Source organism: Pristis pectinata, chromosome 21 (assembly GCF_009764475.1).
Source record: "Pristis pectinata isolate sPriPec2 chromosome 21, sPriPec2.1.pri, whole genome shotgun sequence".
NCBI lineage: Eukaryota > Metazoa > Chordata > Chondrichthyes > Rhinopristiformes > Pristidae > Pristis > Pristis pectinata.
The window spans coordinates 31024915-31093503 of NC_067425.1; the positions used below are offsets into that span (position 1 = coordinate 31024915).

At 40.0% G+C, this 68589-nt stretch overlaps 2 protein-coding genes across 3 annotated transcripts; both read right to left on the reverse strand.

The window, feature by feature from the left end:
• Positions 1–7382: 7382 nt before the first annotated feature.
• On the reverse strand, positions 7383–56349 carry dtx2 (deltex 2, E3 ubiquitin ligase). Of its 2 annotated transcripts, XM_052035422.1 has the most exons (9): positions 55993–56349; positions 46336–46915; positions 25636–25694; positions 21123–21278; positions 13776–13843; positions 11591–11749; positions 10943–11104; positions 9369–9458; positions 7383–8671 (listed from the first exon to the last, which is right to left on the reverse strand). In XM_052035422.1, exons 1-9 carry the CDS (start codon positions 56291–56293, stop codon positions 8447–8449), a joined length of 1800 nt encoding a protein of 599 aa, XP_051891382.1. In that variant the 5' UTR covers positions 56294–56349; the 3' UTR covers positions 7383–8446. The 2 variants fall into 2 exon arrangements, with proteins under 2 accessions (XP_051891382.1, XP_051891383.1); XM_052035423.1 differs by lacking the exon at positions 21123–21278.
• A 2791-nt stretch (positions 56350–59140) lies between these two features.
• Positions 59141–66020, reverse strand: alkbh4 (alkB homolog 4, lysine demthylase). The gene is made up of 2 exons (XM_052035774.1): positions 65882–66020; positions 59141–63940 (listed from the first exon to the last, which is right to left on the reverse strand). The coding sequence occupies exons 1-2, from the start codon at positions 65927–65929 to the stop codon at positions 63302–63304; spliced, it is 687 nt and encodes a 228-aa protein (XP_051891734.1). The 5' UTR covers positions 65930–66020; the 3' UTR covers positions 59141–63301.
• Between the last annotated feature and the right edge of the window lie 2569 nt (positions 66021–68589).

Sequence of the window (68589 nt, forward strand, 5' to 3'; positions counted from 1 at the left end):
TCCACTTCTCTTGTCACCCACGGTTCCTTCACCCTGCCATTCCTTCTCTGCCTCACCGGGACAAATTTATCCCTAACATCCTGCAAAGGAGCCCTGAACAACAACCACATCTCCATAGTACATTTCCCTTCAAAAATGTCATCCCAATTTACACTCGCAAGTTCTAGCCTTATAGCCTCATAATTTGCCCTTCCACAATTAAATATCTTCCTGTCCTCTTTGCTCCTATCCTTGTCCATGACAATGCTAAAGGTTAGGGAGCAGTGGTCACTGTCCCCCAAATGCTCACCCACTGAGAGATCTGTCACCTGACCCAGTTCATTACCTAATACTAGATCTAATATGGCATTCCCTCTTAGTCAGCCTGTCAACATACTGTGGCAGGAATCTGTCCTGGACGCACTTAACAAATTCTGCCCCGTCTAAACATTTGGCACTAAGCAGGTGCCAATCAATATCTGGGAAGCTGAAGTCTCCCATGATAACAACACTGTTATTCTTGCACCTTTCCAAAATCTGCCTCCCAATCTGCTCCTCAGTATCCCTGCTGCTACCGGGAGGCCTATAGAATACCCCCAGTAGAGTAACTGCTCCTTTCTTGTTCCTAACATCCACCCATACTGACTCTAGAGAGGATCCTTCTACATTATCCACCCTTCCTGCAGCTGTAATAGTATCCCTGACCAGTAACGCCACCCCTCCACCTCTTCTCCCCCCCTCCCTATCCCTTTTAAAACTCTGAAATCCAGGAATTTTCAATATCCATTCCTGCCCTGGTGACAGCCAAGTCTCCGCAAGAGCCACAATATCATGGTCCCACGTACTTATCCAAGCTCAGTTCATCACCCTTATTCCTGATACTTCTTGCATTTAAATAAATGCACTTTAGTCCATCCACCTTTCTCCTTTTATACCCTATACTCTGCTTCTCCTTCCTCAAAGCCTCTCTGCATGTTAGATCTGACTTTACCCCATGCACTTCTTCCACTGACCTACCCCTCCAGTTCCCACCCCCCTCGCAAACTAGTTTAAACCCTCCTGAACCACCCTAGCAAACCTGCCTGCAAGGATATTGGCCCCCCTCGGGTTCAGCTGTAACCCGTCCTCTCTGTACAGGTCCCACCTTCCCCAGAAGATGTCCCAATGTTCCAAAAATCTAAAACCTTCCCTCCTGCACCAACTTCTCAGCCACTCATTCATCTGCTATCTCCTATTCCTGCCTTCACTATCACGTGGCACTGGCAGCAATCCTGAGATCGCTACCCTTGAGGTCCTGTTCTTCAGCCTTCTGCCTGGCTCCCTAAACTCACTTTTCAGGACCTCCTCCGTCTTCCTACCTATGTCATTGGTACCAACATGTACCACGACTTCTGGCTGTTCTCCCTCCCACTTAAGAATACTGTGGACCCGATCAGTGACATCCCGGACCCTGGTGAGGAAGTGAAGGGTTAAGAATTGCAACCATACCTATAACTGGCAAACAAAATATATATGCATTTATATTTCTTTAGCAAGGACTAGCAAGCTGCTGACCCACTAGTTAGGTTGGAATGTTAAGTATGCCTTTGTTTCGGGTAACGAACCATTCCGATATGTCAGACAGTGGCGATACTGAGTGTAATTAACATCGAGGTGAAGACTTGGTCTGAACAATGAAGGGTGATACCTGCCTTTGAAAGCCTTGATTATAACTCAATTATACTAAGACAAAAGGTGTGATAGCTGTCTCGGGATCTCTATAGCTTGACCGAAACTTGCGGCGCCGTTTGCATGGGATGTGCGTGACAATTCCTGTATAAATGTCTGTCTGCCCTTTGTTCGGAGAGAACTCGGGAAGCGACTCTTAGCGAGTGCTGAAGAGAATTCTCCTAGCGGTGCACTGCTAATAAAGGTATTTGTTCGAATCGACCTCGTGGCACTGCGTTATTTACAGTGGACGGATAGGGAAACTGATTTCGGAACGACACTGGCACCTGGGAGGCAACATACCCTCTGGGATTTATGCTCGCTGCCACAGAACTCCTATCTGTTTCCCTGACTATCGAGTCCCCTATCACTACCACCTTCCTCTTCTCCTCCCTTCCCTTCTGAGCAGCAGGACTAGTCCCAGTGCCAGAGACCTAGCTACTGCTGCTTGATCCCTGTAGGTCATCCCCCTCAACAGCTTCCAAAGCAGAAAACCTGTTATCGAGGGGAACAGCCTCTGGGGTCCTCTGCACTATCTGCCTGATCCCTTTGTTTTCCTCTCCCCTGATAGTCACCCTTCTATCTGCTTCCTGGACCCTAGAAGTACCTGCTGTAGGTGGGGGGGGGGTGACTGTCTCCCGATGCACAGTATCTACGTAACTCTCTCCGTCCCTGATGCTCCGCAGTGTTTGAAGCTGCAACTCCAGCTCATCAATTCTGAGCCGAAGTTCCTCCAGCACTTACTGCAGAAGTGGTCACCGTGCACCCCAACGGGGTCCACACATCAAGCAGCTGCAGCACATCACTATCTCCTCTATCTGAACTATTCTTTCCCTAGCTAGTTTTATCCTACTTCAAATTTTATAACAATAACTTCTTCAACACCAAAGATTTGAACATTAAAAGCAAAGGGGTCACATTCTAAATTTCTGCTCCCATTAAAATGCTTTGCCTGCTTAATCTGCATATCAGAAGTTTAGGCACACCATGGTCAGAAACTGCAACATCCATAGTCAGTTATCAGCCAGTCTCTCTGATTAGCAAGACATTTATAAATGCAAAATTTGAAGATGACCCATAATAATATAGGGGGTGAGGTGAAGAAAGAAGATGTAGCAAAGGCTGAGAAAAAGAAGTTGCATTTACGTAGCACACTTTCTGAGCTCTGCTTGTGAAGCATATGGGGACACCCATTCTGTGGGAAACATGGTTGATACTTTTAAGCACAACAAAAGCCTACAATAGTAAGCCAGTGATTTGATCTGGTGTTCATTTTGGTAAAAGTGGTTAGTATTACTAGCCTATGAAAAGTTAGTACATGTTAGCATTAAAATGGTAGTTTCATATATATATATATATATATATATATATATATATATATATTAGCCATTTAACATTGGATAGAGCGTGTCCACCGGCAGGTGTTGACTACGATCAAATGTGATCATGGCTGCTCTTAAGTTGGCATTTTGTCCAGTGTTTAGTCTAAACCCAGATGGATCCATCTTAATTTCAATGCCTTTGTCCTCTTCTAGACTTAACTATTTTCTACTGATTCTTCTAATAAAACTTTCTTTTTAAACAATAAATGAGTTATTTGTTGATTACAACTTTATGTCTTTTAATACCTAGGATAAACATTGGTGAGATTCTGTTTTTCACTAAATCTCTTGACATAATTGCCCTCTTTATAGTTTAACCACTAATCAATTCAACCTAATGCTTCTTGCCTGAAATTACAAAAGCATGCAGGAGCTCTGGCTCATCATCCTCAGATATTCGCCCCCACCCATCTGATCTCAGTTACTTGGTATCTTCTTTAACCTTAGGGAGTGTCTTGTATCAGTCTACGTTGGCTATCTTTTCCAAAAAAAACAACCAGAAGAAAACATGTCTTCTCATGCCCAAGTGTCACATTTTGTGGCTTTCATACACTATCTTACAGAAGATAGTATAAATTGATGTAGTGTACTGACTTTAATGGAAGGATAAATATTGGCCAGAAATTACAATCTTGCCTGAAATTACAAAAGCATGCAGGAGCTCTGGCTCATCATCCTCAGATATTCACCCCCACCCATCTGATCTCAGTTACTTGGTATCTTCTTTAACCTTAGGGAGTGTCTTGTATCAGTCTACGTTGGCTATCTTTTCCAAAAAAAACAACCAGAAGAAAACATGTCTTCTCATGCCCAAGTGTCACATTTTGTGGCTTTCATACACCATCTTACAGAAGATCATATAAATTGATGTGGTGTACTGACTTTAATGGAAGGATAAATATTGGCCAGAACTTTCTCATGCATCTTCAAATGGGGCTATTGTTATCCACTGAGTTAGCTGACAAGCTGAAAGACAACAGTCCCACAAATACAACATGCCCTCACTTCAGCACCGTGATGTAACAAATTTCCAGCGTAGGAAGTAGTCATAGGCTTTTGAGATGAAAGTGCTTTCACCCAGGAAGGCAAGATATCAGAAGGGTTTAGATTGGTTATAACAGACTATGGATAATTTCTTGGTAAAGTGCAGGGCTTGCTCCTAGGCCTTAGCCTGGATCCAAAGCATACCAACTTGACAAGGATAACACAGGGTGATTTTCCAATGGATTTTATTTTAAGACTCAGTAAATGAAAGATTTCCCAGCAGTAACTATCTCAGACGATGCTCTAGGCTGGTGAAGCTGCTGTGCAGCCATACTACACAAATTGTTAAATTGGTTGCATCTCGACAATCTTCATGAACAAGATTCACCAACAGCTACTCAGCTTGCAATTAGTATTGCTGTTCCAGCTGCTGACTGCTGACCAAGTTGTTAATGGGAGAGAGTTCCCATATCCCAACATACTTTACCAAGTTAGCCAATTTCACAACTGCTACAATTGGTCTCATTTGCACTGGGCTTGTCAGGAATAGGATGGCATTGGAAGTGCAGGAGGATGGAGACCAACTAATCCTCTCATATGTCGAACTTTATCTGCTTAGCTTCTGTATCTGTTACATGATTATGTCTGCCTTTGATATTTTCACAGTGTACCCTGTTTAGGCATGGCAGAAGACGGCACAAAGGGCCAACGAGGAAGCAGACTTTTAAAATTAATCAGTACACTCCAGAAAACAAACGGGAGAGTAAAAAAAGTGTAATTAATGATGGTAGTATTGAGCATATTTGGAATTTGAAACAGTTAATGGAAGAATTAATGCTTAGGCCACACCTGGAGTATTGTGTATAATTCTGGTCGCCATGCTACAGGAAGGATGGAGGTGATGGTGCTGGAGAAGGTGCAGAGGAGATTCACCAGGACAATGCCTGATTGGAACATTTCAGTTATCAGGATATACTGGTTAGGCTGGGTTTGTTTTCCCCAGAGGACGCTGAGGGAGGACCCAATAAAAGGTATATAAAATTATGAGCAGGATAGATAAGATTAGATAATGAAAATATTTTTCCCATTGCAGAGGCGTCTAAGACAAGAGGCATAGACTTTAAGGTGACAGTTCAGAGGGGATCTAAAGGGGAATTTTTCCACACATAGGATGGTTGGAGTCTGGAACACGCTGCCTGAAGAGGAAGTAGAGGCAGATACTCACACAACATTTAGGCAGCATCCAGACAGGCACTTGAATCGTCAAGGCATACAAGGCCTCAGACTTAATGTGGGCAAATGGGATTAGCATAGATAAATACATGACTGGCACGGACACAGTAGACTGGAGGTCCTGTTTCTGTGCTGGACTCTATGACTCTACTGTGCCCTGTAGATTTCCTATACATCATTTTCCTTTAATCCTTGCATCACAGTCAAAGGAAAACAACAAGCCAAAAATCACTGGGCAGTTTTCGATGTATCCTTTAAAATTAGGATGGGCTAAGGAATTTTGTTATTTGCAATATCATTTACAGAGTGTATTGAGGACAGACTCTCAGAATTTATATTCCAGTTAAAGTAGATGACAATATGGTACATTCCTCGATTACAGGCCTGCTGATTCTAAAAATGTCTTTCACTCCATGAGACAGACCTGTTTTATTAAGGCTGAAATTTCATACATTGCAGCAGGCAGATAATTTGGTGCTGTTCAAAAATATGACCGATTTAATATTGCAATTGCTGGGAAGAACATTTAAAGAAAAGCTTTGCAAGAAAAGTTCTGTCTGCATCATTAAATTCCACATCTAGAGCGAAATACTTAAGACATCAGTTTACAAGTTTGATAGGAATTTGAAATCTGATTTGGTATCTTAAAATAAATCTTGATTACTTTTTACCAGATAGGCCTCAAAATCATAATCCTGCTTACTTAACTTTTTGACATCATGATGCTGTTCAAACATCTAAAAAATGACTTTTAAAATAACACCAAATTTTATAATTTGTCAGTTGGATCAGTCCACCCTTTCAGCAGCTGACTCAGTCTGGTATTGCTTTGGTCAGGGATGGTTGAGAACAGTTGTTCCACATTGTACGACATTGAGGAAAGGGCAAACTAGCTCCAAAGGACTTTCACAGTGATACAGACCCCTGTCAAGGTACATTATCTCCCATTGTTTCTGGCTCTTATCAGCTTTTCCCTAAGGGTCTATGAAGATAAGGATGTGTACAGACATTGCCAATTATTTGTATGTAATTGCAGTATGTTGAGATTACCAGCATTCAGGTGTTTCTGTGACTTGCTTTGATATCTAATTAATGTCATGATTTTAACATAAATCCAGCTGACACGCTACTGCAATACTTAGCATTCAGGTGCTTCTAAGGTGTCATCTTTTGGATGAGACATCAAACCAAGGCCTGATCTGCCCTTTCCAGTAGATGCAGAACTTTTGCTGGTGATATTTTGAAGTGTGGGTGTTGTCCCAATATTTATCCTTCTACTAATGTCACTAAAAGATTATCTGATTGTTATCATGTTGCTGTGGGGCAATTTGCTCTGCGCAGATTGCCTGTAGTGTTTCTTATAATAGTGAGTGCACTTCACAGAAGTACTTTGTCAATTGTAATTCACTTGAACATGTTCTTAAAGGGTCAGGAAGGCACTGTAGAAATTCAAGTTCTTTTTTATTGTAAGGAAGATTCAAACTCACCAACTGCTTTAAAAAAGTCATTGTCAAGTCAAAATAATTAGAAGGAACAAGAACCTTCTTGGTGAATCAGATGGCATTTCCATAAGCACAGCACTTTATCTATACTTCCCCTTCAAACTTCTTTAAAGAGTTTACACAGTACTCATTCATTTTTCCATCCATTTTCTATTAACAGTGGGACAGACCAACTTGTTGACCCAGTTTCATGATTATCTTTATTCAATTCCAAGGAACACCTGTAGCCTGTATATTTGACATTACAATCTTGATTCCATTTAATGAACTGTCAGCGGGATCCCAGGCCGCACCAGATGGAGGAGAATACTTCAAACTTTATTTAAGGGATCCAAGGAAGAAATATATCTTCTACTTTCCTGTGCTGTTCTCTTTTATGCTGTGAAATCAGGATACTTGATCAATGGGCAGCAGGAGACATCTGCTATTGGATCCGAGTGATCAATCAGGAGGCTAGGCATTGTGGCTAACTTGAGTGGGGGGGGGGGGGGGGTGCGCGGTTGGTTTGAGGACACCAGTAGTACTACGGTTAACAAGCCTAAATACCAAAAATACAGAACCATTGAATATAACCTACACTTCCTCAAAATATAGTTAAACAACTTAGTTTTTCCAACTGCACAAGGGCTGAATGCTACGTGATGATCACAAGCATTTTACCCTCAGTGCACAAAGAAATTCTTGTGTCAGGTGTTGCTGGAGGTGTGGCAAAACATGGAACTAAAATAACTTGTAAATAAAGAGGTTAATGGAATACAATTGATGCTTTTTTTTAAAAGATTTTATTATATGGAAATCATTGTTAATTATTAGGCCTCCCTGAGCACAATAGAAAAGTGATAATTTTTATTAAAAGTCATAGTACCTTGTTACAGGTATGAAACAGACTACAGAAATGGGCACAAAACTAAACAATTTATGCACACTAGACTTCACAGCCCCACACAACTAAGATCAGACAGCAGTGCATGTTTAAGATTCCATTGTTTCAGCCTGCCAAGATCCAATACCAATGCACATGCTATGGACATCCAATGTCTTACCGTCCTAGGATGAAAATAATAGTGTACATTATAATGCTCCATTATCCAACCCTGCTGTGATCACACGCTAGTGCATGTGTAACAAGATTCCATTGCCGGTTTCCATGTGAACTGCAGACTATTATTTTTAATACATGTGGCTGAAAGGAGAATGATGTGCACAAGAATTCCAAGTTCTATAGTTATTAACATTGCTGCTGCTGTCAAATATAACACAACAATGCCCAAGAAACAGTGTGACCAAATGAGATTAAATTAATTCAACTCCTTGCTGGTTAATGCTTTGCTTACGTAAACATGATACAGGAGATGTTCCTAAATGCCAGGAGGATCACCGGGGTGAAGGGAAACATGCGAGTCCAGCTCAGCTAGATCTGGCTTTGAATGGAACATAACCTCCTACTACCAGTGCTGCAATTACAGACATTAAGACTTTAGAAGATGCAGCCCGTGCACCCTCGCTTCACTGTTCAAGCTGTGGTGACTGATACCGCATAAAAAAAAAAGGATCAAGGAAAATGAAGCACAGCTAGTACTCAAAATAAAAAGAGTGCAAAAGATGGAAGCATCTCTAGAAACAGCACTGAATCAAAAGTTCTTTACAAATTACATTCTATTATTGCCTAAGACAGTCCTCTGTTACACCCTGCGCAGCCAGCTCTCCAAGGACATTGTCCAGGTAGTTGGGGTCTGGGAATCCATGGCCAGAGACATTGGATCCCTTCTCCGTTTTATGGTGAATCTCATTCCAAACTACTGTATCCGTTTCTCCAGTTGTACTTGATGTTCCCACAGTGAAAATCAGCCTTCTGTTCCATGCAACTTTCAGAAGCTCCAGAACCTAAAATAAATGATTCAGATTAGTTGGTATTCACTCTTTGATGGCTATGCAGGCATGGCTATTACTTGAGAATACCATAAACAGAAGCCTTGGAACTGATTAATGTTATTAGTTTACTCCAATTGCCTTCCACAACACCAAATTAAGAACATTTTGGATCAGGTTTCCAATAAGGCCCGGTATCCTAGGACCTCCATGGAGTGCCTATTTCTGAAGGTCATGTGAAGGTCTGACTGCTGGTCTAAACTGCTCCCCTGCCTACTCCCACTCCCAACCAATGGTGCAACAGCCTACTAACATACTCAGGGTTGAGAATTGTATATGGAATGGAGTGCTAAAGAGAGTACCTTATACTCCAAAATATCAACACCATCGGGGGCATGTGTTAAAATGAAAAGTTAAATTATTGAGTAAAAGAACATGTTAAATGGCATATTTGCACACATCTTGTATGCAAGCTTGACATTGATGCCCAGCCAGACTGTAGACTGCTGCCATTAGTATCTACTGGTAGCACTTCACTTTTCATGAGGTAAATAAGCAACTGATTTTTTTAAAAAACAATGCATCCTATAGAAATGTTCTTCCAATGAACTTCATTTCACAAAACTGGGAAATCTTTAATAATAGAGCAGATGGCAACCACAACGTGCTTGAAATTTTAATTGTTAAAGCAGATTTATATTAGTTATATTACCTGTCTGCCCTTATCGTTATAGGGCAGGTAGCAATGCCTGGGGAAGCCACGGGCAGTGTATGGTTTGCCTGGGTTTGGGTGCTCTGGACCCTGTGAAAAATCAGAGGCATCACATGAGTAAACAGAATCTTCAACTCCGTTCCCTTCTTGGGACTTTCAGAGCTTGTCAGACTGATTATTTTTAAATGAGGACAGTCTGCACTGATGGATAGCCTTAAGTGCTGGTCATCGGAAAATCACACTGTGTGTAGGTGAGTGGTAGAATCTGGGGAGGGGGGAGGAATTGATGGGAATGTGGGAAGAATTTTTTTAAAAATTGGGATTAGTGACTTCATGGTTAGTGCAGAATCAGTGGGCTGAAGGGCCTGTTTCTTTGCTGCATGACTCTCACATTGATGCCTTCTCAATGTAACCTCGCTTAATAATGTTAGAACTTCTCCCCAAGAAATTCACAGGAGCTTAAAACATCAAACACGTTGCCCTGGTCCTGAGATCATCGTGAAAGACTTCAATATCAAGGCTTCCATCCACATCCCAAAGTTGGAGTTGGTGGATGTTGCCTGGATTGGGGAACTTGCCTTATGAAAACAGGTTGAGTGAACTCGGCCTTTTCTCCTTGGAGCGACAGAGGATGAGAGGTGACCTGACAGAGGTGTATAAGATGATGAGAGGCATTGATCGTGCAGATAGTCAGAGGCCTTTTCCCAGGGCTGAAATGATTGCCACAAGAGGACACAGGTTTAAGGTGCTAGGGAGTAGGTATAGAGGAGATGTCAGGGGTAAGTCTTTTTACTCAGAGAGTGGTGAGTGTGTGGAATGGGCTGCCAGCAGCAGTGGTGGAGGCGGATACGATAGGGTCTTTTAAGAGACTTTTGGATAGGTACATGGAGCTTAGAAAAATAGAGGGCTATGAGTAAACCTAGTAATTTCTAAGGTAGGGACATGTTTAGCACAACTTTGTGGGCCAAAGGGCCTGTGTGTGCTGTAGGTTTTCTATGTTTCTATGGTGCAACTTTTAAGCAAATGGTATTGGCCCTTACTTGGCTTCACCCCACCCATCACAATACCTTGCACAAAAGGTGTGTGTGGAAGCAGAGGCAACAGTAAATATGAACATGCTTTCACTGGAATAAAACTGCAAGGCATAAACACTTAGATGATAAATCAGCTTGCTGTTTTAAACATTGCTTTTGAAATTTGACTGCAATTAGTTTCTGGTGATTAATGAACCCAAACAGAATCCAAGAATTCTTTCACTGGGTGCTCTAATTGTGGTAAAGTCAAAGTGAGCTTGAACTTCCATCACACAAACTATAGATCCAAGAGATCATTTCTATCAATACAAATAACTAATCAGAATAATGTATGTGTGGATGGACAAGTAATGTGAATTGTTCATTGATAAACCAAGAGGGATTTTTTTAAATAATTAATAGATTACATCTTCCTATAATGTGAAAATTATACAACCAAAACCAGCAAAATACACAGAATGTAGTATACAAAGAATATGCACTGATATACACAATCTTCTTGAAGTCGTATAATTTCTGCTGTCAAGAATGACTGGTTACCTGAATACCATGAGGGATATTGTACACAATTTGTATGGATCCAGTGTCTGGATATCCTGGCAGTGACTGCGGTAATAAATAAATATCCATCCTTCCTTTTGGCTGCGTTCCAGTTTTTTCACCATAAATTGTCTTACATGAAGGACACTGTAAACTGCCATCCTAAAAAATAAGTGAATTCAGTTGTTTAATAAACATCTGTATTTGGACACAATTACTCTCTATGGGACAACACAATTTTCCCTTTGTTTGCTGGCTAGCCAATAACTTGGAAACTGTACATATCGCACAACTTTCATATGGCACTCTCAACTATGCAAGGCAAACAACATTTTATCTGTCTGTGCCAAGTCAGTAACTCTTAGCTGAGTCAATGCTGGAAGAACTAATTTTGGCTTATTTCCTTTGAATTTCCATTAATTTGTATTTAATAAAATTAGTGAATGTGGTGAAGTATGGAGGATACGTCAGGAAGCTGTCTAAAAAAATGTCCCGTTGCACTGATGTAGGACAAATTCTTTTCATTAACAAAGTCCCTGATCCAAAAAAGTACCTCCTCTTTGGGGAAGGCTGCAAGTTCACTTTAAAAAAAAGAGAACTACATTATGTTTAGTTTCATTACATATAAAGTGGGTCACTTCTCTGTACCTTGTTCCCATTTTCATACATGGCCATCATGCACAGTAAGTGGAAGACATGGCCACATCTTGCAAGCTTTCCCACTGCATCCGACTGAATGGTTCTTGTCCTGGACATTCCATCGTATCCAGACAAGGCACTCAACTTCTCCATGCAAATTATACAGTCCTGAAACACACAAAACCAGAGCAACATTTAGCTTTAGCAGTTTTGAGTAGAATGCCTTGTGCTGATGTGCAGCTTGGAGTCTGTGTTGTTGGGTGCACTGGAAAATAAGCAGCACCATACCTTTGTCTTGAAATACTCTTTTGTGCATTAGTACTCAGAAACTGCAGTTTCTGCAATTAAACACCAACAACAGATTCATCTGTGCCAGTAACCTGAGGATAGCAAGTTGCCCAAAGCAATCAACCTGTGGCCTCTTTATTCAGATTGGTATACATCTTCACTTACTGGATCAGCTGCAAGAATTCTTACTTCTTCAGGTCCAAGCACTAAATCAAGGCTGATAATTCAGTAGATACATAACTAAGGGAGCTTGTATTGTTGTTCTTCTGGTGTTTTTGCCAACAGGCCTCTCAACCACACCATAAAAAGTTATTAATGCATTAATTTTCTGTTTGTGGGATCTTGCTATAGTAAATTGACTACCACTTATATAGAAGAAAAAGCATTCAGAAGTATCTCTCTATTCATAAAACAGATTGGCAGTCTTTAGGATGAGATACAAGGAGATTTCATTTTTTAAAAAAAAACTCTCAGACACTTCCTCCTACCTACCCCTGAACCATGACCCCACTGAAGACCACCAGGACATGATCTCCTGCACCATCAGCATCTGCAGTCCTTTGTTTCTCTTTTTAAAAAAACTATATTGATCACAGAGTATAATGAGAGTCAACATGGGTAGCCTAAGAAGTGTTAAATATAATGGAAAGACCATTAAAAGGCTAATTGATTTAAGGTGACATGCCCAACTTTATCCATAACAGCCAAACTCCATCCAATTTGTTGCTGTATCACGAAAAGATCAGAGAATTCAGTTCATTTTCACAAATGGAAGACAATATGCCAAATCAATGAGAATTTAAAAAAAGACTAATAGACTTAACTTATTGCTAAGAAACTGAAGCTTAAGTTCAATTGTTTTATGTTTCTTGCATTATAACAGTTTTCAAATAGTTTTCAAACTGCAGCAGCCCACTGTCCCACCAACATCTGCAAACACTTGTCTCAGACCAGAATCTTCCCCTATTCCCTAGCCCCCTGACTGGATACAATCCCAGTTAATCACAATCATAAAGTGTGCTGAAGGCATGCACCAACAGGTAGTCTGTATGTATAATAGATGTATTAGAATAAATACGGTTGTGGGAAAACAAAAGCAATTCACAGTTTAGAGGTGTACATATACACACCTGATAGTAATATCTGTTTTTAGAATTTGAGTAAAAATTCTAGCTCATGTGTTCAGTTGTGGACTGTTGCAGATCACATTCTGTGCAACGCTTTGATTCAATTTACAGGAAACTTGTTTTTGCCCTTCTCACCAGGTCTCCCTTGGCCATGTTATGAAGATGGTCTGTTCCCAGATCTGTTCTGTTCAATATGATCTGTTCCCAGACCTCCAACTGTTTCCTTCAACTAATGATCTCCAACCGCCAGACAGAATTAGGAGCAGGAGCAAGCCATGTCTCTTAAGCCTGCTCCACCAGTCAGATCGTACCTGATCTTCTACCTCAGCACCATTTTCCTGCATTATCCCCTTAAACCTTTACTCCCTCAATGTCCAGAAACCTGTTGATCACTATCTTGAATGAACTCAAATACTGAACCTCCATAGGTTTCAGAGTCCCACAGATTAACTACTCTCTCTGTGAAGAAATTTCAGTAAATCCCTACCTACTAAAATCCTGGCAGAACTGAAACTGATGGACTGGATAAAAGAACACTTAGTATTTTAGAAAAATAAAAGAACGAAGACATGGCTTTCATAAGAAGGCTCTCAAGATATTGAGTGGAGGGTTGTAGATAATAAAGATCAGAAAGAATGCAGATGTTCAAGGTACAGACTTCAGTTTTGTTTGAAGGATTCAGGCTGCGCAAGTGCAATCGGCCAGACTGAAACTGACAAAAAGGAAACTGTTTTTTTTCCACAAAAATTACAGCTACTCCATTAATACTTTGATTTCACCTCATCCGGATGCTCCTCTATTCTTGTCATGTACTTCTTTACCACCTCCTCTGGATCTTTTACTATTTCTGTAATGGAAGAAATGGAAAGATGATGATACAGCTATACCACAATCTGAGCAAAGCCATGCTCATACTCAACGTTTACTCGAGACAAACTACCCCCATTGTAAGAGTCCTACATGTTTAATTAAAACCTCCAGATAAAATTGAAACAAAATAGTCAGCTTGTATTTTACAAGCAGTAAGATTGGCAAAAAGAAATGAGATAATCTTGAAATACGATAACCGATGGGAAAGATTTCAGAAAAAGGAACAAATTGTTCACCATCACCACTTTTTTCTCATAATAGGATGAATAACATTGTGCTTTTCCCAGTATATCCCAACACATCCCTCTTCTGGGTTTAAAATATTTACACAAAAACGAAAGACTAATAATGTTACCAGAGATACAAGCTTCTGAGGGTAACTATGAAATAATTTATGTCAATATTAGCCACTGAATCAAATCATAGGAATTTATAGCCCAGATGGAGTCTAATCAGCCCTTGGCATTGACACAGGCCAAACATATTTATTTAGAATTACCACTCCCCGCTTTCTTTATCTATGCTAGGCTACGATGTATGAAATGCCATCCAGATTCATTGGAATTTCTGCCTTCACCATTGTAGGCAATGACCGTCATACCTGCACCACCATCAAGATGATTTTTTTCTTACCCTCAACTCCCCTCTTAAAAAAAACAGGGAATTGAGGCCTACGGGGAGCCGGCATAGAAGAGAAATTGAGGCCTGGGATAGATCGGCCATGATCACACTGAATGGTAGGACAGGCAGCCTACTCCTGCACCTGTGTTGTGCAACTTATCCACCAAATATCTTACATCTAAAGCCCTAAGTTATTGAACTCTCTGCTGAGGAATATAAAAACAGGGATGTAAACTATCAAGGGAAACATGTTTTTCCTGTTCAGCCTGTCTGATTCTCTTAATTTTGCTCTTCCTTCATGCTTTACTCTAAAGTAAATAGGCACATTCTTTCCACCTTAACTAACCTTCTCTCGCACATCAATATTCTAGATCTCCTCTGCGTCATCTCTACTGTTTACATATTTTCTGCGATACAGTGACTAAGATTTTACACAATTCTTTAATTAGGGTCAACTAGTACTTTATAGATTTCTATAACATCCCCACTCTTGTATTCTCTGCTTGGCAAATAAAAGGAAGTACCTGTACACCCTGTTATGACTGGTACATTTGCCTGTGAAGTTCAACTCCAATATCCACCTGATCTTATCAAGCACACATTCACTTGTGCATTTTTATTTTCTGTTTGTACCCCAACCCACTCAAACAAGTTACCTTTCACATCTCCAGACTGAATTTAATTTGCCACTTTTCAGCTCGCGTGACCAATCCATTAATTCCTTTCTGTACTTTCGATCTTTCTTCCTCACAACAGACCATACCTCTAATTGCAGTATTCACAAATTTCTTAATTCTAGCTCCTACATTTAAGTTCAAATCTTTATTATATGCCATGAAAATAGGCTTTGCAGAATGCAATACTAAACAGCCTTCCAGTCACTAAAGTACTCAAACTCAGAGTTGGTAATTTTGAAATTGTAATCCTCATTAAATCAACCCTTTGTAGCCAGGCTCAAGGATTTCTCAGAACAAAGCCTCTCATTGTTGTATATGCATGGTTTAACTGGATTAGAGCACAGCACTCAGTGTGGGATACATTCCTTCTCCATATGGTCCCACTCCAACTCACTGCCCTGGATTCCCTCTTTAAAAAAACTCCAAACGCAGTTTCTGTTGATGGAATAGAGTAGCCTAGTGTGTATGGGGCAGTAACCTGCTGGCAATAAAGATCACAGTGTAGTTTTGGTTGTGACACAGTTATTCCTTTCTCGATTATGTTCTATTGCTGAGTTACATACACAACCTCTGCCTTGTAGTTCAAGTTACTTAATTGAATTGTCTGTTAATTCAAATTGAAATTGTGTAAAAAAATACCTGCCATACCTTTATTAAAATTTCAATTCATTCTACTGAATAAATTGAACCTTCGTCCAAATAAATACCCACAACAAATTAGTATCAGCTGAGAAATGGCAAGCTCCTTCAGAGACAGATTCATGAATTTCAGTGAAAGCTATAATATGTACCTAGACTGATTCTTCAGAAAACTGGACAGAAAGACAATTTACACATAATATAATAGATTGTTTTGATCATGTTTACACTATATGTCAGAGGAAAAAACATACCTGAAATAAATGTCAGTGATAAAATGCAGTACTCTATTTTTGGACGATATTAATTCATTAGTTGACTGAAGGGCCAAATACTATAAAAACTAATTTTGCATGATTTGAAGAATCACAACAGCACATCCCCATTAGGTTCAATATTTAACTTTCTTGGGACCATTTATTGTTAATCAACATCTCTTCCAATACTGGATTCATCTGAGTTGGAGTTAGACATGATGGGAAGCTCGATCAGATTTCAATGAACAGTTCAGCTGCTTTTAGAACATTCCAAATGTCATTAATACAAGGTCTCTGGCATTCTATTCTCTCATTGCCAATGGCTTGGAAATTTTTTTTACTTATTATAATAAATTTAATTTTACTCGCACCATTTCTCCCCATTGAAATAATATGCTGCACAAATCTATGACTTCCCTAAATGCCAAGCTCTCCCTAAACTTCTCTTTCGTCCCCCCGTTTTTACGAAAGGCTTGTCAAGACAATTCTTTGGCTAAACTTTTGGTTACCTGTTTTAATATCTCTACACTTAACTTAAGTCAAATTTTGTAAAACAACTTGGTTTTACACAGCTACAGCCAACGGTCATTGACCACTTGGCTCCCAAGCTTGCTACCCACTGTGACATGCTCGCACTATGAACGAAGTATGGGCTTACTACTTTGTTACCCAAAGTTACCTGATCCAAAATGGTGAAATTTTGTGTGGTGTCAGAACCTTGCAAGGTGTAGTGTCAACATCTGCACGGGGCCCCACTATGAACAAACTAGAAAAAAGATTTATAACCAGCTGAGTAAGTCTCAGACTTTCCCAGCTGTCAAACCTGTCAAGGACTTTGAATATTCCCAACATTCAGAAACTACAAAAGATTTAACATCTGTACTCCACCTGGCCAAAATGTTGAAAGTGACCCAAGTGGTCAAGTAAATTATGAATGGCTCAAGGCAGCCAATCACCATTTTCCCAGGGCATCTAGGGATGGACAATAAATGCCAGCCTTGTCAACAACCTAAATCAATACAAAATAAAGTTTTTCTTCTTCATTAAATAACCCACTTATATTTTCATGCAATGGACCGCAGAAATTATTCAGAAAGGAATTAAAATATTAAAAGAAGTTTGAACATGTAAACAAACATCAAAGCCAACATACCACTGAGAGCTGGTGCTCTGGGAGAGGAGAAAAAAAGAGATAAGCCTCAAATTAACAATGCCTCAGCTTATTTGCTGAGTAACTGAACCCTACCCTGGATCATTGCCCAAGTCGCACAGGCCAATCTCAGAGGTGTGTATTCTCTAATGTCATGTGATATCCCTGGTAGCATTCATGCTCATTGTTCACCCCAACATCGAGAGACAAAGCACTCTTGAATGCAATCCCCGTAACACTAGAACACAGCAGAAACTAATATTTATTGGTGGGTTAAGCCTCCGAATCCAAACACCCAGCAACATAAATTTGCAATAGCCATTTCACATGGGTGTGATTAGTGCATCGCACAGGATGCATAGATAGAAGCTGCTTGCACTTCTGCCACAAGAACTGACGAATGAATGTACAAAGCAAGTTAATTTACTGAATAAGATCTTCTATTAACTGTAAACCGTGCACTGATTGTTATTGAACCTCAGTAGTTGGAACACAAATTCAAGGACCCCCAAGACTGTTTCCCACCCTTCAAGCACCACTAGTGCAGTATTAAGCTTCCTATTTTAGGCTCATCTAAACTGAAATAGCCTGTAACATAAGCAATGTTTTAAATTGCATAATGATACAAATATCCGGCTCTCTGGATGCTGCTTTCCAATCTTCACTAGAACTTCCAACACATATGTTGCCACAGATTTCTCCTGCATGAGCCACAAGTGTTTTTGTTTCATGCTCAAATGGAGAGAGAAGTGTTGGTTTATCCCCACTTCTAACATGCCTGGGTTCCATGCTCTTGGATTTTCTATCACACAGTGCTGAGTCTCCCCAGCTATAAGCTGACTACTGAATTGGGTGTTTTTCTGCACATCTTACATACCTCTGAAGCTGACAACACATGCTTATGTTTGAGTTTCATATCCTACACTCTTGCTTTCCAAACAGCAGCCAGTGACCAACTTACTGTACACAAGGAAGCTGCTGAGCTGCTAAGTGAGAGCTTTACATTGCTCATTTTGCTAAAACCACAGCAAGCAGGAAGGAGATCTTGGCAAGGTCCTCAGGTTACGGTGTGGGCTCCGAGAGATCTGCTACTAGAAGTCGTGGTAGTATTATGTTCATAGCATTTTGTTTGATGCTCGGGATTGGAATAGACGGGGACTAAAGTATTGGGAGAAAGGGAGGCCATGGATCTTGCCCTTAGTGTAAGCAGCAGAAGAGAGCAATGTAAATTGTCACTGTATTTCAACTTGTTTTTTTCCACAATACAAATTGATAAATGTGTTTTAATAATTAACATTATAGAAAATATTTAATCTTAGTCCTGTAGACTTTTGATTTTAAAATAGTTTCAAGCAAAGGCAAAAGAACCAGTTATAATTCCTTTCATTTTAACCAACAGAAACTACACTGGTGATTTTGAGGGGTAACAGAGTCTTGGGGGGGGGGGGGGGGGGGTGGTTCTGGGATTTCAACAGTTTATCCGAGTATGAGTCATAATCAGTGCATGATTTTCATTTAATAGGAACTCTATTTAGGGAATTAATATGCTACATACATTCAAAGGATTCTTGGTACTTGGTAGCAATCAGAACAAACTAGTCGGTTGATAAATGAAGGCACAAATGTTAGTGATTTTTAGTTGCACAATATCTGGTCAAGCATGGCTATGATGGAACACATTTCAGGTGAGAGGGTGGCGGTAATGCCATTGAATGACAATAGTAAGCGGTTAGATTCTCTCTCGTTGGAGATGGGTGGGCACAAGCCGTAGTTGCCACCCCAAATGCAGTGTGGATCTTGGTCCGTGCAGGTGCAGGGTGCTTCAGTTTCTGGGGACAGGCAAACAGAATTGAACATTTTGCAGTCATTGGTAAGCATCCCCATTTCAGATGTTACGATGGAAAGAAAGTCATTGATGAAGCAGCTGAAGATAGTTAGGCCTAGGAACTCCTGCAGTGATCATCTTTTGGTTGGGGTGATTGACCTTCAACAATTATATTCCTGTGCGTAAGATACGACTATAACCATTGGGATGTTTTCTCTTTGATAGCTGCTGCCTTAAGTTTTACCAGGAAATTTTGATGCCACACCTGGTCAAATATCACCTTGATTTAAGGGCAGTTAGTCTCACTTAACCTCCAGAATTCAACTTTTAGATTCATGCTTGGAGCAAGGCACTGATGAGGTTTGCTACCAAGTGGTCCTTGCAAAACCCAAACTAGGAATCAGCGAGCAGGTCATTGAAGAGCAAGTGCCACTTGATAGTGCTGTCAATGACACTTCACATTACTTTACTGACGATCGAGAGTAGACTGACTGGATGGTAATCAGTTAGATTAGATTTGTCCTGCTTTTGTTAATAGGATATACACGGGCAATTTCCCACATCGATAGGTAAATGCCAGTCATGTATCTGCACTGAAACAGTTTGACTAGAGGCACTGGTAATTCTGCAGCACAGGGCTTCAATACCATCAAGCTCCATTCAAAGTATTTGATAAAAGATGAAGTTCCGGTTGACACACAAAAAAACTTCAAATATTGATGCTGCTCATTAAACTATCTAAAAAAAATCTCCTTGAACTTTATTCAATAACATAATAAAAAATAGTTAGTATTGAACAGTAGGTATACAGGCTTTCCTTTCAGATGTTTCTGTTTAGTTGGTTGATTTTGACTACAGTAACCTTTCCCTTAGAAATAATTCATAGTCAATTTAAAAGTTATGCCAACTTTCTCACTTCATATTAATATCATTCCAGTTATGGAATTATGTCTGAAAAGCTCATAAATTACTTGAGAACAAAGGGTACTTCTTACTTGCCTGCATGTCTTTTATTTTCGAAAGAGAAGTTGCCAAGTTTTTAAAAACTTTCCCAAAGAGGCTTTTCTTCACATTGAGCCCAGATAATGCTGGCAAGATATTCCACCACAGATGGATCAAGGTTGAATTTAGAGCTCCTACTAGAAAACGGCTATGATTTACCACACTGAGTAATTGTGATGCAATAAACTCAGTGCGCACACACTGAAAAGAATAAATCTCACTTCCTCTGCACTTCAGAAGCATTGCAGGGAATCAAAATGTAGTTTCTATAACTGACATCTGTATTTAGCAATTTGCATGGTGGTTTTAACTAATTATGTAATGAGGAAATCTGATAAATGCATTAATCTGAGACCACATGCATATCCTGCAGGATAAGGAATGGAAGTACAATTTTTTTTACAGGAATGTATTTTAAGTATTCAACATCACAATAATTGCAAAGTTAAAAAAAAATCAAGTAGCTATTTACTCCGGAGGGCGAGAGAATACCATCAGCAAAATAATACATACGAATTCAAAGCAAGTGAAGAGGTGGGTTTAATCTCAACCCTGGATGTAATTTGCAACACATGGTAATATTTAATGAGAATTGCTTATGTGACATGGAAAGAAATATAATTAAACAGAAGTAGGCATTTTTATCTCCAAATTTAATGCTGTCACATGCAAACATTTGAACTTTTGGTGGAATACAGGGAGGCTGAATACAGGCATTGCTAGAAATGAATTTGATTGACAGCAAGTTAACATTTCAGGCAGGGTAACATGTGACATATTGAACCTTTCCATCATTTTAATTCTACATTATAGTGTCATGGCAGGATTAATAGCTATATTAAAATAATTGCATAAAAATTAATGTACCAACACAACTGGTCTGATGCCTGAAACTTTAGTCCCAAAACTGCACCAGCCAATACTGCTATTAAATGTTAGAATCATTTCAAGTACAGGTTTGAAGCAAAGTATAAGAAAAACAAGGATAAAAAAAATCATGCCATACCAAGCTTAAAACTTCTCCCCAATGGGCAAAAGAAAACAGATCAATACTGGAAGTAAATAGGAAATCTTTTTTTAACTACCTTTTCTGGACACTTTCTTCGATCTCTTAAATGACTTATCTCGGGCAGTGCTGAGCTTTTTATCCCTTTTCCTTGAGTCAGCATTGTCTACGGGTTTAGTTGCGCGGGTGAAGCACACAGGCAGTCCAGCAGCACACATCAGAATTGCGGTCATGCCTAAAGGTTCAGTGGTCATCAGCATGCACAGGGGGAGTGGTGTGTAAAAAAAAACAAAATAGAGCACACAAAAGTAAATTAAAAAAGGAACCAGAGGAAATAAAAGAAAGTCAACAGAACTCAAAATCAAAAATCACCAAGTGACAAAATTAATTCATGACACAAAAAGTGGAAGTAAAATTAGTCTGACATTATAGGCCCCTTCACCTCACCAGTGATTTGAAAGAGACTAAGTGAACAAAACCCCACAGAATAAGTAGACAAGCCTGTGTGGCTACCAGGGCAACAGCAGCAGAAACAATGGGATACCATTTTAGCTGGGAAATACTAGTTCAGATAAGTGTTTTAATGCAACACAGACGTAGTTCTGAACGAAATAGCTATTTAGAATTTGCAATAAAGTATAAAAGCATCAATGTCCAAGCAGGTCCTATATTCAAATTTCTCACAAAGCACTGTGGCTTGTATCCCTTCTACACGGCATTCACTTTTTGAAAAATCAATGTCTTCATCCTTTATATTCAGCGTGGGAGCTCCCTGTAGGACTGTTCCCACACCCTTGCTCAATTAAATTTGCAATTGAAAATTAATTGGTCATGAGGAGGCATTTGGAAGAATTTCCTCTCAAATTTCTTTTAGATTTTTCACACCTGGAGCAAATTTCTACGAAGGTTGAAATTTTTCTGAATGTTAATGTGTGAAGAAGATTTTCCCTACTTTTTGTGTCTCCTGCTACTGTAATGCAATATGTAGATAATTCAAAACATCATTTTTTGAGCTCAGGACTTAATGAAGTCAGTGACTGTAGAAACAGAGAAGGGTGAAAAGTATTTTTACAAACTTAACAACTAATCTTGACAAAGTTTAAGAGAGCAAATTCACATTTGATTGATATAATCTTGTTTTTACACAATATATTTTCAAAGTAAATGCTTGATCTTTGAAAGTCAGTTATCAAAATTTGAAAGGGTCCACCAACACTTCTACTTATACAGCACCCAATGCAGAAAATATCTCAAAGTGCTTCACGCAAACATTATCAAATACTATCTGAGCAACATGGAGATGACCAAAAGCTTGACCAAAGGTTGGCTTTAATGGGCACCTTTCAAGAAAGAATAACGCAAGAAGTTTTAGGAAGGAAATTTTGGATCTTCAAGGCCTTGACATCTGAGGGCACTGCCACCAATGGAGTGATAAAAGTCACAAAGACCACCACAGAATTGAAAGTGCATTGATAAAGAACTGAAGGTTGTACAGATAAGGAGGTGTTTGAAAACAAGGAAGAGACTTTTAAAATGAAAATCAAATAAAAACCTGCAGATGCCAGAAATCCAAAACAAAAACAGAAAATGCAGGGAATAGTCAGCAGGACAGGCTGCACCTGGGGGAAGCAAATCAGAGTTAAAGTTTCAGGTTGGATTCCCTTTGTCAGACCCTGGGTCTCCAACCCAAAATGTTCTCTGTTGAAGGGAATTTTAAAATTGAGCCATTGCTCAACTATAGCCAATGCAGGTCATCAACCACAAGAGTGGGGGAACAGGATTTGAACACAAGCTGGGATACAAGCAGAGTTCTAGACAACCTTATTTGCAGAGTCTCGAGGAAGGCTACTGCAAATTGAATTGTCAAGTCTACACATTGTTTAAGAAGCAATTCAAGCATGGATTTGTTTGAATAAGCCAAAGTAAAACATGCAAAAATCAGAAGCTGATCAAATTCTTCTTAATGGTTGGGGAAAAAAATTGTTTTTAAAAAGAGTAATGTAGATATGTTGGCATATACTGTGAAGATAGGGTATTAATGTAATTTGTTGGACATTAAAATATTGCCTCTATGAAACTGTGCAAAACTAGAAAAATAGAAACTTTTAAGCTTACAACTTTATAATGAAAAAGTGGGGAAAAACAGATCAATAATCTTTGACAGAAACTGCTTCAAAAAGGTGTTAAGACAGCAAAACGTCATCTGGCTGAAGTCCATGACAAGAATCTGACTTTACTTAAAGTAGGCAATTTGCTTTGGTCAGAAGAGACCAGCAAGCAACAGGCAAGACAGTGATGCTGTCTAACACCCTTTTCAGTCAGGATATTGATAACGAAAGGGTTAAAACTACAAGAATACTGCCCTCCACTATCTGTCCAATATGTACAGGGTTATGTATGTGAAAACTGATAAACATTAACTGTTTACCTTAATTTTTGATAAATCGCTAATTAATCCTTACCCTGTAGGTTTATAGATGAATCACCAAAATTTCCAGCCTGTGATCCAACAGATGCATCAATGAATCATAGTGCATTTAAATTTATCACTTGCAATGTTGGTTGGAGGAGGATTCTAAAACAACTAAATACATCAATGTACCAGCTAATTGATTTAATCTGCTGAGGTTATGCAGGGATTTTTTTTAGTGCATTGATCAGATCAGAGCACACTTCCAATGAGACCTCCATTTTTGGGAGAAGACGCTATAAAATTAAGCCAACTGATTCAAAGTGTGTAGAGAATGTAGTTAAAGGGAAAGATCCAAGATGCTTGGAAATGGACACAGTGACTAGATTTTCTTCTGCTAGTATAATCTGGTGCTTCTCTCGCTCCTTGAATCAGACTAATGGCACCTCCCAGCCCTGGAGCTGTAGCAGAATCATCTCATCTGCTTTTCTGTGCCACTATAAGTGCTACCAGGCAGTGCTGTATTGCACATATTCTAGCAAGTATTCAGTTTTACTCTCAGATGCTAGAATCACCTTAATTGCATACAATCTATTAAAACTGAAATTTAAATTTACTGATCACTTACATCTCATTAATTTCAAATCATAGTTTGAAACAATTTTTCAATGGCATATTTGAATAGTGGAACTGTAACCAAGTGATTTATTTATAATAAACACAAATCTGGTTCACCAATCCCCTGACATTGATGTCTTGCTATCTTAAGCCAAGATCTTCCAACAATGATACATAATGAGTCATAAAATATCAGTGAATCAAAAAAAAGCTGCTTCCAAAAATCAAGCTGCTGCTTCAGAAAACATTTTTGTGATACAGATTTTACGTTGGTAACCATGTTACTTCTGCACTGAAATAGGACTTCTTTGCAATTTGAACAATGAATTGAGTTTGTTCTAAATTTCTAGTTTTCCTACAAATTCTTTGCAGCCACGGAAAATGACAATATTACCCATTGTTTATTGACATCATTTAATTTGCTGGGCTCAATAGCAAAAGCCCCGGAATTACATTGCGTGAATACTTAGTACTTTGACTTTTTGACAAACTGATCCATTTAAGAATGGAGGTTGGGGTGGGGAAAATCACACACCAGAACATTAGTTTTAGGACACCAGATTTATGGTTCTCTGCAAGCAAGCAATACAAGAAATAGCAAACTAATCAACAGGTTCAGTAATGAAGAATAACTAATTGAATTTTTCAATCAATTTCAGACAAACTCTGTGGGAATGCCTCTATGTAGCAAATTCAAATGGAGAGACTGCAGCAAAAATATAACAGAAAATATCTCTTTAGCAGTTGATGACACTATCAAGCATTCTAAAGTTTAGCATAGACCAAATACAATGCAAGGAACTAATAAACTCTTAATGTGCAGGCATTTCCACCTTCTTAGACTTTATTGTCCCACTTCTATTTCCCACATCCTTCAGTCCTTAGGAAAGATGGTGAATTTTATTCTTTAGGCTCACCTTCAGTGGAAACTGAACTGAAATCACCTAGACTCTTGCCTTCAGGAGACCAGCTACAATAAGGTGATACGTTTCCTACCTCTCCTCCTTGCTCGTTTTGTGTGACAGCACAAATTCATATAGAGTTTAAATCTAGTCTTAGAGAATCAAGGTCTATTGAGTTAGAGAATAGTCCTTTCATTTAAACTCTATTTAGCATATAATTCAGACATGAGAAAACATTATCTTTCAGCTTCCTTCATTGGTTTACTGGGCCAATAAAAACATATTACTGAATACCAAGCTCAAAGTGGTACCTCACACAAATCAGTATTTATTAAACACTAACAGGCAACTGAGCCTGACGCTGTCCTTGATGGACATTTACGTGTATATACATGAAGTGATCAAGAATCAAAAGGAATCCTTGATCTTATTTCATTCCCTCCTCTCAAACTGCTGAAGCCAACTTTAGCATCCCTAAAAATTGTCCAAGTTGAAATGAGCTAATTTAGCATTCAGGTATCAGATTGTGCTGCTTGACATCAGATGTGTGTGCACGATGTGAACTACTGCAGTCACTTTCATCTTTTGGCAGAAGACTTTTGATCTGGCTCTTTAGCTTTATTGAATATTTATATATTTTTAATAACATGATAAACAATTACCTGCAAATGCTGGGAACACATTGTTCGGACCATTCAGCTGTATCGGTAATGCTGGAATGCTGGAAAGATGTAGAAAAGAAGTGCAAATTATTGCAATTGAACAAGATAAACAATAATTCCTCCCAGCTGCTACTTATTACACTTCAAGAATACCAGATGGCCTGGCACCCCAGTTTTAGTGGTGGAAAAGATACTAGCTGCAGTTGCACAGGGAAAGAACGACATCTGCATTTCTACAATGTCTTTTACAGCTTCAAAGGGCTCAAATTATTTCTATAGTGCAGTGACTGCTGCAAAGTAAACAAATGCAGTAAGCAGTACATCCACAGCAAGATCCTACCATGATCAATAACCCGCTAATCTGCTTTGGTCGAGGTATAAACTGTAGGCCAGAAAGGTTTCTCTATGGTTGTTTGAACCACATATGATCTTTTCCATATTTACAGTTAGTGCTTAATCTTAAACAGCACAACATTTGGATGGTTGGGGGAGGGAGGGGGTGTGGGGAATCAAGGAAGAGCATAGACACCTTTGAACAATAGTACTGCACTGCAGCTAAACAGTATTGCAGACTGGATTGCACTGGATGGCCATAAATTTGGAATTATCTCCACTTAAAGGGATTTTAAAATGTTCCACTTGCTGCAAGAAAACCACAGTTTTCTGTATTATCACGGTTCACATGCTTATCCAGAAGAGAAAGCAAAACAAAAATTGAACAATACTTTTAACACTTAAGAGCATCGAGTTACTTTATAAACATATCAGTTAATTCATATCAGGCATGAATATTGAATTCCCCCACTTTAGGTAATCCCCCACCATGCTTCTTCTCTTCTTCCCTTGCCTTTCGCCCACCCCCCAGTGGATCTGCTCTCCCCTCCTCCCCCGCACCTGCCTATCACTTATCTCTTACCTGCATCTACCTACCACCTCCAAGCCGATCCCGCCTCCCCTCTTTTGTCCATCTATCACTGCTCTGCTTTTCCCTCCTATATATTGGGCTTCCCATTTTCCCATCTTTAGTCCTGAAGAAGGGTCCTGACCCGAAACGTTGACCGCCTGCTCTTCTCCACGGATGCTGCCTGGCCTGCTGAGTTCCTCCAGCATCATCGTGTTTTTCATCTAGATTCCATCATCTGCAGTCCTTTGTTTCTCAGTCAATTCACATACAGTAAAGCCCGTCAAACACCCAGATGGTGAACTTTATTTTTATTCTTTTTTTGAGATCTATACATTGTCAACAAGGACAGCATCTATTGACAATCCCCATCTGTCTCTGAACCTTTTACAGGGCACTTAATAGTCAACAACATTGGTGGGTCTGGAGTCACACAACAGTTAGACCAGGTAAGAATGGCAGTTTTCTTTCTTGGAAGCACATTAATATTATAATTAAGATTTTTTTTTAAGCAACAATCTGGCAATTTTGTGCTCATTATAAATCACCAGTTGTTTTCAAGAACTCCAAATTATTTAAGATTAAGGAAAAATTATTGAATTTAAGTTCCACAGCTGCCATGGCAGGATTTGAACTTGGCTTTTTCAATTGTTAGTCCAGGCCTCTGGAAAACTTGTCTGGCTCTCTAACACGGGCAGCAAGAGAACAGGAGCAACATTTCTCCACCTTGTATAGGGGTTACACTGAGGAGTGCCATTCACATTAGTAAATGTCCTTGTATGACTAGACAATAAAGACAATAACAAAAGTTATCCATTGAAGAAAGCATTGCTGTTAAGGAGAACGTATCCACGTGTACTGGGCCCAAAATGTTAATTGATAGAGTTAATTAAGCCCAACCCATCCCACGATGTTCTGGATACAGAAAAGTTACAATAATGGAGTACAGAGGTGCAATCAGTTCAAACTATACTAAACAGGTTTTGTCCATCTCTTCCCCAATTCCATTCACTTTCATCCAACAGGCAACATTATAGGAGAGCCTAATTATACATTGATCAGTTCACAGAAGGTAAGCTTTTCACTAGACTTGGAACAGTGACCAGACACCAATATCTTGCCCCATTCCTTCCAAAGACCATGAATAGAGAGGTTAAACCAATGTTTCCATTCCTACCCTAGCTAAAAGCTAGATTGTTTGCTTGAAATGCTTTGTCCAATAGCTCAGGGTTGAATGCTTTGCCTCTTTTCTGAAGTAAAACTCACACCCAGTCTGCATCAGGTGGTCCTGTTATAGTTATCAAAGTTTTGAGTACACTTCACATCATGGTTGGAGAAAGTACACACAAATGAAACAGAGGTGCCTATTTTGTGTTTGTTTCTGAGATTGAGCCACAACGTAAGAGTCCGTGGCAAACTTACTCATCAAACCGCTGTTAAACTGGCCAGTCCCAAGACCTACTAGATCATTTCCCCACATAATGATTCTAAACTGAGACCTCACAAGAACCAAACATAATTATACATTAGACAAACTGTGGTCAATGCCATACAGATTAACTTGCCGTAAATGAATAGTGTCCAAATACAATTTGTGCCTTCTACTAAAATTAAAAATAGCTTGCAAAAAGTATCAAGAAGGGCAAAGTATTTGGCAAAGCAGGTTCACTCCATTATGGCACGGTAGTGTAGCGGTTAGCGCAACACTTTACAGCGCCAGCGACCTGGGTTCAATTCCGGCCACTGTCTGTAAGGAATTTGTACGTTTCTCCCTGTGTCTGTGTGGGTTTCCTCTGGGTACTCCAGTTTCCATAGAACCATACAGCACAAAACAGGCCCTTCGGCCCACCATGTTGTGCCGTCCATCAGACCACCCTCACACTACCTAACCCCTTCCTCCCGCATATCCCTCCATCTCACATTCCTCCATATGCCTATCCAACAAGCTCTTGAACCTGTTCAATGTATCTGCCTCCACCACCACCCCAGGCAGTGCATTCCATGCACCAACCACTCTCTGGGTCTAAAACCTCCCTCTGACATCTCCCCTGAACCTCCCACCCATAACCTTAAAGCCATGACCTCTCGTCTTGAGCATTGGTGCCCTGGAAAGGAGGCGCTGACTGTCTACTCTATCTATTCCTCTCAATATTTTATATACCTCTATCATGTCTCCTCTCATCCTCCTCCTTTCCAGTGAATAAAGCCCTAGCACCTTAAGCCTCTCCTCATATTCAATACTCTCCAATCCAGGCAGCATCCTGGTAAATCTCCTCTGCAACGCCTCCACATCCTTCCTATAATGAGGCGACCAGAACTGAACACAGTACTCTAAGTGTGGCCTAACTAGAGTTTTGTAAAGCTGCATCATCACCTCGCGGCTCTTAAGCTCAATCCCGCCATTTATGAAAGCCAACATCCCATTGGCCTTCTTAACTGCTCTTTCCACCTGTGAGGCAACTTTCAATGAACTGTGAATATGAACCTCCAGATCCCTCTGCTCCTCCACACTGCCAAGTACCTTGCCACTCAGCCAGTACTCTGCCCTGGAGTTTGTCCTTCCAAAGTGTACCACCTCACACTTCTCCGGATTGAACTCCATCTGCCACTTGTCAGCCCAGCTCTGCATCCTATCAATATCCCTCTGTAAGCTCTGACATTTCCTCCCACATTCAAAAAGACGTACAGGTTAGGAAGTTGTGGGCATGCTATGTTGGCGCCGGAAGCGTGGCGACACTTGCGGGCTGCCCCCAGAACACTACGCAACAAAGATGCATTTCACTGTGTGTTTCAATGTACATGTGACTAATAAAGATCTCTCTCTACCCTAAAAGAAATCAGGCAATTTTTATACTCCCAACTCTCTAACCCAAAAAACATTTTAAGGACATCTTGAGGTTAAAAAGAAATCTTGGAAATTTTCAAAAACAATATATTCAAGAGTTTTGCTTTGGCATTTTCCAGATCAATATACAGGCAACCCCAGCTTTACAACCATTTGGGTAAATGGAGATTCACTGTTGCAGAATTCACAAAGTACTACCCAGAAATCTGAGATGTGGAGTAAAATTCACTCACAGAATTTGTGTGAATAAAAAATAAACACAAAATTATTTACTTTTCTTGACGCACGTGCAGATGACGCAGCTTCACATTATGGAAAGTAACGATACAGACCATTTTCTAGGATATGGCTTCACCAATGCCCCATATGTCTGGAGCATCACTTAGTTTCCTTCGTAATCAATTTACCTAGCAATAAACATTCTATTAGCTTTCCTAATTACTTACTGTACCTACTTTTGCCTTTTGGAAATCATGCACCAGGACATCCAGATCCCTCTGCACCCCAAAGCTCTGCAATTTCTCACTTTTGGGATAATATGCTTTTTTTTCCATTTTTCTTGCCAAAATGGATAATTTTACATTTCTCATATTATTTTCCATTTTGTGCACTCACGTAACCTATCTGTATTACTTGTAGTCTCGTTAGGTCCTCTTCACAACTTACTTTCTTACCTATCTTTGTCTCATCAGCAAATCTGCCTTCTGTGCCTTCATCCAAATCATTAATACAAAATGGAAAAAGTTGAGGCTTCAGCATTGACTCCTGCAGCACATGGTATTGCCAACCAGGAAAAGACCCATTTATGTCTAATCTCCAATTCTTGTTAGCCAGCCAATCTCCCGTCCATGCCAATATGGTCTCCTATATCATGAGCTTTTCTTTTTCTACAGTAACCTGACTGGTTGCATCATGGTTCGGTATGGCAATTCAAATGCACAGGAACACAAGAATCTGCAGAGAGCAGTGGACTCAGTCCAGTACATCACGGGCACATCCCTCTCCACCATCAGGAAGTATCAACATGAGGCACTGCCTCAAGAAGACAACATCATTCAAAGATCCCCACCATCCGGGTCATGCCATCTTCTCACAGCTACCATCAGGCAGGAGGTACAGAAGCCTGAAGTCCCAAAACACCAGGTTCAAGAATAGCTACTTCCCCTCAGCCATTCGGTTCTTGAATCAACCTGCACAACTCTAATCACTACCTCAGTATAGCAACACTATGACTACTTTACACTACAATGGATTTAGTATTTTTTCTTCTAATTATGTTTTTTTCTGTATAATTTATGTTTTTCTTGCGAATGTTGTGCCTCTAATGCCTTGTGATCTTGTGATCTGTGTGCCTGTGATGCTGCTGCGAGCAAGATTTTCATTGCACCTGTGCACAAATGTACTTGTGCATTTGACAATGAACTCGACTTGGACTTTGACGTGGCATCTTACTAAATGCCTTCTAGAGATGTAAGTATCATACATCCGCCACTTCTCCTTTATTCCCCTTTCTATACAGCTTATGTTACTTCTTCAAAGAACTAAAATACTGACCAAGCATGATTTCCTTTTCACAAAACCATGCTTACTTTGACTCAAAACCTCAAATTTTACTAAGTACTGTGCTATCACATTTTTACTAACAGTTTCCTACTAATAGTTTACTAATAGTTTTACTAACATCTTCCTGTTTTGTTTAAAATAGCAACCATAACTTTATAATCTAACTGAATCTTTCCCAAATCTAGGAAATTTTGTAAGATTAAAAACAAGACATCAAATATTTCACCAGACATGTTTTTTTTGTTACAAAGACCCTCGGATAAAGACCAGCTTACAATACAAGTGAATAGTCTTCATCACTTGGGTAGAAGTTGGTGATTAACTTTTAAAGTATCAAAGCAAAGAGTAGTTATGGGGGCTATTATCTCAGGACTAGAAACATTCACTAGGTTACGCATGCAATTATGAGACTTCATGGTCAGCTCAGCAGGATAGAGCTGACAGATCAAATAATACTGCAATGCCGAAGTTCAAATAACAGCCTGCTTCTTTGTATTTTGCTAAAAACCACTCATCTCTTTAGCAGAATCCAGATCATCACCTGCAAAACCTGCTCCCACTTAGCTACCTCTGATGTCCTCCAAAGATTATCCTTGCTTGATCCCCATTTCTTATCCACAAAACCTATCAGCAAAAATCATCCAAAAACACAAAAGCAGATTCAAAGATAATGACAACAGCCAGTTCTATCTAACCACCCCTTTCACAAAGCATCAGGCTATCCACCCACCATCCTATTTTGATACAGCAGAATTTTTTCCATTGATACCATCTTTATAGATGAACCAAATTGTTCTAAACCTCAAACAGATCTTTAGGACCCATCTTCTTTACCACTGGTCTCTGTTCCTGCCTCAGCCAGTTGCCAAAACTATCATTCATAACTCTTACTTCCAGATACAATTACTCCAATATTCTCCTAGTCAATTTCCAGGTTTCTGGTGCTCACTAATAAGACCATAAGGCATAGGAGCAGAATTAGGTCCTTTGAGTCTGTTCTGCCATTCGGTCATGGCTGATTTATTTTTCCCTCTCAACCCCATTCTCCTGCCATCTCCCCGTAACCTTTGATGCCCTTGCTAATCAAGAACCTATCAACCTCCGCTTTAAATATACCCAATGACTTGGCCTCCACAGCCGTCTGTGGCAATGAATTCCAAAGATTCACCACCCTCTGGCTAAAGAAATTCCTCCTCATCTCTGTCCTATTCTGAGGCTGTGCGCTCTGATCCTGGACTCATCCTCTCCATGTCCACTCTATCCAGGCCTTTCAATATTCAGTAGCTTTCATTGAGATCGCCTTCATCCTTCTAAACTCCAGCAAGTACAGGCCCAGAGCCATCAAATGCTCCTTTTATTCCCAGGGTCATTCTTATAAACCACCTCTGGACTCTCTCCAATGCCAGCACATCCTTCCTTAGATGTGGGGCCCAAAACTGCTCACAATACTCCAAATGTGGTCTGATCAATGCCTTATAAAGCCTCAGCACTACATCCTTGCTTTTATATTCTAGTCCTCTTGAAATGAATGCTAACATAATCTAGAATGCTAACATAAACAGTAACTAAATCTACACTGGCTCCATTTGGCAAAGCCTCCGATTTAAAATTCTCAGTCAAGTTTAAATCCTTCCACATGCTGCAGATATCACCATGCTTAATAATTCTGATTGATTACACATCGTTAATTTTTAATGTTTCAGCACAAGCACACATATCTTTAACTGCTTGGTGCCAGACTGGGTTTCCCTCTCTGTATCTCTCCTTGTTCTTTGAAATCACTGTAAAAACTTCTCTCTGACCAAACATTTGGTCATAAGTTTGGTCACAACTTTCTACTAGCAATACCAACAAAGTCTAGGTACACGATGCCCTGGCAATGGTGGAGTAGAGTTGATGTTTTAGGTAATTGGTACGCTACATAAGCATCAGATTGGCAAATATACCTTGGAGGTGGTAACTTGGTTTAAGGCCCATTAATGCTCTAATGCTGTTGGGCAAGACATCATGACTGAAAACAAGAAAAATTGCATAAAGTAGTATAGCTATCAATTATAGATGCAAATTACCATTCTATCAGGTGGTAGCAAAAATTCCTTCAATTCAAATTTGATGGCCTAACAGGTACAGAAATTGAACCAGATGGATCAAAAGATCCCAAATAAAAACAGAAAGTGTTGGAAGCATACACCAGTTCAGATAGCATTTGTGAGGAGAGAACCAGAGGCAATGCTCTGGGTCAGTGGCTTTGCATTAGAACAGGGAGAAATTAAGAGATAAACAACTGTTAATAGAAAGGGAAAAGGAGAAAAAAATAACAGTAAAAAGCAGGAGAGATTAAATGACAACCTGGATCAGTGCAAAGGTGCTACAAGGACAAAGAAACAAAAGGCTGGAGAAGGTGTAAAGAAGGAAGTTGAGTCATTTTCTAAAATTACAGTAAACAATACTGAGGTTGGAAATCAAAATTAAAATAGAAAAGGTAGAAATGTTCATTGTCTGAGATTGTGGACCTTAATGTTGTGCCTGGAAGGTTGTTCCATGCCTTGATGAAAGATGGTAGTGCTATTGCTTAAGATTACATTGACCTTTATAAGAAGAGGCCGAGGACAGATGACCAAATGGGAATGGAAGAAGGAGAAAGTGAAGTTCGGAGCCATTTCTACAGACTGAATAGAAACGTTCTGCAGTGCAATCACCTCATCTGCATTTGGTCTGCGCAATGTAAAGACAACAATTTGAGCAGTATTTTATATCGAGTGCAATACAGATCAATTTATTTTACTTACAAAAGGAATAGTCCACTTGGCCCCTCAAGCCTGATCCTCCATTTAATGAGATTGTGGCTGATCTGAATTTAATCTCAACTCTCCATTCCTGTTTATACAAATCAATATTTCACCATTTGCCCATTTGTCTATCTCCACTGCAAAATCAGAGTCTTTGCTTTGAGAGACTTTGAGGAAGACTATTCCAAAGACTCTCAATCTTCCAAGAGAGAATATTTTGCCTTGCCTCCTCCATTGGGTGGCTCTCTTTTTTTAAACAGTGATCCCTGGTTCTAGATTCTCCAAAAAAGAGAAAGCCTCCTCTCCACATTCATCCTGTCTGGACTCCACAGGATCATGCACATTTCATTCGGCCCTTCTTAATCTTCTAGCCTCCAGTGGATACAAGCAAAGCCTATCAAACCTTTCTTCATAAGGCATGCTGCCCACTTCAGGTATTAGTCTAATTAACCTCAAAACTGCTTCCATCATATTAACTTGCTTCCTTAATTAAGGAATCTCTTAAATGCATATAGGCCTAGACAACAAGTTTTAATAGGTTAACTTCACTGTGGACATCATCTAGTCAGTCCCATCTCACCCTCACCCCAAGTGCACCCATATAGGAACCGTTGAATTAAATATTAGTCAGTACACCAAGGATAACTCCCCTACTCTAAGTAGTACCTGGAGGTAATCTGCAACTCAGCCAGTGTTCCACCAGTAACATTTCTTCCATTCAGCATGGGATCTTCAACATTCCCAACAGAGCAGACAGGGTATTAGTTTAACATCACACCCAAATAACGATATATGGGATCAATCACTCAGCCCTGCAGATGTCAACCAAGATTTGTCATCAGAACTTTGGAGTGGCACTTGTACCATCCCTTCTAAACCAGAGCCCATGATACAGACTACAGTTGACAAATGTCTCTTAAGTACAGAGAGCTACAGATACAGATAAACTGCACACCATCAGAAGCAGAAGGGTGAAGAAAGCCAGAAGGAAACAAACAACTTTAAAGACACAAGTAGATAGCAACTTAACTTCAGCTTCTATCGTAATAGGTCATCAGGCTCATCTTTCATCTCTCCAAACTTACTGAAGATATTAAGAAAAATTAAAACTGATGTCACTGTCAGAACTTTGAACCCATGCATGCACTCTCTCAGAAGGTTGGCATTCCAGATTAGGTGCGTATCCAAGGTGTACTGACTTCTAATGCACTGCACACTGACCCTAGAGTGCCTGGGCACTTCATACAACTCTGTGTTCTAGCGCCAACTTCTGTTCCACAAACCACATAAAGGTCCCTGACTTCCATCAGTCGTGACAGCTAATCTGAGTCATAGTATCTGAGAAGGTGAATGGCAATTCCCTGTACTGCAAGGTGATTGAATCTGGAACTAAATATTCCAGGGTATTCAATATTCAGAAAGGCCAGGCAAAAAGAAAAAAGGAGATGGAGCTGTGCTGTTGATAAGAAATGCCACCTGTACAATAGTTAGCAAAGATCTTGGCTTGGTTTATCACGATAACAGAATTAGAATTAGTCTGGATGGAGATAAGCAGAGGCAGGGGCAGAAAACATTGGTGGGAGTTGATTATAGGCCTTTGAATAGTAGTGGTGATGTAGGGTTCAGAATAAATAAGAAAATTAGATGTGCATGTAACAAGAGTAATATAGTAATCATAGGGGACTTTAATTAGTACTTGCAATGCCTGGAATGTATACAAGATTCCTTGACTAGTACATTGAGGAACTGACTATGGAATAGGCTATTTTAGATCTAGCATTGAACAACAAGAAAGTTAGTTAATAATTGTTGGAAAGGGGCCCCTTGGAAAGAATGACCATAATATGATAGAATTTTACATCAAGTTCAAAACTGAGGTAGTTCAGTCTGAAACCAAGATTTTCAATGTAAACAAGGGAAACTATGTGGGTACGAGGGGCAGGATGGGATAGGTTAGGTTAGGAAACTACATTAAAGAGCCTTAGAGTGAATGTGCAATGAGAGAAACAGAAACAGTACATGATTTGCAACAAAGGTACAACAGGAAAAGTGATTCATTGATGGATTACAGGAGAAAGATGGTATTAAATCCAAAAAGGCTCATTAGGTTGCTAGAAAGAGCGGCAAGCCTGAGGACTGGGAGTGTTCCAGATTTCAATAAATGATGACCAAAAAATTGGTTAAAGGAAAAAAGTAAATGTGACGGACATAAAAATACACCATAAGAGCTTCTATAGGCACTTAAGGTAAAGAATAACAAGGGTAAATGTAGGCCACTTACAGAAATGGGAAATTTACAATGGGGAATAAGGAAATGGAAGTGAAATCACAGAAATACTTTGTGTCTACCTTCAGAGGAAGACACCAAAGCCTATCCTTGCCTTGGGGCACAATGCAAATGGGGAAAGTGAAAAAAAATATTTGTAAAGCAATACTGTTAGAGAATTTGATGAGCCTGAAAACCAATAATCCCAAGGACCTGATGATCTACATCGCAGAATTTTGAAACTGATGGCTATGGTGATAGTGGATGCACTGGTTATCATCTCCCAAAATTCTATACATTCTGGAATGGTCCCTACACATTGAAAGATAGTAAATGTGACTACATGAACCTGGTTAGGTGGAAGACCTCTTGGTAGGCGACCATATCTGGGACAGTGACCACAACGCCTTGACCTTTACCATAACCACAAACAAAGATAGGAGCAGACATTATGGGAAAATATTTAATTGCGGGAGGGCAAATTATGATGGTATAAGGCAAGAACTTGGGACTGTAAACTGGGAACAGATGTTCCCTGGTAAATGCACCGCAGAAATGTGGAGGTTGCTTAGGAACCACTTACATGAGGTTCGAGATAGGTTTGTCCTGCTGAGACAAGGAAGAGATAGTAGGGTGAAGGAACCATGGTTAACAAGAGAGGTGGAAGGTTCAGTCAAGAGGAAGGAGGAAGCATATTTAAGGTTTAGGAAGCAAAAATCAGATAGGGCTCTTGAGAGTTATAAGGTAGTCAGGAAGGAGCTTAAGAAGGGAGTTAATAGAGCTAGAAGGGGACCTGAGAAGGCCTTGGCAAGCAAGGTTAAGGAAAACCCTAAGGTGTTCTACATATATATGAGTAATAAGAGGAATACTAGGATGAGGGTAGGACTGCTCAGGGATTGGGGGGGGGGGGGGGGGGGGGGGGGGGCGGAGAGAGGTGGGAAGGTGGAATGAAAAAATGTGTCTGGAGGTGAAAGAGCTAGGGGAGATCCTAAATGAATATTTTGCTTCAGTGTTCACCAGGGATAGGGACTTGGACGAATGCGAGGTTAGCGTAAAACAGGCAAATGTGTTGGAGCACATCAAGGTTAAGAAAGCAGTGATGGAGCTACTAAAAAGAATTAGGATAGACAAATCCGTGGAGTCGGAAAGGATATACCCCAGGTTACTATGGGAAGCGAGGGAAGAGATTGCTGGAGCATTAACGATGATCTTTGAGTCCTCCCTAGCCACAGGAGTGGTACTGGAGGATTGGAGGACAGCAAACGTTGTTCCATTGGTCAAGGAAGGTAAGAGGGATAATCCCGGGAATTATAGACCAGTGAGTTTTACATCAGTGCTGGGCAAACTACTGGAGAGGATTCTTAGGGACAGGATTTATGAGCATTTGGAGAAGCATAGTCCTAATTAGGGATACTCAACATGGCTTTGTGAAGGGCAGGTCGTGCCTCACGAGCCTAATAGAGTTTTTTGAGTAAGTGACAAGATAAATTGATGAAGGTAGTGCAGTGGATGTAGTATATATGGATTTTAGCAAGGCATTTGACAAGGTTCCCCATTGTAGGTTCATTCAGAAAGTCATGAGCTATGAGATCAATGGAAAATTGGCTGTGTGGATTCGAAATTAGCTTGCCCACAGAAGGCAGAGGGTGGTTGTAGAAGGGGAGCATTCGACCTGAAGGTCGGTAACTTAGTGGTGTTCCGCAGGGACCTGTTCTGGGACCCCTGCTCTTTGTGATTTTTATAAATGATTTGGATGAGGATGTGGAAGGATCGGTTGGTAAGTTTGCAGATGACACAAAGGTCGGTGGTGTAGTAGATAGTGAAGAAGGTTGTCGTAGGTTGCAATGGGATTTAGACAGGATGCAGAGCTGGGTGGAGAAGTGGCAGATGGAGTTCAATCCGGAGAAGTGTGAAGTGATAAACTTTGGAAGAATGAACTTGAAGGCAGAGGACATGGTTAATGGCAGGATTCTTAGCAGTGTGGAGGAACAGAGACACCTTGGGGGTCCAAGTCCATAGATCCCTCAAAGTTGCCGCACAAGTGGATAGGGTGGTTAAGAAGGCGTATGGTGTGCTGGCCTTCATTAGCCAGGGGATTGAGTTCGAGAGCCGAAAAGTAATGTTGCAGCTCTATAGAACTCTCGTTAGACCACACTTGGAGTATTGTTTTCAGTTCTGGTCACCTCATTATAGGAAGGATGTGGAAGCTTTAGAGAGGGTGCAGAGGAGATTTACAAGGATGCTACCTGGGTTGGAGAGCATGTCTTATGAGGAGAGGTTGAGTGAGTTAGGGCCTTTCTTTTTTGAGCGAAGAACAAGAGGAGACTTGGAGGTATACAAGATTACGAGAGGCATAGACAGAGTGGACAATCATCATCTTTCCCCAGGGTGGCAATGGCCAATACTAGGGATCACCCGTTTAAGGTGTGTGGAGGGAAGTTCAGGGGAGATGTCAGAGGTAGGTTTTTTGTTTACACAGAGAGTTGTGGACGTCTGGAATGCACTGCTTGGGGCGGTGGTAAGGGCTGATACGATAGGGTCATTTAAGAGATTATTAGATAGGCACATGGACGAAAGAAAAATAGAGGGACATGGGAGGTGGAAAGGGGGATAGATTGAATGGGGATAAGGTTTATATAGGTTGGCATATTGTGGGCTGAAGGGCCCGTGCTGTGCTGTGCTGTGCTGTACTGTTCTATGTAACGTTTACTGTTGACACAAAAGATGAGGATGATGTGATCTCAGAGGACAAAGCCAAGTGAGTGGGCAACATCATGTGGGAAACTGAGATCATCTTCAATTAAAAATAGAATCACAAATGTGCTGTACAGTAAAACTCTTGATAATTCGCTAACTGGAAATCCCGAGGGTGTGGAATGTGGCTCACCAGGTGATGTTTCCCACACTCCCCATTAAACTCATTGGGTTTGCTGGAAAATTAATTGTAATAATGTCTATTGTCTAAAAAAGTGAATTAAAATTGTGTTAGGATATTAATAGCAATGCATCCAAAAATCCAGAAAATCAGCCAATCTGACACAAAGTCCCAAGGATGCCAGATTATCAGAGTTTTATGATATTTTTTTAAAAAATAGAATACAGCACAGGAACAGACCCTTCAGCCCACAATGTTATGCCAAACTAATTAAGCTAATGACACCTTTTCCCTTCTGTCTGCACATGGTCCATATCTCTTTATTCTCTGCACATTCATGTGCCTAAGAGCTTCTTAAACACCTCTATCATATCTGCCTCTAACACCACCCCTGGCAGCGCATTCCAGGCACCCACCACTGTGTAAAACAAAATTTGCCCCACACATCTCCCTCTCACCTTCAATGCACGTTTTCCAGTGTTAGGCATTGAGCCTAGAAAAAGATACCAGCTGTCTCCTCTATCTATGCCTCTCATAATTTTATGAGCCTCTATCACGAAGTTTATTAATTGTTAAAAATTGAGCAGAACAAAGGGAGCTGGGTGTGCGTGTACCTCAGACACTGAAAGCTAACATGTAGGTGCAGCAGTTAGGAAAGCATAATGGTATATTGGTCTTTAGTGCAGGAGGATTTGATTTCAAGAGTAAAGATACTATAATTATGTAGGGCCTTAGGGATTACACTTATATTCATGCGTCCAATTTTCATCAGCTTATCTGAAAAACGATGTATTTGCTATAGAGGGAATACAGCAAAGATTCACCAGACCGATTCCTGGGATGGTAAATCTGTCAAACAAGGAGAGAGCTGGGTAAACTAGACCTCTAACATTAGTTTATAAGATCAAGAGGTGACCAAACTGAAAAGTTCAAAATTCTTAAGAAGGTTTGACAGGACAGACAGAGGAAGAACATTTCCCCTGGCAAAGACATCTAGGACTAGGGGTTACTGTCTCCAAATAAGCCCATTTATGACTGAAATGAGGATGAATTTCTTCACTTTGGAATTCTCTAGCCCAGAGGTCAGTGGAGACACAAATCAATGACTTGTTTCAAATTTCAAGATTGATAGATTTTTGCATATTAGAGTAATTAAGGGATAGGGGTAAGAAATGTTATTGAGGTAAAGGATTAGCCATGATTTTGTTGAATGGAAAAGCAGGCTTGAATGGCCTACTCTAGCTCTTCTTTCTTATATTATTAAGTAGGATGACATGGCCCCAGAATAGGCACATTTCATGCCCACAACAGTGACCTCATTCAGCACATTGGCAAATTCTTATTTCTGTTCCCTCAACGACACCATTGGCTGCCAGTTCTTCAGTGCCTTTCCCCAGAACTCATTGGTTGAACATTTCTGCCCAGTCGCCTCCTCACCTACCATCAAAAATCACTTTGAGTTGATTCTATTATTTCCTCTAGTCTCCAACAGTAATTCAAATTCTGCTCATTTGCCACTGTCACTGGAGTGATTCAAAATATCTTCATTTATGAAATGAATCTTATAAGAACCTAAATGGTTTTTACAGGATGTGGTGAAGAGTGGAACTAAATCTGTGACTCACCTGGTTTTTCACAACATCCCTTCCTGCCATAAATTTAGAACTTAAGTGGCAAAATAACACACAGCTCACCATCATAAATTCTACAGATTGCAATTTAGGAACAGTGGAGAGTGAGCAGAATTTGAATTGGTGTAAGAAACCAGAGATCAGGGCAGAACAGAAGCACAGTCAAACAAGAAGGTCTGGAGATTTTGGATGGTAGGTGATAGTGATTTTCAGGAGAAAGGCACGTTGATTGAAGGAACAACAGCCAATGGTGGAGTAGAGGGAGTAGGAAGAAGAGTTGGCTTACTCACAGAGGACTAGAGAACATGCACAGGACTTGCTGCATTTCTAGTGACAATGCCCTTCTTTCACACAGACTCCATTCCAATTCCTACACAGGCCCAGAATGTTCTATTCAGATATTAAAACAAAAATCGTTATAGAGCTTTCATAGCATTTTACAGTGCCACCGGCCTTTTGACAACTTTGATAGCCAGCCAGCTAGACCATTCGAAGTATCCTATCAATCAGCTGGGAACCAAGCTCTTGCCTCTTTGCAGAAGATCCAGTCCATTGATGAAAAGCATTATGCCAATGCCCTGACTATACAGACTAAACAACATCTGTCCAGAGATGTTTCTGAATTTCTCACTCAGTCAAGAGATGGATTCTGGAGTTAATGCAGGTATTTATCTTCACTTTTCAGTGATAGTTGTTATCAAAATTAAGAACTTCATATCATAAGAGGTATTACTTATTAACACTTACATTCAATGCAAAATCCTCCTCCCTTATGAATTTTCTTCTGAACTTTGAATGGAATTTTCCTTCAGTTCTCCAGAAGGAACTCATGGATCAGCTCCCCCATCATTGGTAGACATGCACTGGGTTGTCTGTGTATCAGTGAGTGTAGCTGTTCTGATCCTTGCTGCAGAAAGTTGCTGAACAAGTGAGGACTGTGTTTTCTCTGCTTGGTCAATGATCAGCTAGGAGTTTGAGAGAATAATCAGGAACCAGGGAACAGGTTTTCTGGGAAACAGGGAAACAATTTCCACTCTAGCCTTTTGCCATTCTGGAAGCAATCAGCTAATTAAGCAAATATGAGGACATGTTGAGATATTCTGGACAGTGTTTTCTTAAAATATATATCTGGTAATTATTATACCATTATTTATTATACCTACACCATGGGAGCTGAATTTAACTGATTTTATGGTAAGATCTCTTTATTAGTCAGATGAACATCGACAAACACAGTGAAATGCATCTTTTGCTTAGAGTGTTCTGGAGTTAGCCCACAAGTGTCACCACGCTTCCGGAGCCAACATAGCACGCCCACAACTTCCTAACCCGTACGTCTTTTTAGAATGTGGGAGGAAATCGGAGCACCTGGAGGAAACCCACGTAGACGCAGGGAGAATGTACAAACTCCTTACAGACAGCGGCTGGAATTGAACCCAGGTCGCTGGCACTGTAATAGCGTTACATTACCTTTACTCAAAGCCAAATTACCACAGTTCATTCAGTCCAAGTATTCTAACATGGTTATGCATGGTAAGAATTGGCAGACTATTTGACGATGAGGGTGTATCATGGCTGAACCAATCTCATTGAGTCCACTAGTCCTAAAGTGTACCATTACCTCATGGACAAGACTACACAGTGAGTATTCCTGAATCAATTTCTGAAACTCAACAAAAATCACAACATTTACTTTCTAATTGCTACTTGTGTTTTTACTAGAATGTATTTACATGTGAATTTAGTGAGGACAATACTAAGCTCAGCAAGGCTTCCCTGAATTAGAAATGACATACAAAAAACAGCCACAGGTTTGATGGGTTGTTGGTGCCTATAAGATTTCACATAATGTTACCCTCAACAGATGTGAAAGCATAACAAAAATATCTCACTCCTATACCATAACATGGTAAAAGTGAAGTTAAAGGCAGTCCAGCATACTATACTGGGTAATTACAAAAAGCACTAAGTGATGCTAAAACCACAAAAATTATAGGACCGCTACTATTTCCATGTTCATTTGACTAGGTCTGTTCTTAGCACTGAAAAGAACCTTCAATTGGATCTCTTCATAATTTGATTCATTCCAAAAATTCTCTAAAAAGTTGCTAGCACTCTTCATAGTCTCTTACCAAATTAAGATTCTAAAAGTTGGCAGATAAAATACTGCCTTTTCTCACTCAGTCAAGAATCTTCACAAAGACTACTGACCCAACCCTGACCAAAAAAAAAACTTACTGGAGGACAGGTCTGAGAGCATCTTCTTGCCTATTGTGCTGGTAACCAATGAAAGCTCTTGTACGAATGTTCAGGTATTGATATATTATTGTCACTTGTATCGAGGTACAGTGAAAAATTTGTCTTGCATACCGATCGTACAGGTCAATTCATTACACAGTGCATTGAAGTAGTACAAGGAATGAAGATGTGACAGAAACAAACCTGAAGGCTGATTCACACATGTACGAGGAGGGAATGAACACAAGAAATGGGAGAAATAGGCCAGTTTCACCATTCAGTAAGATTAAAGTAGAATGAAATGGCTGGTGCATTAAGTGGCACAAAGTGTCAAAAAGCATGAATGAGTCTATGACTAACTTAGCAAGGGAGAAGAATTCTTATGATGGTGCTCATCTTTCACCCATTGTTCTTTGCTAAGATAGAATCTAAAGAATTTTTCTCTAAACACCTACAGTAGATGTGGACTCATGCTGACAGCTCTTCCCTTCCACCACCACACCCCTTCCTTCTTCTGGCAGTTTGGCTCATGCATTCCAGGGAATTGTTCATTAATGAACACATGCCTGAAAGCAAGTTATCAAAAAATCCCTTCAATGTCTGCCACATCACTCCCAGTCATAATCTTCAGACGTGACTCCATTTACTTGCCAAATTCCAATAACCTCAATTCAACATTTAGTAGTATAAAAGTGTATCAGAGCCTTGAATATACTTAATGATTCAGCATCCACACCTCTCCAGAGTAGAGGATTACAATGATTCATAACTAAGAAAAAAAATTCTTGTTCATCTGTTTCAAGCGGTCAAAACACTTATTCTTGTTATGCCTCCTAGTTCTAAACTCCCACAGTAAGAGAAAAATCTTCACTGTACCTAACTAATCAAACCCATACAGAATCTTAAATTTCAGTGAGATCATATCCTATTCTTCCAAGCTTCAGAGTACATAGGCCAGTCAATCTTGCCCTAAAAGGTAACCCCATCATCTCAGGAATTAATCTAGTGTAAAAACAGAAAATGCTGAAAATACTCAGCAAGTCAGGCATCATTTGTAGAGAGAGAAACAGAGTTAATATTTTAAGCCAATGACCTTTCCTCAGAACTGATGAAAGCTCCAGTTCTGAAAGATCACTGACCAAAATTTGAAACTGTCTTTCTCTCTTGACAAATGCTGTCTGAGTTTTTACTTCAGATTTCCAGCATCTGTAGTTCTTTTTCTGCATTTAAGTTAATCTAGTGAACCCTGAAACACTCCAAGACAAGTACATCCTTTCTTAAAGAGGGACCAAACCCACATGCTCTTTTGGCAATAGTTTGCCCAATGACATCCTAAAACATCGGGGACAGCCAAGGACAGGCAAACCAGAAGGGATCTGTAGAGAAACCCAAGTCAGTGAATCACCATTTCTGGTCTATTAATGCATTGAAAGGTTTTAGAACAGAATCATCAGCTGACTAACCCCCAAATGGAAATGCCTAATGAATGTGTTTTGATTGTATTTGATCAATTTAATCCCAAAACAACCTGCACATAATGGATGAGGAACAGGTTCACTTATCCACTGTACACTTTTCCCTCATCGCCCCAATAGTGACACATTGGGTGTAATTCTTGCCAAGAGCCTTAACTGAAACAAACTAATTCAGAAAGCAAGACTACATTGTTCCAGTATTCCCCTGGCACACAGCAGCACAAAACTACCCCAGCTCCAGCACTCTGTACTCTTTCACTAGGGCAGAACAGCAAGTTCAGTCACAAAGGCCCTGGCAGGTCGCAGCATTATGAAATTGATACTGTTGCACAGAACACAATGTATTAACTGCTGCATCTGATTTTCTCAGTGACTTCTACCATCGGCAGCAAATGGGTTTCCATCTGCCAATTAACCACCTGCCCAGAGATGATTAATTTAAAACCATTTAGTGATTAACCACTAGGATCATAAATTAGTCTCCAGCTATAACTACCTGCACAAAGTGATCAGCAGGTAAAAGTGCTCCAGAACCAGCCCAAACATATCTAAGAACGACAGTCAATATGGTTTTGAAAATTAACCAAATCCTAATAATTCTGTGACTCTACCTTAGTCAGTTTCTCTGGGCCTCAAGCAGAGAGTCACAAGATAATTTATTATGACAAGAGCTAGCTCTTTTATTTGTAACTTTACCAAGTATGAATAATGAACTTTTTACATTCTACATATCCATGCTCTCACTGCCTCCCACGTACTTATATAGTATCTTCCACAATTTAGGGGTCATTCCATGAACTTCACAGCCAATGATTTATTATTCAAACATATGATTGGGAGCAACTTGCGCACATTGAGATCCCAGACAATACAAAGATATAAATGGCTACAGCAATATAATGGTTAAATTACTGGACTAGTAACCAGAGGCCTGGAGTATTCATCTGAATATGCAAATTTGAATTCCATCACAATAGCTGGGGAATTTAAATATAACGAATTAAGTAAACATGACATTTAAATCCAAGCTTCAGAGGTGTCATAAAACCTCATCTTTCTCATTAAAAATTCCCAGGGAAGGAAATCTACCATCCTTATTCCATATATGATCCCAGACTGAAGTGGCAGTTTATTATTCTCTCAGTTTAGGGGTGATTAGAGATACCAATAAATGACAATACTAACATTGAGTGAATTAATAAGTTTTAAAAAAAAATCATTATGATAGTAACTATGCTAGTTAAAGGCTAAATGTTTGCTAGACTCCAGAAGAAATTTTTTATTTGTCTTTGAAAAGTTTTGTGCAATCTTTAATTCAGGCACCCCTTTTCTACTGGATATTAGTAATCTTTTCCTGAACCTATTTGTTGTGGGACTATGAGAGTCTCTCTACAGCACCAATGTTAAAGTGGGAATATCCCAATGAATACCAATTGGATTCACCCCAAATCCCATGTGCAGCAGTCTATACTGGCTCCAGATCTGAAAACATTTGATTGTAAAACAGTTATCGTTTCTCTCCCTAAATCCCATCACCACTCTGCCTCCCTCTTTATACTCTTTGCATTTCTCCAATTATGGCTTGACTTGCACATCCTCCATTTTCATTGATCTACCTTTGGTGACTGGGCTTTTAGCTGCCAGAGCCTTAGCCCTATACTTTCATAAGTTTCTCATTTTTTCTTAGGAGGGAAGATACTCCTTAAAATCTACCTCCTTGACCAATTTTTTTGATACTGCTACTCTGATGAGGCTGTGAACATTTTAAAGGCATTACAAGAATGCAAGATGTTACATGCGCATTTAAGCCAAATGTGGCACATTGATGGGGCTCTTTACAATTTGATCGCATTACATACCCAGGGCAACAATCAGGCTGCTATAGAACACAACCATACTTTTTTGCTACGAAACTGAGCAAACATAAGATGGGGTAAAGCACTGATCTGTATGCCTCGGCCCCAATGAGTGCATTCAGTACTACTTAAGTTCTCAAAATATATCCTTAATATTTGCACATGAAGCTTAGAGTAAGCTACATGGGAACTTATTCCACTATGTCATGCGGACTGTTAAACTGCAACTGAACATACTGCATTTAAGCTTTAATACTATACCTTGAACCATTGGCAACGTGCGAATTAGACGCTGTAGATAACCCTGTTGCAGCTAATGCTGAGCGAGGCCAATTTGGATTTCCGATGGGCACTGGACCCACAGATACTGGCCTCTTACTGTAAGGGAAGTATCCGTGGTTAGGAGACATCATCAGAGATGACCTGCTAGAAGTTTGTTGAGAAGGTCCTGCCAAGTTGTACGGAGCATGTCGACTACGATTTAAAATAGGCCCCGAGCCCGTATAAGCTAGGCACTGATGGCAAGAACAGTTTTGACCTCTGTGCAATGGTCCGGAAATAGGTGGTGGATAGGGTGCATCAGAATATCTTTGAATTCGCCTTCTGAATCCAGTAGTTTTATTTATCTGATATAGGCTGGCCAAATCCACCACATAGTTGTATCCAAAATTTCCCAAATCAACTACTTGCTGTCTTCCAGTAAAGCAATCCTCTATGAAAATAGAAATGCCTGTTTCATAGGCTGTCCATCCACCTTCATCATTTTCCCATTGCCATAACAATCCCTGCCCTGGTGCAGATGACTGAGCATATAGTTGCCTCCTGACTCTTCGCATTCTTCCTGTAAAAATTGAAATAAATTAAAATTCAGAGAGAACACAGAAGACCACACAGTGAGGAATATAGAAGATAAAATAATCAGTATCTTTCATTAGGATATTCTGCTCAGTAACCCAATGGTATCACATTTTTTTCTTAAGTGTAAATTGTTTCTCCCAAGTTTTTGTAACTGAGGTACTTAATTAAGATCTTACAATATTCCAGAAAGGTTTACATTGCCCATCTTTTCTACCGTCCCAACACCATTTAGATTATACTTGGAAATACTAATCTGCAATATCCCTACCCTTAATTTAAACTTCAGGTAGAGTATGACTTTATGGTGAAAATAAAACATGGGTTTTATCTGCTGTTTCTCACTTTCACATGCAAGATGAAAATGGGACTGTCTTTCTTAAGAGATCGCCCTGACTGTGACTCTTCCAGGAACAGCTGAATCACTTGCCTATCCTCTTACCTGGTGAATAACCACAGGAATTCTATACACTACAGTAGGTTTTTTTGAAATTGAAACCAGGTACAAAAGCAAATATCACACTTGACATCCATCATGACATCTGCAGTATTTCAGATTTACAAGATTTGTTTATTTGTTATTTTTGAGGTGGGGGTGGTGGGGGGGGGGGGGAAGAGGAGCTGAACATTGCTGTCAAAACCAGTATTTATTGCCCATTCCTAATTGCTCCATTTTCCAAAATCCTTCCATGCCTTTGAAGCTATCCTTCACCTCTCAAGAACATCGAACACTAAACTCAGTAAATAATGGGAGAAGGGTGAGAGCATCAAACCTGTCCTTCCTATTTTGAGTAACAGTGCTTCAAACAAATGTGAAATTCCACATGGTTAGAAGGACTATGCATGCCAATGTGTAGTCGCAGGCCAACAACAGGGCCAATCTGCTGCACCAGCAGCATCCATTCTGACTCCATACAATTCCCCTGCAGCTTGGGCAGTACAGTGGCAAAGAAATTTTCATTATGGGCAGTAATGCCCTCCAGCTTTTTTCTACTTTGGGTGTTAATTTCCACTGTTACACCATTTATGCCTGCTGGTCTTCAAAGAGACACTCAGTGGCTTTCACTGCACCATCTGGAGTTTCCATGGTGACATTTATGAAATGTAATTTCATATGGACCATGAAATGTAACTGAACCATTCTCTGCATGTAACAATCACCTCTGCACATACAGGCTTCCTGTTATTATTTCCAACTTCCTGTGAAGGCCACCATGTCAGTGTGCAGACAGCTATTAAAGCCAGCACGTACCTTCCTGCTCATATGTCAGTCAAAGAGTTCTTTTATCTATTTTTCTGAACAGTCCCATCCTGTTGATATCAAAACAATTTAACCCTTTCTTGCATTTCAACTAAAATGCCCATAAGACTTTTATACTGATACTTTGAATTTTGAAAATACTCAGGGTCAAATGGCCTGGCAGATTGCAAAACTGCACAATACAAAGGCTGCTGAAATCAGTCCCCAAAAGGGAGTCCAAGTGACAAAATAGTCCATTTCAATACAAAGTGGTGTTGTATCAGCCATTTCATGCAAGAGACTGCCAGGATGGCTGCCACAGGAGATAGCAAAGTGCTACGGGCTAATCAACAAAAACTCCTTTTGCATTTAATGCAAATAAACGTCCCTAATCCCAACATTCAATGCCAAAGTAGAGTAGTGTGGAATTCTTTACCACTGGCATTCCAACACTTTGAAATTAATCCAAAACAGGACAAATTTTGTTTGGAAGCTTTTATTTCTATTTATCTGTGATCCACACTGGAACATTCTTTGCCTTCAAAACACTACATAAACCTACAAAAAGTCCAAATGTTATTTGCAGTCCACATGGTATTAAAAGTTCCCTCAACATGACTGAAACAAGCAGAAATAGATCAAGACAGCAGTTGTTTTTCCTCAGAATTGGGTTTTGCGAAAGAGAAGAACAACAAACGGTACCTAGACCACTCTTGCTCTTCGCTTGGCTTCCTGCTACACAGATTAGCAACTTTGTGCATGCTGCTCTCCACTTGGGTGTGTAGGGTGAGACCAGTGGATTTTTCTATATTAGGAAGCATTCCTTTACAGAAAGACAAATCTGGAACTCTCTCCCCACCACCCCTGCGCCACACCCAAAAAACTGCTGAGAAAAGAGAAATTGAATGTTTCAAATCCATACGCAAATTACTATTTTCAGTTAAGGATTTCAGAGCCAGGATATGTAGGGAGTTAAGAAACCACTCAGTCATAATCTTACCAAAAGGCAGGACATGCTGTGGGGAACCGAATAGGCTATTATTGCTCTAAGATAAAGGGGAATCAAAATCAAATACATATAATTTCTGATATGGTTCAGACAATTTGGAAAGAATCTTCAGGGATCAACCAAAGCTATGATTAAACTTATTGCTAAAATAGGCACCCAGGACAAGATTTTCTGCAGAACACTAGTTTGAGGTCCCAAATGCTTCAAAACAAAAAAGCGAGATAACACCTAACCTCACCTGCTTTGAAACTGTGAATGGAAACCATTCTATACCATTTTTGAATTGATAGTGGCTGCAGTTTAATTCAATAGTTTCCATTGGACAACAAACATATTTATGCTTCAAATTTTATAGCACATTGCCATCTTAGCTCAACATTGACATTTACAGCATTTTCAAAGTCTGCACGTGACCTTTATCTATCTGACCACATCAATGAGGCGACAGGTAAATTCTTGCAACCATCTCTCAAAACCAATGCCTGGCTTTAACCAGCATTTCAACTTTTGCTGCTTTCTGCTTTTTGTTTTTTCTCACTTCAACACTGTCCTGGGTGCATTTGAAAGTATTTTGGTAGGAACAAAATGGGGCAGCATAAAAATATGAGCAATCTACAAGTGCAAAGGAATTGTTTGCCAATTCTCAAAATTATTTTATTTAGATTTTTTACATTTTATTTACAGCGTGGTAACAAGCCCTTCCGGCCCAATGAGTCCGCGCCACCCATTTTAAACCCCCAAATTAACCTACCCGTACGTCTTTAGAATGTGGGAGGAAACCGGAGCACCCAGAGGAAACCCACGCAGACACGGGAGAACGTACAAACTCCTTACAGACAGCGACGGGAATCGAACCCCGATCGCTGGCGCTGTAATAGCGTCGCACTAACCGCTACGCTACCGTGCCGCCCTTCCCAAGCTCTTCCCAAGTGGATAATAAGTATTAATGATCCTTAGTTTAGATCTTTGTTATATTGACTGGCTCCTTGCCCACACAGAAAAAGGGCTACCATATTCCATATTAGCAATAAAACCTCAGGACAAATTTATGAAGTTATACGAAGTGTAACATTAATTATGAATCAAATTAAACTAGGAGCCATGAACAGGTTGAAAACATCCACCCCAAATGCATTTCTCATCCACAGTACCCATGTTATTCAATGACCCTTTCTACCCTGCCCAATTGCCAACACCTCCAGAACTCACTGCAGTATCTGTACTACTCTGTGCTGTCCTTTCTCTGCTCAACTGCTGACTCCCTTTTCCACTTTGCAATTACTGCCTCTCATTCTTCCTCCAGTATCCCCTTCCCTCCTCTTTCACATTGGTTTCAGTATTCAAACCTTTCAGCCCTACTCAACCACAAAAATTTAAATTTGTCTTGGCTAATTATGGAAGATAATCAGAAGACTAACCAGTTCCTTGCAATTTTAGCAATCTGCATTTATTTAGTACATTATCACATCTCTCCGTCATGACCCAAAGCACTTCGCAAATAATAACCTATTTTGAAATACTAACTAATGTAGAGTAGATGGATGCATAAGTGCATGGGACAACTGCTTTGCACACAACAGCAGACAAAAACAATGAGACGACTAACCAAATTCTTGAGGGAGGACTATTGGATAGAACACTGTTCTTCTTCAAATGCCAAAAATATTTAATGACCATTTTGGTTTTGTGTCTCATTTGTAGAGTAACACCTCCAATGAGCACTTGCTTAGTTCTACACTGAAGTGTGCCAGCTTCAATTTAATGCCTGGGTCCTGGTGCCAGCTTAAACCTACAAACTTCTTAGTTCTACCAACTTGAATTAGAGTGTTAAAAATGACATATTTTTCAGTACACCAAATTGGTTCCACGTGAGACATCCTAATTTCATGCCCAAAGTGTGCAAGGATAGCACCACATCAAATTTAACTTAATTCAGCATATGAATTGTTGTCCAGCTGTACTAAATTATGAGCACATTTGCGTGCCGATAGTTTACACAACCATTTTAGACTTGGATACTGAGGCATGGAAACAATGGTGCCAATTGTTTTGCCAATGCTAGATTTGGCCAAACACATGTAGACACGCAGCTGCCAGCAATAACAGCCCCTCAGTTCCTTTACAATACTGCTTTAGGCCAAATATTTCAAACTGCAAGTATCCTGAAGGGGCTATGTCTGTCACACTGAGTTTATTATCACTTTGCTGACACCATCTGCTGTTTCTGAGATTCTTTGTTGTTTGTATTTCAGATCTGCAGCATATTGTTTGAAATTTAGTACAGAGAAATACTATGCTTCAGGAAACACACTTTTAAATGGCACACTCAAAGACAAAAGATCCAGGGGTTCAGATGCACAAAATAAAGATATGTTTGGTATAAGATGCTACAGGGTGCACATTATATATACACAAGGCAATAAGCCAAGGCATTTTCCAGATAAGGAAGTGGATGCTAAGTCAAACTGAGGCAAAAAGTGACAGACTTGGTTAGAGTAACATTTGAGAATTAATTAAAGGTGGGGAAGCAGAAAGGTCTAGAAGCAAATTCCATCGTATTGAACAAAGGCTGCTGACTGTCATCAAACCGATGAAGAAACTGAAGGAAATTTTAGGAACGTTTCTGCGATGGTGGAGATCTCAGGAGGAAGCCGAGATAGATCATTCACCTGGGACTTCTGGCCGAACATGGCTGCAAATGCTTCAGTCTCATCTTTAGCACTGAGGTGCTGGTGAGCCCCACCATCATTGAGGCTGAGGATGCTGGAGCTGCCTCTGTCCATTACCGATTTAAATGTCCACTACCATTCTTGGTAGGTATGACTGAACTACAGATCTTTAGTCTAATTTGTGTTGTAGGAGAATTTAGCTTGCCTTTTGCAGACAGTGTTTGCTGTCTGGCATGCATATGTTGCAGGTTGCCACATTATTTTTTTTTGTTACACCCGATGTCTATCCAAACAGCCTTCTGCACTTCTCTCTGAACCAGGACTGATCTGCTGCTTGATTGTAAAAGCAATATGCAAGGCCGTGAGGTTATAGACTGCAGTGATGTACATTGCTGCCACTGCTGAAGGTCCAAAGTCTTATGGATGCTCATTCTGAGCTGCCAAATTTGTTCTGAGTCTATTCATTTAGCACGATTGTGCTGTCACACAACACAATGGAGGGAGTCCTCTCCATGATATTAGGTCTGTCTTTCCTCAAGTACTATGCAGTGGTCACTCCTACAAATTCTATCAGGAAAGATACACCTGCCATTAGTAGAGTGATGAGGACGATGTCAACTAGGCTTATCCCTCATGGAGAACCACTCAGTACCTACTTGAGACCCAATCTGGCAGACATGGACTTCAGGATTTGGGTCAGTCGTAGTGCTACCAAGCCACTTTTGGGTCACAATATCAAAATAAGGGGAGCTTATTTAGGCCTGAAATGAGGAAAAATGTCTTCGCTCAGAGAGTGCGATTCTTTGCCATTCTCTATCCAGAGGGCTGTGGAGGCTGTCATTAATTAAAAACTCAAGACCAACAGGTTTCTGGGTATTAGGGAAATCAAAGGATAATGTAGGTAAATGTTGATGATCAACCATGAACTTGTTGAATGGCAGAGCAGATTCAAGGGGCCAAATGACCACTCCTGTTCCCATTTATGTTTTTATGAAAGACAATGAAGCCCCTCCCACCCAGAGAACATCCTGTTCCTTTGTTACTTACAAATATGGTGGAATTGAGGGAGGGTAGCAGTAATCTGGGGAAGAATTCCTTGCTCACGTTTGACCATGACATTTCATGGATTCTAGAGTAAACGTTGGGGAGGCCCAGGATGAACTGCCTACTGCCTGTATATACTGTGCTCTGGAGGACAGGGTGTGCCCAAGGATCGTAATGGAAGAGTCCAGCACATTGACTGCAAATTATGATTATGTGGGTATGACTATATCAGAATGTTGAGTGACAAGTCTGTGGGAAAGCTCTCTGAATTTAGAAAAATGTGAATGAAGCCAACAGTATTTGTTAGCTTTAGGTTTTAACAATCGCCAGTAAAGAATTGTTCCCTCTATGCCTAATGCCTATCCTTCAATTTTACTAGGGCTTTATGCCACACAAAAATGCCTTGATGTCATGGGCAGTCACTTATCTCATCTCTAGACTTCAGTCTGTTTTTGTTCCACGTTAGAAAAAAGTTCTAATGAGTCCAGAAATCGAGAGATCATGGCAAGGTGCAGTCTCCGGGTTTAGTGGATGACCTGATTAATTTGACTTCTGGCGATACCAATACTAAGGTGACACTTTGGGGGAAAAAAGTTAATCTGAGTGTCAAAACACTCTTGATCTGGTACAATCTACACAGTCATTGTGCCCGTCTGTTACTGGGAGTAGCTTTCAATAGCTGATTTAATAGCAGAGCACACCATCAATTGACTGACAGTCAGCTTTTACATAAAGACTATATTTCCCAAGGCAACTGGTCAGTTCCACTGGAGAGAAGGCAATGAGTAATGTTTTGATTCCAGAGACTTAGCACAAAAACCTATGCTGCTCTATTGGTGCACTCAGAGGAAGTTCTCCTCTGGAGATGCTGTCTTTCGAATCATATGTCAAAATTGTGATGTTAAATCAAGGTTATATCTTCCCTTGGGAAAATGTAAAATCCCCCAAGATACTAACTTAAAGAGCAGTTAATTCTAGCATGCTAGCCAACGTTGAAACTCTGATCAACATCACAGAAATAGCATTCACACAAACTGGCTGCTTTGCTTCCTACTTTACCATAACGATACTTCAAAAGCATTTCATTGACTGTAGAACACTTAGGATAACAAAACTACCAAATTAACTCAATTTTGGCAAGGTCACAGAGGTTTGCAAAACCACCATCACTATTCGAGGATGGACAAAGAAAAAAAGCAAAAAAACTATTGGCTGGTTAGCTTGACATCTATCATTAGAAGAATGGTTGAATCCATTGTGGTAATAGCAGGACATTTAGAAAATCATAAGACAATCAAGCAGAGTTGATAAAGTTTTATGAAAGGGAAATTATGTTTGACAAGTTTGCTAGTTCTGAAGTTGAAACAAAAAGGGCAGATAAAAGGAAACCAGTAGATGTAGTACATTTGGATTTCAAAAAAGCAGCTGATAAAGTGCCACATTAAAGGTTAATGCACAAGGTGAGACTTTGGGGAAGATATTGGAATGGATAGGGGATTGCTTAACTTGCAGGAGAAAGGTGGGGGGGGGGGACTCAAGATAAATGGGTCATTTTCACACTAGTAATCAGTAACCACAAGGATCAGTGTTGGGACCTCAATTATTTAGAATCTATATTAATGACTTGGATGAAGGGACCAAGTGTGCTGCAGCCATTTACTGATGGTACAAAGATAGATGGGTTAGCAAATTGTGAGGAGAGTATGAAAGGCCTGGAAAGGAATGTGAATAAATGTGTGATCATGAAGTATAATGATGGAAAATGTCAAGATATCCACTCTGGAAGAATGCAAAGGCAATTTTCTATTTAAAGGGAGTGTGACCACAATACAAAGGGATATGGGAGTCCTGGTACATGAACACAAAGAGTGAGCATGCAGATACAGCAAATAATTGGGAGAGCTAATGAAATGTTACCAAGTGTGTAAAAATAAATAAGTTTTCATACAACTTTAGAGGGTGTTGGTGAAACCACACAGTATTGTGTACAGCTTTGATCTCCTCTTTAATGATACGCTTTAATTGGAGGCAGTGCAGGGAAGCTCCACAAGCTTGAGTTCTGGGATGAAGGAGATGATATATGAAGAAAGGTTGAGCAAGATTGGGCTTAAATTTGTTGGAGTATAATGGAATGGCAATGATCTTACTGAAATACAACTTTCTGAGGGGGCTCCATAGGGTGGATGCTGAGAGAATGTTTCCCCTAGGGGGATGTCTAGAATAGGGGGCATTGCTTCAGTCAAGGGATGAACCATTTTAAGCAGAGACGAGGAGCAATTTCTTCTCCCAAGCGTTATAAGTTCTCTACCCCAGAGAGCTTTGGCAAAGTCTTTGAATATATTCAAAGCAGAAATTGCCAGACACAAACTTCAAAGGGGTCAAGGAGGTATGGGAAGCCAGCAAGAAAGCAGTTAGGCCAACCATGATCTTAATAAATGGTAGAGCAACTTAAGGAGCTGACTGGCTTACACCTGCTCCTGTTTCTACATACCATCCAAAAACAATCAACTGCAAATATCTAGTTTGATCTTAGCCTAAGGAAAGATGCATTTCTTATTCTTAAGACTTGCTTCTTTTCTAATCTTAGGGCCCTAAAAACGAAAGTTTTTTTTAACAAAAAACAAGTTAAAACATTTCCAATGAAAAGACGCTAACTAAAATAAAAACAAACGTCATAAATATACTTACAAGTATGTATCCGCCTGGAATCAATTATAACCAAGAGGAATGAAGTAATTGGAATGAAAACCATGAATACATCTGTTTAGAGATGTCAATGAACTATGATGCCGATAATCTCTTATAAATCTTTTAATCTCAAGGTTAAAAAAAATAATGGATCTCTTTTACGGCAAAGGGCAAATGAGAAATGATCCACAGACAAATACGTGCTTTGTAAAGTTGAAGACAACACTCAAATGCAACCACCTCAAGTACACACACACACACACAAAAACAATTTGCAAGGAAATGAAACATTTTTAGTAAACAGAAAGGCATCCTAGTGAACAGTGAACAATAACTAGACCACAGCAATGGAGAGGGTACATGCATTAGTCAGGTTAATGGTACGCCAGTAATAGGTGTGTGAGTGGCCCTACCGGTGTCCTGGCGGAACTGGGTGAGGGTGGGGATATCGATGATGTAGGGTGCGAGCCAGGGGTCGGCCTGGCCCAGCGCGATGCTGTTGGTTCCTTTGCCGGCCGCCGCCGCTCCGTGCAGCTGCTGCAGGCTGCGCTCGACGTGCTCGCTCACCCGGCTGCTGTAGGGCCTCCAGCGGCCCGCCTCGTCCTCCCACTCCCACACCACCACCTGCGGCCCCTGGCCGGCGGCGGCGGCGGCACCACCACCACCGCCGCCTCCCGCAGCCGCCCCTCCGCTCCCGTGCGCCGAGGCCGCCATCTCCTGCTCCCCGCCCGGAGTAAACGGCGAGAGAAACAAACGCCGATAACTTTCCGACCCAAGCTCCTCCTCCGCTCTCTGGGGAAGGGGGCCCGCGCGGCACACTGGGAAATGTAGTTCCCCCCTGCAGGGGGTTCCGGTGACTTGACATCCGGTCTGCCCGCCGGCGGACTACAACTCCCATGTCCCCCGACCGCCGTCAGCACCCTCTGCTGACGGGTATGGGCAGGTGCGAGTGCAACAGCGGAGCGGGCGGACGAAACTTGGGGCAGAACTTTTTGTGGTTCTGTTGTTGTAGTTTGATTTGGGCACCGAGGAGAGAATTGCGTTGGGAATGCGAGCTCCGCAATTACAGAAATTGTGGACTGAAAACCAAAACAAAAAATATGGATGCTGGAAATCTAAACGGGAAATATTCAGGAGGTCAACCAGCATCTGTAGAGACAAATATAATGTCCTCTTTAATGATACGCTTTAATTGGAGGCAGTGCAGAGAAGCTCCACAAGCTTGATTTCTGGGATGAAGGAGGTGATATATGAAGAAAGGTTGAGCAGGTTTGGGCTTAAATTTGTCGGGGTGTAATGGAATGGCATCATTACCACAAAGTGTAACTTTGTAGAGCTTATGTCCATCCATCTCTTTTTAAAGTGGTAGTCAATTCATTCCAAAAATTTGCACCCGTTTTTAATCATTGCTGGGCTCACCTACATTCCAAACATCTTCATACTGGTCCAAGTGTTCAATAGTTTGTTTTTTTTATTACAAAGATTGTGGAATTGCATAGGGCATGTGAGCCAGTAAAGTGAATTCTGCAATTGCAAAGATTGTGGATAAATAATAATGCAAATCTGAAAGAAGAAATCGACAACATGACATTTATGAATGTAAAAAAGGAGCAGCACAGTGGTTCATCAGTTAGTGCTGCTGCTCACATCTCCAGCCACATAGGTTTCAATCTGGATGAAGTTTGCACATTCTCCCTGTGACCGTGTAGCTTTCCCCCCCAGATGCTCAGGTTTCCTCCCACATCGCAAAGGCATTGTAGGTAAGCCAATTGACCATTTTTCCACATTATACTCTGCCAGGAAATTGGGAGAATTGTTCTGCTCTTGTCCATGGGATCCTTTATATTACGAGGAGATAGATTGTACATCTTATGTCTTATCGCAAGATCACTACCTCCAAAGGTGAAGTACTCCTCAGTGTTGCATTAGCCTAGATTATGAGCTTATGTTCTTATGTGGGATATGGGCATGCATCATTCTGATATTGAGGCAAGACTGCTAACATTAAGCTCCAGCTAACATATGCCAAAGCTATGTCATTTCCTATCAAGTAAATTTAAAAATTCCTTTGCCATTACTCAAAGAGAAGGAAATCACTCATGGTATTCTGTCCAATATTCTTTAATCAGCACCATCCAAAACCGATTAAGGAATAAAATTTCATTGTTTCCAACATCATGCTATATGCAGTTTCACTGCCACATTTACTGATGTCTATAAAATGTATGTAATGTGACTTGAGATGTCCTGTTCATGAAAATAACCTCAAGTACATGTAAAACCTAGTAAAACTTTTGGATTGGGGGAATCAATTTTAAACTAGATTCACATGTCAATTTTCTAACTATTTTATGTTCATCCCCTCATTCCAAGAATAAAATTCATTTTGCCATTCAGTCTGAGAAAAAAGAACTGGTTTTGTAATTTTAAACTTTTTTCCCTTTAATAGTAAACAAATATTATACCAATGGCTCTTTTAATGAATGTAATGAAAGGGCCTCAGCTCGAAGCTGCAGAATAGTCAACTAGAAAGAGACCAGTTGATCTATCAAGGCAAATAAAATCACTTGAAAAATACAGGAGCTAGAAGATCTGAGAGAGATTTGCAAGGGGGCAGACAACAGACAGAGGGACTCGAAATCTTTAGTACCGAGATAAGGGAAAGATGAACTAGAGAATTGCCTAAAGATGGGGAACATCGACTGGGGCAAATAAAGATAACATTCGACAAATAAAAGATTAAAACGGTAGGAAATCTATCATCTTGCATAAAACTAGTATGTCAACTCTGGAGCTTCCAGAAATGCTCTGCAGAGGCACCTGGCGGCAGAGCTCGCAACTACACATAGATGCATTTTTGTTTAGCTACAGGAGTCGTTATAAAAGATGCGCTTTAAGATTGAAGAGCTGAAATCTCTATCCTCTAAAGTCGAGGGTCACCTTTAGGCTGCTCACTTCTCGAACTTCTGGAATTAAGGTGCTTAACGCTTCCTATGTTTGCAGAAAGACAGAAGCTGAAGTGACGTCCTGAAGCTCATTAAAAAGAGAGTAATCAATATTATTTCAGGAGGGAATGTGGTATAAAATGCTTGAATCAATATTGCAAGTTCCATTTATAATCAAAAGTCAAACATGATGGACTATGACCTCACGATCTACCTTGTTGTGACCTTGCACCTTATTGCACTGCACTTTCTCTGTAGCTGTGACACTTTACTCTGTACTATTATCGTTTTTACCTGTACTGCATCAATGCACTCTGTACTGACTCAATGTAACTGCACTGTGTAATGAATTGACCTGTACGATCAGTTTGTAAGTCAAGCCTTTCACTGTACCTCGGTACAAGTGACAATAATAAACCAATACCAAATGGACAGACTGCTGAATCTGGAAATAGGTTAGATAGTAATTGGATTATTATTGTCACTGGTATAGGGTACAGTGAAGAACTTATCTTGCATACCGTTCATGCAGATCAATTCATTACACAGTGCATTGAGGTAGTACAAGGTAAAACAATACAGAATGCAGAGTAAAGTGTCACAGCTACAGAAAAGGTGCAGTGTGGGTCAATAATAAGGTGCAAGGTCAGAACGAGGTAGATTGTAAGGTCAAGAGTCCATTTTATCGTTCTAGGGAACCGTTCAGTAGTCTTATCACAGCGGGATAGAAGCTGTCCTTGAGCCTGGTGGTATGTGCTTTCAGGCTTTCGTATCTGCTGCCTGATGGGAGAGGGGAGAAGAGAGAATGTCCTGGGTGGGTGGGGTCTTTGATTATGCCAGCTGCTTTAACGAGGCAGCGAGAAGTATGGACAGAGTCCATGGAGGGGAGGCTGGTTTCCATGATGTGCTGAGCTGTGGCCACAACTCTTTGCAGTGTCTTGCAGTCCCAGGCAGAGCAATTGCCATACCAAGCCATGAGGCATCCAGATAGGATGCTTTCTATGGTACATTGATAAAAGTTGGTGAGTGTCAAAGAGGACATGCCAAATTGCTCCTGAGAAAGTAGAGGCACTGGTGAGCTTTCTCGTTTGGCTGTAGCGTCTACGTGGTTGGACGAGGACAGGCTATTGGTGATGTTCATTCCTAGGAACTTGAACCTCTCAATCTCAGCAGTAGAGAAACACAAATATTTGAGTCCACGACTTTGATCAAATGTAGGTAAAAGCTATTATGCAGATACAAAGCCAGAAAGAGGTGGGAATACAATGGTCCTTGTTTGGATGGAAGAAGGTGGGGAATGTTGGTGAATGAGAAGGTGGTAATGAGATTAGCAAAGCAAGGTATGGGTTCTGAGCTGCAAATGGTTGCACAGAGGTGAAAGTAGGGAAAATCTAGCTTGGATGGCCCAAGAATGTGTCAGCCTAAGACTCCATGGCTGAAGACTGTGCTATGGGCCATGAACTGCCTCACCCCTAACACCAAACCTATCTGATTTCCTTTCCCTTTTGCATTCCAATCTCTATGCTTAGAGAGGAGACAGATATGTATAAAGTTTGTCAAAGTTAAAGTGAGAATACTGTTTAGTGCCTGCATAACCTTGTACTTAATGCCTGATAGATGAGGTGCCATTACTTAAGCTTACAATGAACTTCAGTGACAAAGTGTTGGTAGTCAAGGGCAGAAATCAGTGGGAGAGAGGTGAGGAACTAAAGTGGCAAGTGATTGGAAGCTCAGGGTCACATCTGCAGGGTATGTCAGCATTCACAATGTGGAAGAAAGCACATGGAGCTGCAAATACAATGTACTAATAAGTCTGTCTCAGCTAGAATTATTGTTTGGTGGACTGGACAGTGGTAAGGAAAGAGGTGAAATGGAAGGCATTAAACTGCATGTGAACATGATAAGGTAATGGAATAGAGTGAGATATCAGACGGAACCAATTGGGTTGGATTGTCTAGAAATTAGAGGTCACCATTTTTTGGTGTGCTAAACAAGTACTGTGTGCAGCACTGTGCCTAACCCTGAAAAGATATATTACAAAACAAAATCATGAAATTGATGTTGTTTCCACCCTGAATCATGTGCAGATACTTTACCTGTATGCCTTTCAGCAGCAAATGCTTGTTAGATTGCCTGTCATGGCTTTGCTGACTGCTGTGAGTCAGACCTAAGGAACACTTTTCATAACAGCCACAGTACAGCAACATAAAAGGCTGCCATGGAGGTAAAGGAAAACATGGTGTTGTCCTTTGGGTCTCAGCACACGATAGACAGGCCCAAACAACCCTATGCCACGAGTGTCCCAAATCACTGAGATACAGACGCAACGTGGGGTCAATGATTGCAGAACCTTGCACTGAAGTGGTACTGTGATTTTTATCAGTGATGTTTATCCACAAAAGGTGGAGCATAAAAGATGAGTCAGTCAGAGGCTGTGGATAAAATGTTTACATACAAGTCGGGACTCTTTTACTTGCATCTCTGCATACTTGCTGTGGGATTTGCTCTGTTTTATTATGAGTGAAAAGTGCACGTTATGGGTTGCACCTTTAATCGACGATTTCTTTTGGTAAGTGCAAAAATGGGCACTATGCATAACATCATGTACAGCTGATATTGGCCGGATGCATTAAGGTAAATTGTGTTTATAAGTACCCAGTTTTCTGACAGCTGTTAATTGATCGAGAAACAAAACATAAGCATGATCTAATTTGAGCCAAATTACCTTTATGTGCAAAAAATTTGCAAATGGTTCTAGTTTCTAGGCAGATGTGCTTGATGAAAGAAAGATTCAGGCAGTTGTGGAACGTAGAGACCGGTGACTCGGAAGGCGATGACACCATTATATGGCAAAAAGAAATCTGGCAAGGGTGGAAGTGTGGGAAGTGGATGGAGCCCTCTCTAGCAGTGGATTAAGGAGACAGGAATCCTGGCTGAGGAAAAAAGTTTGAAATTTGTGGTGCGGTTTGCTATATCATTCACGGATATGTAATGGTGATAGAGAAAACTTGTCAGTTGATTATCTCTTGTTTTCCATCCAAAGAAAGACCTATTTTCTTTTCCCAGGCCTTGTAACTTTACAAATCAAAATGATTCAATTTTGTCAAAAGCATTGATGTTTCAAATTAATTCTCTTTCTTTAGCCTGACCTGCAAGTGTTCCCAGCATTTTCTAATTTTAGTTTAGATTTTTAGCATCTGCACAATTTTGTTTGCACTCCCCTCACCTCCCATTAAATCCATATTTATATTAGCTGTTAGGAATTTAAGTGCTTTAGTTTGTTGAAAAAAATGCAGAGAAATTTGAACTCCTTTTACCCCATGCCCCTTGTAGGCATCAATCATCTTGTGTCAGGGACAGTCCAAAGTAGAAGAACAGTAGAGCTGTTCACCGTGTATAGAGACAATATCCCTCCCATTAATTTAAGCTGGACCAAATCCCAAGAATTTTTGGTCTAGATGCTACCAAAAGAACTTTGAGAAATTAGATAAATTGAGAAATTACATAAATTACATAACAATTTGTTCCTGCTAGGACAGATCCCAATACAGTCCACACATTCCCCACATGCAAACTGTATAAGTACAGAGATACTCATGTCTCATCTCCTCCATTTAATTAATCACAAATGGTATCAGATTGTACAAACTATCGGTCTTGGCCGAAACCATTTCCAGTAATTTGAAATTAATTTTAGTCAAAGACCTGCACTGTAATCCTGGTAATGAAAAATTTGTTAGTCAAATGATAAGGAATTATTGGATCCATTGCAAACTTGGATAGGATTATCTATTTAGCTTATTTTCTTTACCTTCATGAATATATAGACCTCATATATATAATTTGCCAATTTATTCTGGATAAGAAATCAGTCTTTCAAGAAACAAAAAATGTCACCCAAAATAGAAAGATGCAATTTCATGGAGTTGCAATATTAAAACCAGATTTACACTTGACTTATTTTCATTGTCCTTAAATTGGCAACTAAGATAGAGAGCTGAAATACGGAGCGAACAGGATTGAAATCAATTTAAACTGAAAATTATTTGGCAACAGAATTTCCAAAAATTCCATTGCTGAACTAGTTCCCCAGCACTGAGGCCCAGATTACCTCCAAGCTGGCTACAGTGGGCAGGCCACAGCACTCACAAGGCCAACATTGGAGTCTTAAGCAGATACCAAGTTCCAAGCTGTTACAGCAAGAGATTACTGGGTGGGAAGAAGAAAAATTTCAAGGATGTTCTGAAAGCCCCAATGACTCATGAGAATCCCTGGCCCATGACCCTTAAAATGGAGAAGGTGCATTCAGGATGGCTTGAGAGTGTTTGGAGCACAAAACAGACCAGGGTAAGGGGCAGGAATAGGACAGTTTTCAAACTACCCACTTGCTCATCCAGTCAGGCACCTTCTGCCCCACAGTGACCTCATCAGCCATCTCAGAACCTATCAAACTGAAGCGGAAACAAATCATCCTCAATCTCAAAGGACCGCCTAAGAGTATGTTCAAGGCAAGATTTTGATACCATAATGTCCTCCAATGGTGTACTCAATTTTAGTGTGATTGAGGGTATATGATCTCGCATGGAGAACAGTGGAGCAGTAGAAAAACTCAAACAAAATTCATGAACCTTTTACTTCTAAGTCATTTTTAAATAAGCCTGGAGGCAATTATTTAAAACCAGGCTGCACAATAGGGAGATGGAATAAAATAACTTAAGCCAAGTTTTTAAATGTACATATCCCAGAGCTACTCTTTTTTGATGCTTCAGCAGTAATACTATCCAGGAACACCCTTAAAGCTTAATGCAATATCCAAGAGCTCTTTCCCCAGCGCCTCTTGTTTCCCTCCCTCGCCAAACTCTTCTGATAGCTCCCTAAAGGTACTGCAAATTCGTCTTGAATTGATGTCTTGTCTGTAAATTCCATGTTTCCATTTATATCGTGCATTTCCATACAAAACAATTAAAGATCTCCTTGGCACATGAATTGCTATCTCTATTTCATTGTAAGGTACAGATCTTTGACCTTTGCAATGACCTGAAGTATCGCTGTGGAAATTAAAAATGCTTTCTGAATTACCATTTATCAGTTCATTTTGCTGAGCATTGTGCAGCATTTCAGTCAAGTGTAGCTGAAGAAAATCCTCTGAATCACAGGTCATCGATAATATGGTTTCAGACAACAGATTAATGCTGACCAAGCGTTTGCCCCACAGCCACCAGTCATCAAAGTGCGGATCAATGGCAGAGCCGTGTTCTGGTCTGTAATCTAGGTTACATTGTTCCACAGGAAGGAAGTCTTCCAAGACACTGTATTGGGCCATTCGGTCCACAAGCAAGAGGCTGGAGCTTGGTAGGCCACTGAAACATCCCACTTTCAACTTGTGCTTTTTAAAGTTCACCTTTGGGCCATAGTCCTACAAGTTGACAAGAAAATAAATGAGGAACAATGGATTAAAACAAGAACACTAATTTATTTATTCCTTGAGATCATTGACAAGGCCCACATTTATTGTCTATCACTATTTGCTCTTGGAAAGATAGCGATGGCAACTTCATGGCTTGTTAAACCATTTCAGAGGGCAGTTAAAGGTTAATAACATTCTGCTGGCCTGCAGCCACTTATGCAAGACAAGGCACGGATGTTTCCTAAAAAGAGAACCAAACCAATTTCTATAACTATTTTTAAGTTTTACACAAATTATTACTGATACCACTGTAGTTTTTCTTTCAAATTCTAGATTTACTGAATTCAAATTCCCCAGCTATTGGGTTGGGGTGAATGACCACATTTCCAGCTCAGTTCCTGGATCACAAGACCAGCCATGTAACTTTTATTCTCCAGTTGCACTTTTTCTACTGTATTTTTCTTTACGTGTTGGGAATTGGCTGGAGACAGGCCTATGTGACTATGGGGCCTCAGGAAGTAGCTGTGATTGATCATCTACTTAGACCATGCGGCTAAAGTTGTTTGCTTCAGCCTTCAATTTGACACTCAAATGCTGGGCTTTTGATGATCTTGGAAGTTGCCTCTCTTCTCCCCTACCCCTGGTTAGCTGTTTAATTGTTCTGAACCATTCACGACTGAATGGGGTGGGTCAAGAGTTTTGATTTGATCCATTGGCTGTGGAGCCGCTTAACTCTGTCCAAGTTTCACCATACTGAATTGGCCTGGGGGTTTAAGGTGTTGTATAAATACAAGCTTTCTCTTTCACATTGTGATGCTTGCCGTAATCTTACAAATTCTTCAATCTGGCATCACTGACCACAAATCTCTTCACTTCCTCCATAATCTGGTTGGCCTTACTCATATCTTTTAAGACAACAATACTAGCCATGGTCCACTCATTTCCTATTACAAATTCAATTTTCCATGAAAGTTTATATTATTCTTTTTAAAAAATAGCTTCTATTATTCCTACCTACAAACTGACCCAAGAATGAAAATGTACTGATACCAATGTAATTTCAGACAACAGCTGAAAGGGATTTAAAACAGCATTCAAAATAAATGAATTATTAGAACTCATTTGGTTAATGCAAACAGAAAAAAACTGCAGATACTGAAATAAAAAAAAGAAAATGCTGAAAATACTCAAACAGGTCCAGCAACATCTGCTGAAAGAGAAGCAGAGTTAATGTTTCAGATCAGTGACCTTTCATCAGAATTGGGAACTGACTTTTCCTTGTTCTGATGAAATATTAACTGTTTCTCTCTGTACAGATACTGTTGGGCCTGCAAAGTATTTTCAGCATTTTCTGTTTGGTTAATGATTGTGCACCATTGCAACGTTTGCTTACAGATAGTATCTAAGTATTATATAGCTTAATTATTATTTGAGTTGTAACAAAGCATTCAGCCAAAAGAAAGAATTCAGTGAAATACTTCCAGTTGGCTGTGTGATGTTCATCATCACATTCCATGGGATCCTCAATCTCCAGGGACACAGTGAAATTCCAAAACAGGAAACTTGAAATGATTGGTTTCAGTAGGAGTATGCTTTAATGAAAATTGTATTTAAAAGAAAAATCTGTTGAGTTACTTTAAAACCTAAAGTTAATTTAATTTAAAAAAAAAATCAGCACTTAGCTCTTCATGTATTTTGTAATGCCATTGATAAATTTTTAGGATGTTTGGGAAGTGTAATGTATTTGCCCCAGAATGATTAATGTTGGTTTGTGCAACCCTATGAAGACAAACTCTGCTAAACACAAAAGGAATGAAATGAAATAAAAATTGGCTATCACATCTGGTCACTCAAAACAGAAATGAAGACGTAGTGTAAAACTGGTATTGTTATTGGTGTCTTAACAAGTGATCCATAAATAGCATGTTCATCATGACAGGGAAACCTAACCTGTTTCCTTCGACCAGACTGGGAAGGTTTCCACTCATTGTTATCCATCAGGTTCACCAATTCTGTTTCTTCCTCTTCATTCACAAAATTTTCTGCTAAAAATACACCAGGAAATGGAAAAGCCCAGCCACTCAGACACGTGGAGTCATCCCCAACTGCCAAGCCTGACTTGGGATGATAAGTGAAGTGGTACTTTCTCTGTGGAAAGAGTTTTTGATAACAATGTTTGACCTCTTATGTAACTTTCAGGAGCACTTTGACACAATAGTAAAGAAAGCACAGTGGGGGTAGGGGTAATTCACACACACGCAATAAAACACAGGCACCAATTCCACTCTTTCCCAAATCACTTGTTCATATAAACCAAACACTGAACCTCAATGACCAGATCAAACAACATATGGATACATTTACCTGCTTTTGGAACATGTACAAGACTTAAGTGAAGTGTTTTTTTAAAATATTCTTAACATTTATGCACAAGTTTTTAAATCCAATTGGAAGGAAATGCAAGTGTATGTACAAATATAAAATGCAATACAAGTTCATATCCAAGTATTATGGAGTTTTTGTTCTGCAGATAATGACCTGTTATGTATTGTTATGTTATTTCCAAAAATTTTATTTCAATTCTTTCCTTTATGCTTGAAGCTCAAGCATTGATATGCACAGATACTGAAAGGCCTGGATAGCGTGGATGTGGAGAGGAAGTTTCCATTAGTAGGAGAGTCTAGGATCCGAGAGCACAGCCTCAGAATAAAGGGCGACTCTTTAAAATTGAGATGAGGAGGAATTTCTTCAGCCAGAGGGTGGTGAATCTGTGGAATTCATTGCCACAGAGAGCTGTGGAGGCCAAGTCAATGGGTGTATTTGAGGCAGAGATTGATAGGTTTTTGATTGGTCAGGGGGTAAAGGTTACAGGAAGGTGGTGGGAGAATGGGGACTTAAAAAAAATCAGCCATGATTGAATGGCAGAGCAGACTTGATGGGCCGAATGGCCTAATTCTGCTCCTATATCTTATGATATAATTCATCTTACTAAGGGGATCAGGTTGCAGGCTGCAATCAAAAACAATGTAGATGCTGGAAATCTGAAGTAAAAACAGAAAATGCTGGAAATACTCCACAGGTCAGGTGGTATCTGTGGGAAGAGAAACAGAGCTAATATTTCAGGTTGAAGACTCTTTATCAAAACAATCAGACATTCTGACAAAGAGAGTCTTTGATCAGAACCATTAGCTGTTTCTCTTCCCACAGATGTGGCCTGACCTGCTGAGTATTTCCAGCATTTTCTATAGTATTTATGAATGCTGGTTCACAAAGTAATTACTGCAAGTTTAACTGGCTGTTGCTGTTAAACTGAGAACTTTTTCCTCCTTCACCTAAACTGAAAATCAATGCCCTTGAAAGTCAATTACTTCCAATGATCTGATGCCCTTCTGGTTTTCCAATCTATCATCACCCTTTCCTCCATACAAATTAGGAGTGTGAATAGGCCATTCAGTCGCCTGTGCCTGCTCTACCACTTAACAAGATTATGGCAGTCTTGGCTCTAACTTTAAGACAGTCTTCCAGCATGCTGTGGTAATCCTTAAGCCCCTTGCTTAACAAGAATCTAACAATTTCTGCCTTTAAAATACTCAAAGACTCTGCTTCTACCACCTTTTGAGGAAGAGTTTCAAAAACTCATGACCTCTTGAGAGAAAACAATTTCACGTCTTTAACAGGTGACCCCCTTACAGTCCTAGATTCTTTTCTTTTTCAATCTTTTTATTAGTTTTCCAAATTAATACAGATTAATAATATAACATCAATGATTGTACATATAATACAAAGAGAGCAATCATGACACAGAATAATCATAAAAAGTAATAAAATATAAAAAAAATCTTTAGATCTCACAATCTCTTAGTAGATGAATATAATATGAAAGAAGAAGAAAAAGATTTATTGTATATATAAAAAAAATCCCCAAATCAATAAAAAAAATGTAATAATATAACAAACTAAACTATAAAGAAAATTTCAAAAAAAAATGAAAAAAGAAAAAACTGGACTGAAATTCTCAATAAAAACAGAGCAATATTATGTCATCAACTCCGTTCCTTTAAATTGAAAAGTTATTGAAAAGGGATCTACATCATATGAAAGTATTGAATAAACGGACTCCAAATTTCTTCAAATTTAAGCGAAGGATCAACAGTACCACTCCTCATTTTTTCCAAGCTTAGACATGATATAGTTTGAGAAAACCATTGAAAAGTAGTAGGGGGGTATTGGATCCTTCCATTTAAGGAAAATGGATCGTTTGGCCATTAATGTGGTCCTAGATTCTCTCACGAGGAAACATCTTCTCCACATACCCCTCTGTCAAGCCCCCTCATCCCTTACGTTTCAATCAAGTCTGCTCTCGCTCTTCTGACTTCCAGCAAAAGCAAGCCTAGCCTGTTCAAACGCAAGACAGCCCTCCTGAAATGGTTGCAGGAGTCAGTGAAGGATCACTCCTCAGCTGCAGACCAACCTGTTGACCTCATCTCAGGTTTCCAACTCTACAGGGTTTGAACACAGAACAGGACAGAACCAGAACAGGCCCTTCAGCCCACAATGTCTGCGCCAAACACAATGCCGAATTAAACTAAATCTCTTTTGCTTGTACGTGATCCATAGCTGCCCATTTCCTGCATATTCAAGTGTCTATCAACCTCTTA

Coding starts and splice junctions, on each gene's coding strand:
- dtx2 (XM_052035422.1), bottom strand. CDS start 56,293: ATGGCGGCCTCGGCGCACGGGAGCGGAGGGGCGGCTGCGGGAGGCGGC. Junction 21,279..25,635: donor TGTGTTCCCAGCATTTGCAG/GTAATTGTTTAT, acceptor CTGAACCTTTAG/GCATGACCGCAATTCTGATG. Junction 13,844..21,122: donor GAAGAAAGTGTCCAGAAAAG/GTAGTTAAAAAA, acceptor CTTCCATTACAG/AAATAGTAAAAGATCCAGAG.
- alkbh4 (XM_052035774.1), bottom strand. CDS start 65,929: ATGGATAACAATGAGTGGAAACCTTCCCAGTCTGGTCGAAGGAAACAG. Junction 63,941..65,881: donor AGTCTGGTCGAAGGAAACAG/GTTAGGTTTCCC, acceptor GTCAACTTGTAG/GACTATGGCCCAAAGGTGAA.